Source organism: Mya arenaria, chromosome 10, assembly GCF_026914265.1.
Source record: "Mya arenaria isolate MELC-2E11 chromosome 10, ASM2691426v1".
Taxonomy (NCBI): Eukaryota; Metazoa; Mollusca; class Bivalvia; order Myida; family Myidae; genus Mya; species Mya arenaria.
Window position 1 is genome coordinate 23,990,563 of NC_069131.1, and position 72,089 is coordinate 24,062,651.

Here is a 72,089-nt window from a genome sequence, read left to right on the forward strand (position 1 = left end):
CATAGCACCAAGTGCACGTGGTGTCTGTTGTACACGACCTACAACCTCGATTTAAACAAGACTTCTGGCACTGTGGACTCTTGAATCCATCAATACATCCTTCCCGGCAAAAGCTGTCTACCCCGAAGGCGAAATGGAATGAACAGTCAGATCCATTCACGCAGCAAGCGCAAGGGGGGCAGTCTTGGGATAATGATGGCCAAACTGAAACAAATAATAATAAAACTGTTACAAAACATTATAGCATGATATTGCGCACTAGGTACTTCGAAATTTAAGTTTAGTAAAATAAGGCCGATATACAGTAAATATATTATTTTTATTTAAATGTTAAACTACTCCTCTATATAGAATAAGTATATTTTAGTGTCAATAATAATTTATAATTCAATTCATTTGTAGTAAACACGTAATACTAGTACGTGTAATTCATTATTCGAAGGACGTTTTACCAAATTAAGTTTGATAATTAATATGCGAGAAAATAAAAGATCATACAATCACATAATTTGTCGTCCTACCAAGCAAGGAAGTGATAACCAGGTGACGAAATTTTCACAAGATCCATAATTACCGCATATAAGAATATTGATAAACATCCCTAGTTTGTTTTATATAGCTATATGTACCGAGTTGTTTGTGCTGTTGTTTCATGTTTCTGGTTTGTAATTGTGTGTCTTTGGCGTTTACCCTGCGCAATTAAACGGAGTTTATGTTTTCTGAAGTCAATGCATACTTTCATAAAATTTACCATTCACGATTTTACTTTATTCGGGAATGTTGGGATAACAGTGAGGTTGTGCACACACACTGGTTTAAACCCGGAGTATTTTTACATTATACTGACTGTTCCAAGGCGGTACCTAACAATCCTTGATAAACGTACCTAGTTTTTTATATTAGGCTCGCTCCATAGAGCGAGCCTTTTTTAGTGATTGGTTTATGAGATCTTTAATTTTCAATAATTATTTGCCAATGTATAAAATTGTGTATAAAGTTGCTTTTTTGTTCTCTTAATGAATGCTCATAATGTCACTTTATTGTATACCAACCTTTCCGTTGAACTTTTGTTACACAATGATAACATTCATTTGTGGAAACAACTAAATTTATTCCATATATAAGACTTTTCAATAATCCTTTCCTATCGCTTTAACAATTCTGACATGATCATTCCCATTCGTTATCATCGAACTGCTAGAATAAAATGTAAATACCTTGCACATTTGCAACAAATGTTTATTTCATAAAACTGTTCCTACAAATTGTTCTGCTTCTTTACCCTTTGAAAGCATTCATTTGTATGTTAGTGTTATAAACATTAAAAAATACCAACATTTGTTTTGCATTTCTTTTAAAAATTTTGAAATAATCTATTTGTATGTTGTTGTTAATTTTTTTCTTCTTAAAAACTAATGTACTTTAAGCTTTATTTCTAAAACCCAATCCTGCCTTTTGTATTGGACTATTCTAAAGACTGCTTCACTGTGTTGTGCTTTGTTGTATATAAGTATGTATATATGCTAACATCCATTTATCCCATTTCAAACTATTCATTTGAGGGGACTGTACACTAGAATGGCACCAAAAAAGGTATTTCTTTGTAACAAATCGCAGGACATTTATTTAACAGAAGGTGTTACACTTTAATATCATAATTGCAAAAAAGGTACCAAAATGTAAAAAGAAAATTGTGTTGGAGACCGGGTTCGAACCCGCGTCGCCAAAATTGCATTCAAGCGTCGTACCCACTGAGCTACGACGGCTTATTCAGATCTTATGACATATGAGCTATATAGCTAACTCGGTAATAACACGTGATAACACCGACTAGCCAATCACGCTAATTTAATTGAAACTATAAAATAACTGCTAAACTTAAATAAATTGTAAACTATGTGGTACCTCAGTTAGTAAGTTTCAATGCATTGTACACATTAATACCAAGTTTATGACAGTTTTCGACAATTCTCTTTTTTTCCGCAATATTATCATACAGCCCTTTTAAGACTTTAAGTTTGCTATTTCTCAAGGTTTTTATTAGTACCTGTACATGTTATGAAACTGTGTATTTCATGTTGCATATTTCATTCTTGAAGGACACATCTGCGCTTCAAAACCATATATTGTTGAGTGCATTCTGAATATCATGTCACACTCAATTCTAGTCACTTCTTTTTTAACTTGCATATATATTTTTTCAATTTCAAATTGTGAATAAAAGTGCCACTTTTTATTTCTCAGTTCATTTTGCCCCATTTTACACTGTTTCCTGACTAACATGACTAGAACAAATTAGCCTTATAGTCATTTATAGTGCCTATTCGTTCTGATTTCAGCTCTTCAAAATACACAAAGTGCAGCTTTTTTATTTCTTCAAACAAAGTTTTTATTACAAAACGTTTCAATGTATATTACTCAAAATCTGTCTTAAAGTAAAATAAAGCTTGAAAGATGTCCTGCATTATTTGAATACGATTTGTGTTTGCATTATATATATATATATATATATATATATATATATATGTGTGTTATAAAACGAACCTAGGCTGATTAAAATTTCCATGTGGCAGTACTGAAACCGCCCATTTCACAAAACACTATCTGTACATTGCTAGGGATCGTTTTAGAGCGAGCCTTTTTGCTGTCTCCTACAGCAATTTTGTACTTGTATAGTAAATTTGCACTCTGCTGTTTGTGGAGTTTTGTGCCGCTGTGACATGTTTCTTGTTTGTGATTCTTAGTTTTGTGTTCTATTTCTTTGGCGTTTACCCTGTGCCATATAACAGGGTTTATGTTTAAACTTTTGGCTTCTGAGCTTGTTTCTGTAGTTTTTCACATAAGTATTATGATAGTTTATTATACACGAAGGTTTCTTTACTTTATCCTTATATATCCAACTTTTTAAAAGGTTTGTTGAGAATTTATCACTGATAACTGATCAGTTTTTTTGTATTAATTTAAGGTAGTTCGATATTCCGTAATAGCTCATCGTTGTTCTTCGATCTTTGTTTGAACACAAGTATACATGAGATGGTTTAAGGACTGTAGTTTGCTATAAGATTAACAAGTCGACCAGATGGCTCAATTTGTAGCCCTTAAAGCTCAACATCCTGAGATCAGTTCTCGTTCCACAAACGGCACCCCTTTTGTACATATAAGAAGCTATTTTATGAAGCATATATGTATATTTTTGATAAGAGGCGCTACGGGTTAAAGACGGTGAACGGGTCTAATCAATAAATCCACACTTAATTCATATCGCAAAATACGGTAGCCCGTATTCCACTCCAGTGGCATACTGCCGTACTTGACTCTTGTGACGTCATATCATAACAAGTATCGTTGCGCGATGTTACAATAACGTCATAAAACAAAATAGCGCGTCGTTAAAACATATGTGGCTTTTAAGTGATTTAACCAGTAATGTACATAATAAAAGTGTTATAAGTATTGCGTTTTGATCCGGAATGTCGTAATCGACTCTCGTAGATTTTAACAAATTTTGATTTCGATCGGCCTGCGTCTCGGCTCGGCTTTTAAAGTATATTTACATCAGAAAATGAGCAGTACAAATGTTGTCAACTCTAGATAAAACCGTGGACAAATGTTTACCAATAATGGCGTATTTAAATAAAAACGAAAGTTAATTCCGTATTTTCAAGTTAAGTTTCTGCTCCGATAGACATCGTTTACCGTCCCTGAGTGATACCACATCCTACAATTTAGAACATTTTTTTCATAAGATCATTTTTAACATCCCTGGCCGATACCACCAGCTATGATTAAACAACCGTTTTTAATTAGATCCGTTCGACGTCCTTGTTAGATAAACGTAATGATTAGATCCGTTCATACATTGCACTCAAACATAACGACGAACGTTTACATGAAAAGGAACAATTCGATAAAATGATATTACTGTATCCCAAAATTACTTTTCTATATACCTTTTTATTGATTTATTGCAATTTAAGAGAAAGGACTTTCGTGATAGACGTACTAGACTTGATACTAGAGTAAAGTACATGATTTAAATGTTTGACGTACAGAGTCGGCGTATTATTTTACAAGCCCTCGTACTATACTGTGGTCATTCATGTAATAAAAATAATCAGTGAATTAACAATATCAATAGTGTTAACTTACCATGCAAAAAGAAAAAGCCCAGTAAACTGACTACATCCATATTTGTTGACTGTCCAAATGTGGTTGATAACTGCAGATGAACAAACAGTAAATACAATAATAATGGTAACGTCACCTTGAAGAAGTACTTATCACTATTTTACAGATTCAGTCGTTGAACATCTGACGTTTTATTCCGAGGCATTCTTCAGTAAATACAGAATTCGGATTTAAATGTGTTTGGCGTATTCGAAAATGTATTATTCGTACGTATTTTATTGTATTTGTTTATCACAAGGTGGTCTAAATCCGTCTGTACCACAAGTACTCTTATCAAACAAATTCGGCAGACGTACACAAAAATATATATTCTGAAGTCCTCCTGAAGTGATCCTTGCACGTATCAGGAAGTGGAATTGTTGGAAGGTTTGCAATGCATCAAAATGAAGTGAGTTTAAAATTGCATGGCAAACTTTGGTGCGGCGATCATTCGATTCACCCCTCCGTGCAAAAGTAGCATTAACATAGGCAAGTTTGGCAATTATTTATCTATTGAAAGCTTGGCAAGATTAAAGCAAATAAGAATGTAAGCATTTATGATGGTCATAAAGCGTTGTATGCATTATACATCATACTTCTTAGATTTAGATTTAGAAGCACTCAAGCACTTCCTTTTAAAGTAAAAAAATAAGTCTTCATATGATATTTTTAATGTGTTTTTCTTCAATTACTTGTGCTGCAGATTGATATAAATATCTGGCCTAATTGTTTCATAGTTACCCAAATGCATTAACTTTTAAATGTATCTTAGGACTAGATTGTGTAACATCAGAACATCATTATTTTGTTTTTAATACATTGAATATCAAAAATAATATATCATCATAAAATATGAAATAAAACATGTTTTACTGGAGATTAAACATATTAAAATACCATTTAGATAAATTATTCTATCTATTTTTTGCAGTTGAATTATTTTAGTAAGACATTTTATTATATCATTGTTAAATTTTAAATCTTTACTGCTCTTGATTTTTAATGGATTCACTTGGATTTTAACAATATTTGAGACAACTATTTGAACTACGCTTGTTTATTTCAATACATTCATGATAGTCTGATATAGGTCTGGTAGGGCATTATGTCTTACTTTCCTTGCGACATGGGACATTTTTTATCCTGCGATTGAGGTGCATTTAAGGTTGTTTTTTGAATGTTATTTATTCGACGACCCTAAACTCCAAATTAACTGCAGTTCATGACATGTTAAAATTATTTCTGTCGGGTACTGCGGAGTTGCATTTAAATATTGCAAATCGCCGCTTTTGCGTGATATTACTTCAATACACTTTACGACATCAACATCATTGATTCAATGAAGAACACGTATGTGAAAATAAAATAAACAATTAAGTCAATATAGAATCTTCTTATTAAGTATAAGTATATAAACTTTTTCATTTCAGTATGCTTTAGAATTAATGACGTCGATAAAATACATTTTGTGTATACTCCTAGTATTACATTGGACTTACGTTTTCTGCATTAATGAAACATTGAAACATATCAAGACAAATCATGGTCCTAAATAGTTCATCCGGGTGTTTTATAGAAATTAAAAGCGTTACACTATGTACAACTTATATTTACGGAAACATATTTAGATTTACATGTATTTGTGCAAAATGTTCAAATAAATATGTAACCATTAAGACCTACAGGGTCGATGCAATCATTTAAAATCATGCAAATGTTACCTGACCCTTACAACAACATAGAACGAAGAATCAGCTTACCGTTCTAACGGATATACTGTAAGAAAAGGTCTCTTGTTCAAGGAAATTTTGGATCAATTATTACAGTTGACATCAACAAATTCAATCGTCGAATTTAGTTTAGATATAATATGATATGCTGTTAAACCCCAAACTACCGATCAAACTTTCGGGTGTAAATGAGCTATAAGTAAGAGGGATGGGAGGGGGGCGTTTCATAACTAACCTTTGTAAAAGGCCCTGCACTATTAATATTCAACTATATTGCTCTTACAATCATTCTTTTGGATAATACCATTACATCGCAGAGGAAAATTAACCATTGAACCATTATCCAATCACAATAATTGTGCAATGTGAATAAATAATCATCACAGGTTGTGTTACTTTCTAATTTAGAAAAACAAGAATGAGCCGGAGATTCCATTGCCATCAAAATCAAAAAAATATATTTTTGATTTTTTTTATAAAAAACACTGGAAAATAACGAGAGTGGTTTCAACAATATATACCAATATAATATCCGTCAGAGTGAAATATAAAACACTTCTCGTCAATTTTAATCGTGAAATTGCATTGGAAAATGTGTAAAAAATTGAATGTATTTAAAACAACTAGACAACTGTACAACTTGACTTCAGAATGCAACGAGAAATAAAACGAAGATGTGTGCTTTAATTGGACAGATCTTAATAACCACATCCAGCTGGTAAACCATGTACTGCACACTTTTGGTAAAAAAAATAATACAAGAAAAGACATGAATGTTTAAGTTGTAACAAATAAACATTAACAATTCAAAACTTGGTCCAAGAAGAATGTTTTACAGGGTAACTGGTGATTGAACGAACCATTTTGTTTCCATAATAAAACTGAATGTAAGATTACTTAAATTATAACACTGCCATATTCACTAGAATGTAATTGTTTCTGTTTCACGTTTTTACTTGGAGAACAAAATGCAGTTAACTCCGTCGGTTAAATAATTTAAGTTCCAAGGCGGTACCTAACAATCCTTGATTAACACACCTAGTTGTTTTATATTATAATGTTATTAATTAGGTGATTTCATATTGGGCTCAGGCAAATACAGCTAACCTCGGACAAATAACTGGGCCAATATGAAATCACCTAATTCATGAGTATTTTATTAATTAACTATTAATACCATTTTGGTTAAAAACATTCTTATCACTTACCTTTAGTTCACATTGAAGACGTATATTTTAATATCCTTTATCCATTCATGGTGTCAGTCTGCTTTTCTAGACTTGACTTTGCTGATTTTGACATGTATCCTTGCAGTGACACTGCACATACTTATGAATAAAGCACAGTACATTGTAAGGAAGCATGTCTTTTCGTCTTAATTTTGTAAATCGTTTGCTAAAACGTCAAATGTTTTACCTTCGTCGTCCATTTTGTCGGTGTACCAAATCATTATAGTCGTAAAATCCACTAACAGGTTAAATACAACTGTTATATCAAACCGTACACAGTGGTTCAATCATTCAATAGGTTCAAGCATTCCAAATAGAGTTATACGAAGCACAACAATTTCAAAACAGTCGGAAAACGGAAAACAAAATGGCTACCTTTAAAAATAATTTCCAGCATATTTCTCATATTAGGCGAGTTTCGACAGCCAATGAAAATGGCCCATTTCTCAATTCCTATATTAGGCAAGTTTTGTAGCCAATCAAAACGGAGGAAACTCATATCAGGCGAGTTTTGTTGATATTGGCCGAGATTGGTCGATATTGAGCGAGTTCTGGCATATATTGTCTTCAATTGTCTGGTATTGGTACAGCAATTGTCTCTGTATCTCGTCAAATACGTAATCGTTGATTAATAAATAATTATATGAATTTATAGAGGTCCTATTTTAAACGAGATTATGGCAAAAACTAGGAAATCAAATATGAAAGAAAACTAGAAATTTGACGTCTTTACCATTTACGTTATTACTTTATTTAGGATTGTTGGGATAAGAGTGAGGTTGTGCACGCAATCTGGTTTAAACCCCTTAATAAATTTACATTTACTGACCGTTCCAAGGTGGTACCTAACACTCCTTGATAAACATAGTTATTACCTAGTTTTTCATATATAGTATGTATGCACTCTGCTGCTTGTGGAGTTTTGTGCTGTTCTTCCATGTTAATGGTTTATGATTATATGTTTTATGTCTTTGGCGTTTACCCATTGCCAATAAGCCGGGTTTATGTTTAAACTTTTTGCTACTAAGCTTGTTTCTGTTGCTTTTTTCATAACTATTTATAAGAACGTTATTTATATTATCCAGGCACTAATTCTAGATTGATAATTCTTACAATAAATGTTCTTTTATTAACAAACACATACTATAAAAGCAAGATCACATAATCATGTGATCAAGCCCGTTTGTTAGCCCCTCCAATTTATTCATTTTTTCGAATTTGAAGATATGCATTTCTTATTAACATACAAGTATGTTAATAATTACGATTTGCATATCTTGGTTATTCGAAGTTTTGAACGGGTTTGGTAAAGAGTTCTATTATAAATATTTTTGGGAAATAATTTAATTGTTTTTGTTTTTATATTTTTGAAACATCAATTGGTCGTAAAACTTCAGTTACTTTTTTTTCATTTTACAAAGAAGATACAACTGCAAACCGGTCATGAATATGTAAAAATATGATAATATTTATAGTTCACACTAGTGGATCTTTTACAAGAATCTATCAATTTGAAACATATTTATTACTTGCATTGCTAGAGAATAGAGCACAATTTCGAAACAATAAGTTAATAGAAGAAGTTTATTTTGTTCTATTTTTACTTGCTATGTTCAGTGTCAAAGAGATTGCGGATAATACATAACAAATCTTGTTTTACACCGATATATCTCTGCAATCCATCAGAAGGATTAAACTACATATATAATAATGTTTTATATTTTCAATATTGAATGCATTGCAAATCATAACAAGAAAATTTAAACAGGGAAAGAAACGTTTTAAAAGGTTGTCTTCCAATCCATTCAAAAACACTATATACACCATTTTTGTCATGTCTGTACAATATACATACATGTATGTTCTTCGTGAATAGGATGAATGTTACTAAATTCGTACTTATTTACTGACAGAATGGCCAAACATAAAACGATTTAATTAAATTAGTGATTTAGCTAATAACAATTTAGAATATACATACTTACAGATAAACATAATAGGTAATAAAACTGTATCAAAAATACATTTAAACTAACAAATGTCACGTAGGGATATGCAATTATTTATCAAATAGAGCAATACAAAATAGGTTTACTATGTTTGTTGTGCTGATTATTTCGTTAATGGCTAATTGATGGAATTTCTTTTCTCGCACATCAGACAGAAATATATTGAACACTGGATGCTTTTTCGGTGAAGGACATGCTGGAAAACCCCATATGTAAGACTTCACACCAGATGAGTCACACAGTGTCACACAGAACAACGCCCCACTATTTAATTATATTGTTGGATGATTTATGAAAAGTTCATAATGTCATTTCACTAAAGCGAAATTAAATATATAAGTACGAAATACTTTAAATTAAAAAGGAAAATGTACTATAGTAAAACACGATATTTTAAGAAGAAATGTTTGACGTCAACAGTAATCTCAAATACTATGATTCATAATGTCAAAAAACAACGTCGCACGGGCTTTTAGGTGGTATGTACAAAAATGTTTTCTGCGTCAATTTTTCACGAATTGATACATAGGTATGCAATGAAATAAATCAATCATGTTTTACGGTCCGCATAAAACAACCCGCAGGCGGCGTGGCTTCTGCGTTTGCCCTCGGGTCGTTTTTTCAATCTGGGCCTCAAATTCATGATACATATCATTCATCAGTCCGTTAACTTCGGTCGTATTTGGTCCCTCCGTCTGATACTTCCTATACCAGGTGACTCATGCACTTGGTTGGTTTGTGGTAGCAAAATAATTACATCTCAAAAGAACGCAATTTATTATATCTCCGTTCAATCAATTTAATTCAGAAATAAAAAACAATAACTTATTACATGTTACTTTAAGGAAAACAGTTTGTCGCCAACATTGAAACCAAATTCAATACGCGTCATGACATCAGTACACAAAATAGCAAACGCTATTTGGTTAAATATAAGTCTGCTTTTACACAAATGTATACTTTAAGGTGTTGAAAAAGAACAACCATGTGGTTCGGATCCGGATTGAAAAGCAAACCCAATATATCGTTCGTAAGCACACAATGAAGCTTTTAATCTTCACCATATTGTGTCGATTATAGTTCTGTCAGAGTATTTTCAAACAACACGCATCATACAAAACAAATGATCTAAAGCCAGCGACACACGCCCATAAGAGGAAATGATATAATTGAAAGGGACGAAATGCATCATTAATCAAAGGGGCGTAAATTTGTGCACCTGCTGCTCGTTCCAGAAAAAAACAACCTTAAATATAACAAACACTTACCCTTACTTAATGTTTGATGTATGTATTCGTTTGAATCAACATGCACGTTCACCATTTGTATAGTTCTGGTATAAGCTGACGCGAGAGCAGATGAGAACATATTCTAAATAAACAGGCAATTCCACATAATGTTAAGGATGTTTGGTCATACTGACTTCACCTAAATTATGTGTGTATAGCCTTACAACCGATACAAAACAACTGGAACAACAATCGCACATTAAATTAAACAGATTTGCTTAATTTAAATGGGGCATGTCAGAGATGATAAGAGAATAATCACACCTAAATATTAAGCTGATAGTGTTACGAGTTTTCACGAAAGAGTCAACATTAAGTAAACATGTGTACACGGTTTTATTTGAACTTGACAGGATTTATGATGCTTCTTTTCGTAGGTATGGTGAAATAACTTATTTAAAATATGTACTCAATATGCCTCGATGCAATACATACTCAAATTGTCGTTTCAAATAACTAATTTTCAATGTCTATTAGACCTCTTTAGCACCGTGTAATTTGAGAATACATCATTAAGTAAGTCGTATTTTCAACGTACGGAAATTTGTTACAGGAGAAATGGTAGTATATCGCTGGATATAATGTGTTGACCAATGTTTCGATACTTATTTTCATTCCTCCAACTCAACACCATAATTATGTAACACTGTATTACTTATAGTGTTGCATTCTCTACTGTTTCATATACGGCAAAGATTAGTTAAAAACTGATGTCTACTCAACCATTTGTGTCTCTTATTACTTTTTTTTGTGTACTACCTATCTTAGGTATATTATTACACTTTCCTTATTCTGACATAATAATGGTAAATAATGAAGAAAGAAGCATCCATGTCAAGTCATGTTATACCTGTTATATGATTATTAAATGCACACTTTGGTATAAATTTCCTTCCGACGGATCACTGTATGGAAATATGTTTTAACAGTTTCGGCTGAGTATACGCTTTGTCCAGACGGGTGGATGGCTGAACATGGCTCCTGCTATTACTTCAACGAAGTTCCACACAACTTTACAGAAGCGCAGGTCTGTGGCCGTGTATATTGCAATGATTAATTGATCTTTTTGCAAAAGCAGTACATCACTAGCAATTCGCTCAAGTTAATGGTGCATCATACGTAGAAAGTGTTGACAAAGAATTTTTACCTGCGTTTCAAATGTTTTTTAGCAGGAAGGAAAGCATTCATGAACTAAACAACCGCTTAACTTGTCCGTCCTGATTTGTCTTAAGTAAGCGGTAACTAGATTGATTAACAAGCGTTATTATGACATGTTATATATTGGTATGTTATTATATTCTAATTTATAATGCCATTTTCTCAGACTTGTCTCTTTATCAATATTGTGAAATATGTATTATATCAAAACTCTTTTTGTCATAAATTGTGACATGAGTTATATTTTACAAGGTTTAACATGGAAACTTATTATCACTCGTTTAACTTTATTTCGATATCACAAAGAAATAAGTCAAATATTTTTTCTATGCGAGTAATTAAATAAAACGTAATTATTCTTTTTCAGCGCGCCTGTAGAGACATGGGAGCACATTTGGTTCATATTGAAAGTATTGATGAAAATAATTTCATAAAAGACAGGGTTAGACATGAATGTAAGAAAGCATAAACATTGTTTTACTTTCCATAACAATAACTTGTTTTATACTTGAACGTTATACAGTTGAATTACTATCAGCCCTCATGTGGTCTGTTTGTGGTGTTTATACTTTGGTGTATCTAGTTCAATGTCGATTGAGCCCTTGCCTTGTGCCTTTAAATAGCGTTCATTTTGTTGTTGTTTCCATTTTCGACCATGGGGCTTGTCTCTATAGTTTTCCTTATATGTTTTATTCAGACCATTGGATTTGTTTTTAAAATCTGAATTCGTATGCCCCTATAAAATGTTAAACTCGCTCAGATGTAAGCGATACTAAATGAGAAAGAATAACGGACCTATCACAATATAAGTAAAAAATCATCTTTTAAGAATCTATTATATCTGAGATATTCGTTCTTGTCGATAACAATCTATCGTTACGCGAATTTCTTTCAGATCCACAGACGAATTGGTGGATAGGATTGGTCGATTATGTCCAAGAGGGTTACTGGATGTGGGCTGATGACCTGGCTCATCTTCAAGAATTTGAAGGTTCTTTCATCAGCTCCGTTCAATTATTATTATTATTATTATTATTATTATTATTATTATTATTATTATTATTATTATTATTATTATACATTAACATGTTCGGCATCAAAATTCAAAACCGATATTACACCCTCAGTCATCAGTTACTGCTTTTTAAACAACGAAATTCCTTCTGCTTCATGCTACCATATATTTTTGTTCTAATCGGCGTATTAATTACACACATCGTCATTGCGGTTTCATCGTTGTGATAATAACACCAACATCCTCGTGGTTTCCGTGCCATAACTACACCAACTATTTTCGTTGTTTCATCGCCGTTATAATTACACACATCGCCGGTGTGGTTTTATCGCCGTTATAATTAGACACATCGCCTGTGTGATTTTCGTCACCGTTATCAGAAAACCACCGCACGTTTGGTTTCGTCGCCGTTATACGTACAACCATTGTTGTTTCGTCGCCGTTATAATTACACCCACCATCTATATAATTTCGTTGCCATAACAGCTTCACTGAACGTCTACGTGGACTCGGCGCTGTAAAAATTAAACCCATCGACAATGTTAATTCGTCGCCGTATGTATTTCACCCACCGTCTATATGGTATCTTTGCCGTACTTATTACAACCGCCGTCTATATGGTTTCGTCGCCGTAATTACACCCACCGTCTATATGGTTTCGTCGGCGTATTTATTACACCCACCGTCTATATGGTTTCGTCGCCGTATTTATTACATCCACCGTCTATATGGTTTCGTCGCCGTACTTATTACACCCACCGTCTATATGGTTTCGTCGCCGTACTTATTACACCCACCGTCTATATGGTTTCGTCGCCGTACTTATTACAACCGCCGTCTATATGGTTTCGTCGCCGTAATTACACCCACCGTCTATATGGTTTCGTCGGCGCATTTATTACATCCATCGTCTATATGGTTTTGTCGCCGTAATTACACCCACCGTCTATATGGTTTCGTCGGCGTATTTATTACATCCATCGTCTATATGGTTTCGTCGCCGTAATTACACCCACCGTTTATATGGTTTCGTCGCCGTAATGACACCTACCGTCTATATGGTTTCGTCGCCGTATTTATTACATCCATCGTCTATATGGTTTCGTCGCCGTGCTTATTACACCCACCGTCTTTATGGTTAAGTCGCCGTAATTACACCAACCGTCTATATGGTTTCGTCACCGTACTTATTACACCCACCGTCTTTATGGTTAAGTCGCCATAATTTCACCCACCGTCTATATGGTTTCGTCACCGTACTTATTACATCCATTGTCTATATGGTTTCGTCGCCGTACTTCTCACACCAGCCGTCTTTATGTTTAGGTCGCCGTAATAACACCCACCGTCTTTATGGTTTCGTCGGCGTATTTATTACATCCATCGTCTATATGGTTTCGTCGCCGTGCTTATTACACCCACCGTCTTTAGGGTTAAGTCGCCGTAATTACATCCACCGTCGATATGGTTTCGTCGCCGTACTTTTTACACCCACCGTCTATATGGTTTCGTCGCCGTGCTTATTACACCCACCGTCTATATGGTTTCGTCGCCGTAATAACATCCACCGTCTATATGGTTTCGTCGCCGTACTTATTACACCCACCGTCTATATGGTTTCGTCGCCATAATAACATCCCTCGTCTATATGGTTTCGTCGCCGTAATAACATCCACCGTCTATATGGTTTCGTCGCCGTACTTATTACATCCACCGTCTATATGGTTTCGTCGCCGTAATAACATCCACCGTCTATATGGTTTCGTCGCCGTACTTATTACACCCACCGTCTATATGGTTTCGTCGCCGTACTTATTACACCCACCGTCTATATGGTTTCGTCGCCATAATAACATCCCTCGTCTATATGGTTTCGTCGCCGTAATAACATCCACCGTCGATATGGTTTCGTCGCCGTAATTACATCCACCGTCGATATGGTTTCGTCGCCGTACTTATTACACCCACCGTCTATATGGTTTCGTCGCCGTAATAACATCCATCGTCTATATGGTTTCGTCGCCGTAATAACATCCACCGTCTATATGGTTTCGTCGCCGTACTTATTACACCCACCGTCTATATGGTTTCGTCACCGTACTTATCACACCCACCGTCTTTATGGTTTCGTCGCCGTTATAACACCCAACGTCTATATGGTTTCGTCGCCGTAATTATTACACCCACCGTCTATATGGTTTCGTCGCTGTACTTATAACATCCACCGTCTATATGGTTTCGTCGCTGTACTTATAACATCCACCGTCTATATGGTTTCGTCGCTGTACTTATTACACCCACCGTCTATATGGTTTCGTCGCCGTACTTATTACACCCACCGTATTTATGTTTAAATCGCCGTAATAACACCCATCGTCTATATGGTTTCGTCGCCGTACTTATAACACCAACCGTCTTTATGGTTAAGTCGCCGTAATTACACCCACCGTCTATATGGTTAAGTCGCCGTAATTACACCCACCGTCTATATGGTTTCGTCGCTGTACTTATTACACCCACCGTCTATATGGTTTCGTCGCCGTACTTATTACACCCACCGTCTTTATGGTTTCGTCGCCGTAATAATACCCATCGTCTAAATGGTTTCGTCGCCGTACTTATTACACCCACCGTCTATATGGTTTCGTCGCCGTAATTACACCCACCGTCTATATGGTTTCTTCGCCGTACTTATTACACGCCGCCTTTATGGATAAGTCGCCGTAATTACACCCACCGTCTTTATGGTTTGGTCGCCGTAATAACACCCACTGTCTATATGGTTTCGTCGCCGTACTTATATCATCCATCGTCAATATGGTTTCGTCGCCGTACTTATCAAACCCACCGTCTTTATATTTAAGTCGCCGTAATTACACCCATCGTCTATATGGTTTCGTCGCCGTAATTATTACACCCACCGTCTTTATGTTTAAGTCGCCGTAAATACACCCACCGTCGATATGGTTTCGTCGCCGTACTTATTACACCCACCGTCTATATGGTTTCGTCGCCGTAATAACACCCAGTGTCTATATGGTTTCGTCGCCGTACTTATTACACCCACCTTCTTCATGGTTTCGTCGCCGTACTTATTACACCCACCTTCTTCATGGTTTCGTCGCCGTAATAACACCCACCGTCTATATGATTTCGTCGCCGTACTTATTACACCCACTGTCTTCATGGTTTCGTTGCTGTTATAACACCACCGTCTTTATGGTTTCGTCGCCGTAATTACACTCACCGTCTATATTGTTTCTTCGATAGAAGTTTAACTTACTATGGGATTTCGTCTCCGTAATAATTACGAACAATTTTCTTCACCGAAAGTACACTGCTGCTCGTTTTTTCACTTAACACTAATGATGCGTCAGCTAAAATGCTCAATTATGTTCTTTTTATAAGTATTTCCGTACCATTGTTTAATGACAACATATATAAGGGAAAAAATCGTCATCGCATTAATGTTTTTGATCTAACGATGCCTTTTACTGTTTCGTACATTGTGTACATCAATATTATTTTACCTTTTCGATTGCAAGACTGGGCACCGGGTGAACCAAACGCTTCTTCCGATGTTGAGAACTGTGGTGAATTACATCGGAACCTGAACTTCCAATGGAATGACTACGAATGTCACTGGCCTATTAACTCCATCTGCGAAATGAAGTAAGTTATCACTTTCCTTTTGTTTAACACGTTGCTTTACTATTTTGATAAAAAGTAAAGTAACAATATTTTATCCCTTTTTGTAGGTAAAAACCTAATTGTTAATATGGTAAAATTCGGAAAAAGAGATCATCTGAAGAAAAAAAATGAAAATGAACTATTGAAAACGTTTGTTCTAGACCGCCAACTTTTAACAGTCGTAGCGTTGTGAAACTCCACCTATAAATATTCTTCTCGATTATTAATCCTTGTTTTATTATTATTATATAACCCATAATCTTATCGTTTTAAAATGCCACCTTTTCATCTGGATTTTTCTAGAACGCCAATTTTTAATACTTGTTCTGTCCTCTAATGCCTAATCTTTCTAAAATGCCAATTTTGTAGATTCGTATCTTTCTAGAACGCCACCTTTTATTACCGGAATCGTTCTAGAACACCACCATTTAATTATCGTATCCTTCTTAAATGCCACCTTTTAATTATCGTATTCTTTAAATGTCACCTTTTAATGATCGCATCATTCAAGAACGCCATCTTTTAATATTCGCATCGCTTAGAATGCAACCTTTTAATTATCGTTTCGTTCAAGAATGCAACACTTTGATATTTGTATCGTTCTAGAATGCCACATTTTGATATTCGTATCGTTCTAGAATGCCACATTTTGATATTCGTATCGTTCTAGAATGCCACATTTTGATATTCGTATCGTTCTAGAATGCCACATTTTGATATTCGTATCGTTCTAGAATGCCACATTTTGATATTCGTTTCGATCTAGAATGCCACATTTTGATATTCGTATCGTTCTAGAATGCCACATTTTGATATTCGTATCGTTCTAGAATGCCACATTTTGATATTCGTATCGTTCTAGAATGCCACATTTTGATATTCGTATCGTTCTAGAATTCCACTTTTAATATTCGTATCGTTCTAGAATTCCACTTTTAATATTCGTATCGTTCTGTAACGCCACCTTTTTGTTTTCCCATCGTTCTAGAATGCCGCCTTCTTAAACTCATATCATTCCAGAACGCCACCTTTGAATACTCGTATCGTTCTAGAACTCAACCGTTTAGTTATAATCAAGAACTGCTGATAATATCACGTGATGGAAAAAAACAAATACTAGTATACCAACTGCAGCAGTCATCTCTCACTCTTTTAGTTAAAAGAAATAAGCATTTAAAAACAATGATACACATTTGGAATAACGACGTTCAAGTATGCCAAAATTGAAATGTTTTACAGAAACAAAGTGCTATATATAACTCGTATCTGCTTATTTATTTCAGCCGCCAAAGCAGCGAAGTGATTGTGGGATAAGTCTTGCTGGAGCAGGAACTAGCAGAAAACGGAAATAGTTATCAAGTGTTCATTTGTCAGTATTGACGTGTGTTAATACACGTTTATGGAAATATATGTATGAGAAACGTGTAGTATTTATTGACCGAATCCCAATGTGTAATCCTTCCGAAAAACAGACAAACACCTTATCGTCCTAAGTACGGGTAGGATATGCATAGTATTGACAATGGACCTAACGAACTTAGCACTCAGAACAATTCGGACAGCCTTAAATAGAATTTAACTCCCGTTTAAATGCACAAGGGTCGAGGTCGAGGAAAGACTAAACAATAGACAATTAACACTATAAGAAAGAAATAAGCTTGTGTAAACTTATTTTTACTGATGCAGTCACATTTTGTGCTACCTATGGGTGATATTAAATCTGCGGTCAATTGAGACGAAATAACTGTCCCATAATGCAGTAGAGTGACGTCAATTTGCCACACAGCTTTAAAAGAATAATTTGTAAGAATTGAGAACAATGTACTTAACTGTTTATTAAGGATATTTAAGTTCATATAATGTATATATATATATTTGTAAATGGCAGAAATTAATGGCAAAAATCTATTAGTTCTATCCAACAACTAGCAATGGTAATATTTAACACAATATTGCAATGTTTTTAAAAGATCCTTCGATGTCTGATAAATAAAACGGATGCAACACTTCAAGAGGCTAGCTCATTATATATACAGGGGTCTTGAACTTTAAACAAAGCGGTCGACGTAAAACGCAAGGAAATGAGACCATGTAATGGTATCAATATATCTGAAAAAGTCAAAAGGAAATATCAACAGACTAGAAATTATATTTGCTAAACTGAAAAACAGTGTATCACTTTTTATAAAATTTATTTTACCATTCATTTAGCTGTATAATAGTAAGTTTCAAGTCGTCCTAGAACTATCCAATGAGTCCTGTATTTTATTTTCATATGATAAATACTTTGATATTATAGTGATCATTAATTTATTTGTATTTCAATTTGGACATGGACTTTAGTTTTAACTATCTGTAATTTAAAGCTTGGACTTTATAGTGCATGATTGTTAAACAGTTATATTTCAAACTCAGTGATTGCAAAAATATAGGTATGAAAACAGCACACTTTTTAGGTGTCAATTCAGACAAATTATTAGGTAACTTTATCATTATTCATCCCAATTATAGAATGAACTTGTTTGAAATATCATTTCCAGAAGTTTATAAAAAAAAATCTACATGTAACAGTCAATTGTATATAATCTAGGATGTTAAACTGTGATATGTTTGGTAACATTTAAGTTAGTACAATTATGTTCTTACCCCTATGACTGTTATAAACTCAAATGCCAAAAGTGCAATAATGTATAATTCACTTAATGGAATTATTTAAATATCAATGATAGGAAAATAACAGGATATTATTATGTCATCATTTTTTCTGTCTAAAAAAGTTTCGAGGTTCTTTTTAAGCACCTGCTTACCATCATATACATATTGTATTGTGTACAATTATATATCCAAGATGTAACATGTTCAATGCCAAATATAAGTGTTAGAAATACCAACCCATTATTTCATTTAGTTTAGGAGCACAAAAGCAATATACATGTAGGTAGAACTATTCTTGATTTACATAAAATTATAAATGTTGATAAATTCAAAGTCAATATTGATGCAGCTACAGCTTCGAATTATGTAGGAGTATGTAAAATGATATACAACATATCTAAGTTTTTTTTAAACAAAATTGAATTGTCTCATTTGGATTTCGAACTTTAAGAATTTATGCAAAGATATTTAAGTTAGATAAACCAATTAATATACATGTAACTAATGTTTTTAGTAAAACGTATTTTAAACAAACCATTGACTTTCCATAAAAATAATTTTCATTATAATAAACCTCTTCAGTAATTCCTGTTAAACAATATTTTGTATCGACTGTAGGGAATATATAATGTTAAGTCCGACGTCTAACTTCAACTATATAGGCTTTAAAATATGCAAATTCTGTGCCTGATGGAGTCCCATAATGCTTACTGTTATGTGCTTCTATGCACCATGATAAAATTTGGTTTTCGGAATAAACCAAACTTCTAAACAAAACAGCGAAAAACAAATTTATTTAATAAAACACATATTCGAATACATGAATGTCTATATGCATAGTGCAAGAAGAAAACGAGTATGCCAAAGTACGATCACACTTATGTATGATAATCTAGGATCTAAATCACATTTTAAATCCACGTAATACACATGTACCATTCGGAGCTCCTCGGCCATTTTATCGAAAACAACCTCGGATGTATTTGGACGGTTTACATACTCAAATAGTGGTACGTTTAAGTCCGCTGCAAGTAGATCGCGTAGTAATTTTATTTAGCAGTTAAACTTTGTGACTTAACTCTTGGGATTCTTAATTATGTTTGCAATAATACAATTCAATGGCAATCAATTTAAACTAAGATCAATAAATACAACTCTAAAACATTACAATTAATTAATGATATAATTCAAATTTTTACGAACTACTTCAACTGATGTACCTGCATACATCTGAGGTTGTTTTTGAAAAAAATGGCCGAGGAGTTCCGAATGACACATGTACCTGAGATTATATTCAGAATCACTAATATTTTCATCATCTTTTACACTATAACACTATACGCTATAACAAATGACATCTAATGGAACGTTGTGTAAATTATACAAAAAGAAATAAGGATCACATGTTTGTATCAGCAAACAACACGGAATAATTGTCAGTGCCGTTATCCTGGACATTTTGATAGTTTGGTTGTTCCGTACGTTCTTGTAACTGTTCGTATGTTCGAGCTCCTTCGTCAGCTCTTGAGTCTGAAATAACACGCGGATAAAATGTTTTCATGTAAATTTTGTTCATTATGGAGTTAGCATTCTGGACAATCAACACAATGTGGGGGGCAAATAACTATAACGATGATAACACCATCATTCATGTTATATTAATTTCTTTGATCTTATCTAAATAAGTGAGTTAATGCGAACTTACTCTGACATTTCTCTTAAGACGCATATATGCATGTAGCCGACAATGATAAACAGATTAAAACGTTCAAACAATTGTAGTGAAAAATCTACGCTTTACAAAGATATATTTATTTATATCAAAATGTGTTTTCCCTATTATATATATATACATGTATCGATATTTGTTTTCCCTATTAGTCAGATTGAACCCTTCAGTCAAGTTTCTTTACTAGATTTTCGCTTATTGAAATGAATAAGCATACGATGTGGAAATTTAACAGAAACAACAACAGCACCGAACTTTGTTTGTTACAACGGCGTTTTTTTATCACAATAGCATAGAGTTTAAAAATGTAGGTAAAATGCTGACGGACTCAAATGTCTTTATTACCCATGTCGATTCTAATCGTCATTCGTAACAATATAATATGTCATTATACCTCACTAATATTCTATATGTTAAATTCCCTATACCCGAACGGCCAATACTTTTTTCAAATTGCCCGGTATGTTGACGGGCAAAATAATATCACATGCGCAAGAAATATGCGCGTTCGTTTTATAATATTTTAATGGACGCCTTTGTAATTATAACAGATGCCCGTACAATAAATATAATTGCAAAATATAACCGTTCAAATTATCTACTACGGAATGGAATTAAATAAATAAGGTAAGGTAAGATATTTGTCTGGATAGATCACTGCGTAAGGGATTTGGTTACAGATGAGCTGAAATCCGCATCACACAAACGCTCATTGTGCTTTATTTACGTCAAATCTGTCTCTAACCTTCATAAATAATGTTGACATCGGCGCTGCCTCGTCGACATTGTACTTCTCAGGTTGACAATTTTCAAAAGATCCCTCACAGAAAGGTGATTTTTATATAATATCCCCTTAGTATAATTACTGCATATTATATAAACGCATTGTCTAATATCAATATAATCGATGTATAATGTGTATAATTTGTGCAGTTTTTACGAATGATATCTCTTCCAATTTATATTAGTTAGTGTCAAGTTATATGGTCTGAACAAATAATTGATAGCTAGATACATGCGTATTTATGCATTTTATTGCTGTTCGCTCATGGGCCTCTGGGCTCTGTCCATTTGAAATATATTATTGATTCCGTTAGTGGTAAGCTTTGTATATTGCTTTAAACAGTAGTTAACAGCAGCACAAACATGCACATAATTTGACTCATAAAATGTAACGAATCTGCTTAGCATCTGTAGCGCAAATTATCACGTAGGATACCCACACTGAGTACACAAATAAACAGATGTTGACTAATAAAATGTAGATAAACGAATTTATTACGTCACTTCAGTCACCTCAGTCTGATATATATTCTTACCTGTAGCTGATTGTTTCTCCGGGTGTTCTCTAGTTTGACGTCTTTTATATGAAATTAAAGATCAAATTTTCAAACTGTTTTGTAAACTGCTGGAAAACGATATTCATGTTGAAGGGTTCAATAATTTAGTATTGCTTTTCATGGAAAAATTGAAACATTTGGCTAGTGCATAGTTTGCAAGTGCATCCTTGCAATAAGCAAATGACTTTATATTGTATTGAAAATAAGAACATTTCATCTTTGATATAATCAAGGTTGGAACACATTCGACAGATTATAAAAATTGTTTAAATATAACACCAAAACTAAGCAACACATACTTCAACAAACGTACCTTTTCATGTACACAATATAACCAACAGAAAGAGCAAGCGAAACCGATAGAAGAGCAATCACTCCTCCCGTAACGCCTGCCATCACAGCGCCGTTACTATCATCATTGTCAGCCACAATTTCTGAATGTTTAAAGCACGAACTAAATAATGGAGCAAAATCTTATTAATACTCGCGTTCACACATAACAACATTTGGCTATACTGACAGTCGACTACGTTATAGCGACTGTAAATTATGACAGTGATGTTACTTAAAAAAACCCAGCTACAGTGCTGTAAAATATCAAACAGCATGGTACAACACCGCAGAAATGCAAAATAGTGATATTTCTGTTCATTAACGTTATAATATGTTAAAAGTTCATAACTATCCAACATGCAATTACTTTTTTCTATTCATGCTTATTGTATTTCAGTTCCGCCTAAATAACGAACTGATATTTGCATAACCTTTACCTTCTACGCATCCGTTATTTGTCAGCTTATATCCGGTCTCACATCCTAGTGTACACTGACCGTCCGTCTGCCTACACTCACGAACCCCTTTTCCGGAAGTGATACAATTTTGGTCACATTTAATATTGCAGCGTAAGCCGTGAGTCCCATGTGAGCATCCATGTTTGCATTCACCAGATGTTATGTCACAGCTTGACAATGACTCGTTTTTATGCGTACAGTTTTCGCTGCAATTGTTTACGCAGTATTCGCCCCAATAATCATATTCGCACACATCACATTTGCCGTTGTCTTGATGACACGACTTGCAATTGAGTGGACACGCAATGTTACAAAACGGTCCCGAATATCCATCTATACAGCCTGTGTCACATTTGCCATTCGAAGCGTCACAAGACTTGTTCACACATGAATTATTGCAAGTGTTACGGCATGTGTAGTATGATCCATCATAGCCATGTCTTCCAGTTTGACATGTCAAGCATTTATGAGTTTGGTTACGTTTACATCTAGCGCATCCATCATTGCAAGGAGTATCACAAGTATCACCACTTAAACCGTCTGCACATTCAGTCTGACAGTAACCATCACTTTTCCTGCAGGTTGTTTCTGACCTGCACTTGTTACATTCGTGCTCACAGGTATCTCCGTAATAATGCTCATCAACACAGGCATTACAATTATTAGACGAAGTACATGTGTAACAGTTAGCTGGGCATATAATACGGACACATGTACTATCCTGAAAATTGTATTCATTTTCGCAGGTACAAGTCCCACTGTCTTGATCGCAGCTATCATTTAAACAATTTTCCGCACACCTTTCGTTACAGAGATTACCATACGTCCCGTCTGCACATTCGTCACATTTCCCTGCATTTAAACGATCTACAGGGCATAAATTATCTTTACATGTATTACAGGTTAGAGAACATGAAGGCCCAAAATAATTACTATTACATCCTATACAGTTGTTGCTGGTATCACAGTTGCAGTTCGGTGGGCAAATCCTTTGTTCACACCTTGAGCCATTAAACCCGTCCTCACAACCTACTTTACAAGACCCGTCTTGATTGCAGTACCCATACCTGCAATTTTGTGAACAGGTCATATTGCAATATTCGCCATATAATCCGTCTTTACATGATTCACATTTACCATTGCTTAAACAAAAAAGATTACAATTATCTGGGCATTCCGTCTTCATTGAGCACGTGATATCCTTAAATCCGTCTGTACATGAAGTACAGTTAGTGGCAGATTCGCACGATAGACAATTTACAGGACAATTATTCTTACACTGACTTCCATATTTGCCGTCAATACATCTATCACAATTATCACCTTTAAAGTTAGGGTCAGCACACTGAAAACAGTTTCCAAATATATCGCATAAGCTGTCTTTGCACTTGTTACTGCATATCATTGAGCAATCACTTCCATAGTATCCAATATTATCACGCACACCACATACTGTACAAGATGTACCATTGGTGCAAGATAAACAGTTTGGTTTACACTGATATAAACACGAGGTCGTCGATCCGCTGTAAAACCCGTCCTTGCAGGAGGTACATACTGTACTAAAGATACACGTGGTACACGTACTGGGACATAAGCTTTTACATGTGTCGCCGTAATACCCATCATAACATGTATCACATGTAGACCCTGTTGAACATGTCTTACAATGTTTGTAAACACAGGGTTTCTGGCACTGAGGTCTTATGTATCCATCCTTACACCCTCCCCAGCAGTAGGTGTCTATCCCGAGTTGAGCGTTATAGGAGCATCCCGTTCCTGGTTTGCAGCAGGAACACGGGGAACATTCTTGGGATTGTGAAGGCGAAGCTATAAATACACCGTAGGCAAAACTATTTACAGAGTTTGTAAAATGTGAAAATGCACTACTCTTTTAACTTGATAATTTACCTTATTTTTCGTTATAGACCATTGATATCTTTACATCATTGCATTTCGTTAGCTTAAGAATATATGTCCATGCTTCGTGATAAATAAATATCGTAGTTAAAGTTTTAGCAGGCAGATAAATATTATTGTTCTAAACGCAAATAATAGTTCATTGAAATATCGATGTAACGACTTCATTAGAGTGGACAATTTGCTTAGTGAAACTAAGGGAAAAGAACAAAGTAAATAATTGTATCAATTTACACGTGTCCTTACCAAGCAGGAGTATGACTCTTTATGATGTAAATATATATACAAAAAGCTTCATTATTGTTAACTTCATTATTAGATCTGAAAATGTCAACACGGATATGAAAACCGTAGTCTTTTTAGTGGTATATATATATTATTTTGGATTATAGTGGTATTTACAATTCAGTGTATAGACGCCTTTAATAAACATACGATTTTAAATTATCATTCTTAATTGTGCTTTTCTGTATCAAAATGAGCTCTTATAAAAGACATTCGCACGATACTTTTTAAAGTCAATAACCAACGATCATAGCTTAAAGCTATGCAATGCATTAGTAAGCAGTAGGGTGTAAACATGGGAGCCTGTCGAGCAGAGCAGTAATTTTACTTGAATAAGAAAACTGAGGAAGTAGTTATATTTTTTACTTTGTTACGCCTCGTTGATAGGGCGTATTTAGACTTTGTTGCCAAAAGTAATTATAAAAGTACGATATTCTACCTGGTTTTATATATTTATTAAATTTGATGACGAGTAAAAAGATGTGAAAATGTTCAAAATCTAGATGCAAGCTAAAATAAAGTTTAGAATTACTACTGTTTGCAAATGATTGGTCGCTGAAACGAAATTATGTTCTATAGGTTTCATCATATAAGCTAACCCGATAAAAAACAACAGGAACAGCAACTGCACTGTTTTTCATCCAACACATATGATAGCTTTAGATCTATTTTTTAATATAATAAAGACATAATAAACTTAGGGAATAGTAAATATATAAAACACTGATATTGTCATGAATCTCTACCACAGAGTTTACAATCGACACTAGCGTTTTGAGTTGACACTATTTCTTTTGTTTATTTGCTTAGGTAAGGTGAATAATTTTATTCAGAAATATCATTTCAACTGACAGTCAATTTAATACATTCATAATGTCGTTTTCCATGGATTAAACGTTTGACCATTTGTCAAACATTCGCGATATACACTTTCCTATTTAAGAATATTAAAAATATAGTTCGTGTCTTGAATTAACGTTGCTTTGATATAGTATATTTAATAGCATATTGCCTGGCATATTACATTTTAAACATGATTTTAATACTTATTGGAATAAATTGCATTTTGTTTTGTATATAACGCGCGAACTTAGGTAACGTGAAATGGTGCCGTTTGGACTTCACATCGACGTCACTTCGGTTTTATGTTTTATATGTGAATTAAGTAAAATGATCCAGCTATTTCTAAGTCCTTAAATGCGTGAGAGGTATAAGATAGTTATCATAAAACCTTTTTGAAGTTTGAGGGGGACTAACCTTATTCTGTGTGCAACAAACTGCTGAAAAATTGAGCGGAGAAGGCGGAAAACATAAAGGTGAGAAAATCGTTAGTAATGCATGCATGTTCATTTCTGGAACCTGCGAACACGAGCCCGTCGACACGAAGTTTTTCAAACGACGTTGTAGGAATCAACAATATCATTACTGCCAAAATATTCAGCTAGCTTGATTAGTAAAGGACGGCTGACTGCATATACATTACGGTGTGTACGTAACGGCACACTCGACATCTCAAAAAGGAGATTTGCACATGTGAACTGGATGAGTCGGAAGAGTTATGGGTCCCAAGTTGTCGACAAACCGTGTTTGATGAAGAAATTGGGAATTTCAATTCCAAAGGCGGGTCGTATAGTACTTTTGAAACAACAGAACTTTTTAAAGAAGGTGCTAGTACTGTCATATAAGGCGGGTGCATTCACAATGCGCCTGTATCAGCAAACACCAAATTTCCAAACTTGATTCCCAAGAAACACTCGTCGAAACGTTTAGTTGTGAGAAATGCGAATGAGAGACTGCTACATGCTGACATCATTTACACTGTTATTTATCTGAGACAGAAGAATTGGAAACAGGCATAACGACGTACTGTAAGGTCAATGTAACGGGCCTGCATCGTGTATAAGACGTTTAAAGGGAACTGTTCCCCATTCACTGTGACGGGAGAATACTTTATTGGTGCGCTGTATGTACGCGAAAGCGAAGGGCATAAAAAATTAATCATATATTTGTCGATTCACCTGTGCAGCAATTAAGAATTTATTCGGTCGTTCATATATTTACTTTCAAACAAGAGCTACAGTTGACACAGAGGTAGGGTCCGTAATCAATGAACGTCCACTACCTTACCTCACTTACGGAGAGGTCAAAACGAAGCCACAACCCCAGCACACCTGCTATTCGGAATACGACTGATTAAGTTGCCTTTTTCAAAAGACATTAAACTTCCGGAGCCCAGCGGGTGTAGCTTTGAAAACATAACGAGACGAGAGAGGGTACATAAAAGGTAATAAACGACTTCCGCGTCGTACAATAAAAGAATGAGTATTTAACCGCTTTAAGGGGGCGTCTCTGTGCTTCTGCCAAAGACCAGCAGACAATCAATTATTTCGAAGTGATTCACATCAATGACGAGAAACCGAAGTCTTCATCGAAACTTGCAGTCACCATTACCGCATATGCTTAGTTTGTTTACTGCCTCCTATGATTTAGTATTTGTTTTGAATAGATCAGTTCTTCAATTGAAGTTAAAGACACCGACATAACAAAAATAACAATTTTGTAAATTAACGCACTTTCAGGACTTTGTGTGTATCAAAAATGCATTCAGTTTCTAAAAGATGTATGCAAAACTTACGTTTATTGCTAACTTTCACGGGTATATCAATACAACTTTGCTTTAAAAGAATGAACACAGACAAGTTATGAAACTTATCATATATATGAAAATATAGTGTTATTTTAAAAGCTGATATTATAAAACATATACATGCGTTGGCTGCCACAAAACATTGTCTCCGTAATCATCAAGACTTATATAATAGTATTATATAAAAATTGAAGCGATGTTTTTTTCTGGTACGTCATGGTATGATTGAATATGCTTGAAATGCAGATTTTTGATAAACCAAATTGTTTAAAAACATTAAAATGTCTGCATTAATAAGTTTGTAGAAGGTGATAGCTATAATCTACATTCAGTCTCGTTTTATTCGTTGTATCCCGTACATTTCAATGTTTTAAATAAAATAAATGTCGTCATAACAATAAAAGAGTACGGATTTCTCTTTTTTTCATAAAACTTTCTTCGTTGGGACTTCTGTTAAACTGATAATAAGTTATATAGCATGCATTCATCTGTATGTTAAATATTGAATTTGATCACCAAAAATTACAACCACAACTTAGAATGAAAACCAATAAAATTATTATCCTCACCTCAACGCGTTATGAGTAAATACGAAAACATGCTAACTTTAAACTATTAAATGTGTATGCAAAGGACGATTTTGCAATTAAGATGTTGATTTAGCATATATTAAATTGTAAGCTTAGCATAATAAAAAAGTAAAGATATGAAATATATTTATTTTAAGCTGAATGAAGCTGGGGTTTTTCTTACTATTGAAAACAACGTCACTTGACTTCATCAAGCTAAAGCTATGCAGCTTATTTATACTTTCTTGAAAAGAGTTGATGTTTGTGATACACATACATATAAATAACAGTATGATATATGCTTGTAACATATAAAAAGATTCCATTTATATATTATTAGTCCCCGTACTTTACAGATGTAAAACCATATTGAATTAAAAATGTTTCTAAAGAGTGGAAGTAGCGGTGTTTTATCAATAAAAGCATTGTCCTTACCATACAAAAAGAAAATTCCCAAAAATCTGACTACATCCATAATTGTTGTCTAGTTGCGGTGATACCTAAACAAGCATACGGCCAGGAATCAAAACCCTCTTTGAGATAACAGTGAATATAATTCACTTAACTTATCACATCTCATTATAATCGTATTTAGTTTGAAAATTCACTTATATTTACATTAAGATGTTTTCTGTGTTTTCTCGATCTTATAATTCCTAAGTATTTTTTATTGTTATTGTATTTTATGCTATCATCCCAAATCCGTCCGTGAACAAGTACTCCAATATAACAAACTCGCACCCGTACAAAAGTGATTTTCCTATATCAGTGATACTTGCGTCAATGAAGATGTAAATTGGTTGAAAGATTTGCAATGCATCACCAAGTAACAGGTTACAAAACTGAGATCCTGTCGTGCAGAACAAAAACTTAGCCCTGTAAGGAGGAAGTAATGTTATGCTGATACGCATAATAAAATCGTATCTATTGAAGATAAATTTGACGGATTTCCAAAAACTGATATTTTCCTAAAGTGTTCATATTTTGGAATTGTCTCTAGATGTGTCCGTTAACCAAAATCTGATCACGAATGAGTTAGATAATGCTAATATGTTTACGACAAGTCATTCCTCTATTTCTGCTCAGCTTAATTAAATGCAGTCATTATTCTAGTATAAAAATGAATATCGTTTAATTATTACAGTAGGTAATACGAGCACATGTTTCATGCAAGATTGTACTGCCATCAAACAAATGTAAAACAACGAAACAATAAATACTCGTTTTAAACACAGTCGGTGTCCTTAAAAATAGTTATGTATTGAAACAAGGCTTTGCCAGCACTATAATATAATAATATATTCATACTTGTGTTGGACTTTTTACGAGTGTCAATATCAGAGTTTATGGAGATCCGTTTATGTTTCCACATTAATTATTGTTTTGTCAGCATTCATTTTCATAGTTAATCAACCTAGCATACACATCTGTAGTTTTAATTGATAACATTGATATAAACATCAATACCTTATCCGATGGAACTATATGGTTTATATGTCTGAGTCTTGGTATTCAATCAAACATACTGGACTAGGTTTAGAGTTCAAGTGGTAAAAATCGTACAATGAGAATGCAATATGCTGGCAAGCAGTCGTGTCATATTTCCACGCTATGTGCCAAATGCCACAAGTTGATACTAATACACAGCTTATCCGCAATAGTTAGCAAAAGGACTAAAACAGTGCTTGTACGATACAATAAGCCTCTTAAATGGTTGCTGTTTTAGTCTTTGTATTTAGTTGCGTTAAGTACAAAAAGTAACATGTAAATATCCGGTTTATAGAAAATTCGGTAGTTGTTTGTATGTAATTGTAAGGAAGGGTTGTGTACATGAAACTTTTTATTGCTCTTCTCTTTCAAAGTATCAGTTAATGTGTTCGAGAAATGCCGGACGCCATTCCTATATAAACAAGCAGCAAAGAGTGACATGTTTTATTATTTATTCCAAATCCATACAATTGCACATTTCGGTTTGAAACATTCATTTTTATAGAAATATACTAGTCGTTCCGAAACGTTTTATGCATTTTGAGGTATACTTCCTAGATTAAGATTTAAGAAACATTTTAAAAAGTCAAACAGTTGAAATGTGCATGTAACAGAGCTATTATTTTGTCAATAGCCTTTTCGCTTTTTAAAGAGCTGTGACTATCATACCCGAAATATATTGACTTATAAAAATAGAATATGCCTAGATAATGTTACAGGATTTACACTATTCCACACATTAACTAAATTGCAACACAATTAATATCATAACTTATTCTAGGTTAAGGCAACACGTTAATGCGGAAACAGGTATTTCAATGGATTAAAGTCAAAGTTTTGTAAATATTTTCATGCAAGAAGTACACTGTTCAAAATGAGAAAAAAAGTTGTTTCATTAAATATTAATTCAATCAACGTTCACACCATAATGAATGGATAAAAGCTTCATCAAAAGCAAATTAACAATTGGAATGGAAAAGGGATATCATTAAGGAATATGTGATATTTCCGCTGCATTTACAGATTTTTGTTTAAAGAAACAAAAACGTTGTGTTCAATGTGCCGAATTGAAAATCTTTGAAATGACATCACCAAAATGACCGTATGGCATTATTTGCATCACATCATTTTTTAATTAACGCATTCGTTTCAATTTCTTCAAATAATTCATAAATAGCACAATGTAAATTAATTCCAATAAGAAAAAGCGTTAACAGCGTAAGTTAAAAGCAGTATAATGAAACAAACAATCCAAATGTATCGGCACCTTTTTGGATAACTAAGTAAGGATACTTACAAGTTATTGCATTTATTCTTATATATATTAAATTTGTTTCTGTTTGGTATAGACTATATTAATGAAATCCTTTTATTGAATTCATATGATAAATTTAATGTAAAAACGGAAATATTCGGAACCTTTGTTTACAGTTTGTTAAACGCACAATAAGTCTTCTTAAATGTTCTATTAAACTGATACATAGGCAAAATATTTGCGAAATGGCGTTACATAATAATATACTCAATTTCGTTTGGTATCAGATAAAACAAATTTCACCGCCCCTTCGTGTACATTATCGACCTTTATTGTGCACTTTGATTCATTACAAACAATAGCATGATAATAAATGAGAGAAAATTAAAATGAAGAAGCGAAGTTTAGTTAATTCAAATAGTGTCGTTTTCATGCAAAAAGATAATGCCGAATAATTTTATTATTTAAATTATTGTTTTTAATTAACGAATCATTTATTTGTACAGCCTCTGTCAATTTCACGTATAACTTACAATTATTTTTAAATTATTTAACAACTCATCTGGAAATCGTTTCTACTGAATGTTTAAGCACAAAGGGCCCGTGCCCCCCCCCCCCATCAGCTGGCAGGCAAGCAATATTTTTGGAGCACATCTTTATTGATTTATCTTACAAATAAGTTGTTTTGTCACAATTTAAAGTTTACTTAAATATATCAGCAAATATACAATTGAACCTGATGCTCGTGTTCCGTTATTTATGGTATACCAATTTGAAAGTATAATATAGCAAACGACAAGAAAAAGTCTCATGAAAGTGACATCGGGGCCCGAACATTCGATAATGATGAATCGGCACCCAATTTACACAGACAGCTGATTAAAAGTAAACAAATTTGGCTGCAGTTATACGGTAAAGTTTACTGTTTTCAGAATATATAAATAATGTCATTGTGTGTCAACAAGATAAGTAAGTGCATGGTTGTGCATCTAACAAGTTTAAATTCAAAATATTGCAACCTTGAATCTTTCCAATTCGGGTTTTATTAACGTCGGAATCATGCTAGAGCCTTTGTAAATTAATACAGAATAGTTTATACGAAACTCTTTTTGGAATTGCTGTCAAGTTGTTTTTACTTCAGTTAACATAAATGACAATTACATCAGAAGAACAATATCTTTAAGTGCAATCAATATATTTAAGTTACTGTAGGTTTAGACAGTATTTATTCTACGTCATAAATGTGTGTCTCAGGTGGCCGAGTGGTTAACAACTTTGCTTTCAAGTCCGTCGACCCCATTACGATTGCCAAAACCATTATGATATGTTTTTAAAGGCTTATCTTATATCAGTTATTGCTATCTTTTTAATTAAATTGATCTGCCAAACATCATTGACAGCGACGACAAATGTGAATTCCATGTCATAATATCATAAAATTAGTGCATTCAAAATAGTTTTATATGTTTATAATTAGTGCCCCCCATTTAGAAAGTCCTGGATCCGCCACTGCAACTGTCATCATTATGACACAAATATGTTATAAAGAACTTGCATTAAAAATCCCTTATTATTGTTCACGAAAAAGATTTTCTTGCATTATATCTTTTATAAGTGTTATACTTAGTTTTGATTTAACTAGGGATGCGGATCGCATATGGTCAGGTCATCGTCAACAATCAAAAATATATTACGTTGTCATGATACGTGAATTTTGTAATATGAACAAGCGTCATCTTATGAATGGTTTTAAAAGACAACATAGTTCTATTACAATAAGTGACACATATTGTATGATATTGTACCTTTAAACAAGATCTTCGTAAATAGTTTGGCTACACGGCTTGTGCTTGTAGTTTAAGGTTAAGTATTAACAACGAGCATCCAACTTTATGAAACTGATTAAATATTTTGTTTGGTTATATTTGGCTGAAATATTGATTGATTGGTTAATAAAAATCAAAACATTAATATTAATTATCAAACAATCAAATAATTTAAATGTTCAAACCAGCCTAAAGATAATCTGTGGACATCTTATTCAAGTTGTATACAATTGACTGCAGTATATATACATCCGTCATCAGTGGTAATCGAAAACATATTAATACTTAGGTTGAATTGTTAACGTTCACCGCGAGTCGAGTGTGTAAGCTTTACAATGTAAATAAATCACAAATTTACCTAATTTAAGCTGAATTATTCACAATGTTAAATCTCTATAAATCACCACGTAATCTCTTTAAATCATCACCTAATATAAAGTAGAATTATCCACCCCAAATAAGAGACATAAGTGGATTGGATAGTGTTTCCAATACTATATTTGTCAACGAATATGACTAGCTAGTGAGCCGCCATTGTTGAACTTAGTCTAAAGCAAGCGGTAAAGGGTAAATGATTTATTGCCTTAATTGCACAAATTGCTGACTTTCATGTACTTTCTGATGTAGTACGGGACTTGTCTTTTAGAGTGTATTTCCTATAATTGTTTGATACCAACCATCAAACGTTAAATTGTTAATATCTTTCTAACCATGTTACGTTGGCAATGCTTCATCTTGTACAACTTGCCTACTGGTTATAAACTATTGTAGTAATTACAATTCAAATGGTTAAGCGGCTAATAGAAAATATTCAATGATAAAAGATAAATCAGAAAGTATAACGTGCACGTTTTGGAGGTTGCGTTGAACACATGGAACCAGTAACAGCGGACTGTAATAGACCATTTCATGGTTTGGGAAACAATACATCCAGAACAAAATATGTTCATTCAAAATAAAAGCATTTGCCTCTCTATAAAACTGTTATGATAAATATGTAGTCCGTTCAGTTAACAGTAGTCATTATCGTTGTTAATTAAATCTTCAATCACAAAACCCCAGGTGTCAACATGGACAGGCAGATAGTGAAATTATATGGTTCAAAATTTTAATCGAACCTTCAAATGACTGGTTCCCTTCTTTCAAATGCAACATATTCATTTGTTATATGCGCCTGATTTATTTTGTATTGCGCATTGGTTTTATGTATATTTCCTCGTTCCCGAAATTATTGACTGAAATATGATGGTTCAGTTAGTCACATTCGCCCAAAGAGACTGACGAAGGAATTTCTGTAAAGTTTAAATCGTATTCATAATCATATAATGATCAAACGGAATGCAAAACAATTAACACTCAGTATTTAAAACATGTATCATCTTTATTTCTCATAGTAAAAATAAATTAGAATTTAAATATGTTTGCTTATTGAAACATAACTGTTTTAAACTTTATCACTTCTGTAATGCTTTTTATTTATTTAAATCATTTAAGGGATCTTAGTTTTAAATTGGTATTATGTTCTTAAAATAAAGTGCTGACACAATTATATCTAGATTTGCGTGTAAGCCCACTTACTTTAATTTGCACTTAGTCATTCATCTCAAAGAGTTGTTTAGATACATTTGATAAGGGATACCTAGTAAGGGTAATTGGGAGTTCGCTAATAATTTTATCACAACGTTCTGCTCTGAATATTGTGTTCTGAAAAATTCAACATCTGTCGATATCAATAGCTATGTATTGATGAAAATGGTGGTGGTGTTGATAATTTAATGATCGTTTTGAATCGTTTGATGGTTCAATATGTGTGTGGCAGGGCGTGACTGTATAAAGCTTTATAAGTATTTAACTGATCTGATAAGTAATTACATCGAAATAAGAGGAATTCGCTACATTAACAATGTTTATGTTACACATTAAAGGTCTTGAATGTTATGAATGCTGTCGATGTCTACCATTTCCTCCTAAAATACGTTTTTGTTGGCATCCCTTTAAATTTCACTAATGATTATGTTTTAACAAATTCCTTCATTGCCGTTGGCAATCGCCAAGTAATTATAATATTCGCAGAAATCCTGTACACATGTGTATATAAAGTAACACATGTATTAATCCTTCCTTCTGAAATGACGTTTTGAAATTTGACACTCGTTCTGCCCATTTGACAGTGCAATCTTTAGCTCCTTTGAACCCCATATGTGCGTGATTGTGTTGAACTTTATAAAAAAAAGGTATTCATTCCACCTCATTATTCCACTAAAGTCAATCTAGTCTTAAGAGCCAAGAAACTTCTGAATTACATTTCAAATAAAGATAAACAATAAATTATTTTGACATTCGGTTGGAGTTCGTTTTCGCTTGAAATGTTTTCTGTGTTGTCTCGATGTTATTTTCCTAGTATTGTTATTGTTCTTGTATTTTACTTATGTTGACTTAGTTACTTACATTCCATTGTTCTGAAATATAAGTAACACATTCTAACAGAAACAATTATAAATTGGAAACAGTAATAGATCTCTTTAAACTCTGTTATTGAGACACGTAACAATAGCTCCCGCAGCATTGCACCCGGATGTGTACATATTTTTAATTCGTTTCGCTCGTTCGTTATTTTCATTCATACTGGTTCAAACTCGTACTCATATGCACATGGTCACTGGAAACATAATTACTATGCTCCATTACGAATAACTTTAACAAACGTTTACCACTTGTAAGGCATGGTGTTAAAAACAGTTTTTGCAGACATTCAAAGGGCATAACACCACATCAATTGAATCAAAATATGAACCTTACTACACATCTGGACCTTGTTACGAGTCAACTAACGTCAATTTAATTCCTTGTTAATTTCGTTTTTAACGTATGTAAGAAACTGAAAAAGAGTTCAATTTCGGTGTTAGAAAACAAATCAATTATTTGTGGTTGCAGAAAGATACATTTTCACTTGTTTTTAATTTGTTCGTTCTCACATGAAAAATCCTTTATACGAAAGATATTAAATATGTATTTCTAGTTGAATACCTCCGGCTCGAAACACAATATGGCATAATGATATATTACATGGAAATTCATCGTTTCATCTTCTACAAATATTTCATTAATAACACAGTATATAAATTACAATCAGAAATGGCATTAGCAGTGTAAATAGAAATAGAAATTGCAAGTATATCAGATCTGAAGTATTATATAAGTAGTTAAAATACCACTAATATAAGTCATGAAAGGAGTTATCTATTTCAAAATAACAAGCCTCTTTTCAAATCATTTGCCACTTTCAGTTTAGAGTTCAAAGTTTAAAAATGTACGTCAAAATACATTTCGATGCGGACTTCTCATTCTTAATACAGTAAAATAAAACATAAGACAATAGCTTTTTTTATATCTCAGGAAAGATACTTAACAAGAGGTTATTGCATTTCTGTTTACAGGGATTAACTTTCAAAGGTTTTGTTCGGTATAAGCCCTATCAATGACATCCTTTTCGTTTTGAAATATACATTTTGAAGAACAAGTCAAATATCATTGAAAAATAATGCAATTTCTATGTATAATAATGAATGTTCTATGTCTTTAGCATTTACCCAGTGCCATTAAACGGGGTTTATGTTTAAACTGTTGGCTACTTAGCTTGTTTCTGTAGCGTTTTATATAAGTATATATGTCAAAACGGAAATATTACGAACCTTGGTTTATACAATAAGGTTTTTTTTTTCATTTTTTCTACTAAGCTGATGCATCGTCGAAATATTTAAGAATTTAAATGGTGTTACATAATAACGTACAGACATATATTTGGTATAAGATAAAAAATAACTTTCACTGCTCCTTTAAGTATTGAAACAACTTTGGGTGTGTACTTTGATTCATTACAGACAATAACATGATAATAAATAATAGTAAATTGAAATCAAGAAGCGGAGTTTAGTCAATTTAAACATTATCCTTACCATGCAAGAAGATGATGCCGAATATTTTTAATACGTCCATTTTTGTATTTAATTAAAGAATCACTTATTTGTACAGCTTCTAACAAAATTCACTTTAACTTACAATTATTTATATATTATTTAACAATTTAACTGAAAATTGTTTCCACTTGGAATGTTAAAGCATTTTAAGCGGATTTCTCACATTTCTCTTTTGCAAGTATTTGATTGTACTTTTATTTCACAACATTCCTCCAAATCCAATCATTCGCAAGCTACCCGTTTGCCATACAAAACCTTAATTCGGAAGTCAATGGCCCATGCACTGAAGATAAAGTATTTTCATTGAGCGGTTTACTATTCATAGAGCGGAGCAGTAATTTAACTTTAAAATCAGGAAGTAGATATGCTCATGTTGATACGCCTTTTAAATAGGATGCCTTTTGAAAACACCTTTTCAAGTTTCTATCACTATCAAAATATACATGTTCTTACGGAAGTTTTCATGCCATGCAACGGTCTTGTTGGATGACTGGGCTTTGTCATCGTATAAGTGAATTCGGCAATATTATTCTTGTTTATTTACCAAACATATGTTCTGGATTTAAGTAAACACCGATTATAAATATGGCAGAATATATGAATAGGCAAATCTGTTTTGGTTCAGATAAATCAATCAGCGATACTTTATTCAACGGGAAGATTTTTTTCATGAGCTTATAATTCAGCAGAAACCTCAAAGTTGTTACGATTTATTGCTATATGTGTGAACGCATCATCATCATCGAAATGTCAGTGATTTTCTTGCATTATCTCTTAACAACGGACTCTCTGGGCTTCAATTTGACCTGGAAAGCGGAGCGGATGTTGTCATATCTTTGTCTACTGATTAAGGGTATATTCAATTGAAATTATAGTGTAATACCATACATCATAAAAACCGAGTAAACTTAACAAATCTCGAAATAACGAACACCACCGTATTTATTAGAGTACCTTTCACAGCTATTCAGTAAAGTTAGATATATTTTCTTATTTTTAATAAACTAATCATCACATGTCCGCAATTACTTAACCCAATAATTTACAATATATTATTATTTAATTGTCTGGTAATGTACACATTAAGGCTCACCATGAATAAAATCATTTTCTGTACTTCTGTGAACACCTAACACTATTTTAAAGTATTGCATATACATTCGCCTAATGATTTATGTCACTAAAAGCTCATTTATACAAGAATAATTTCAATTATGCTGCACATGCAAACATGTGAAATATATCAAATAAATGAGTATAAACATCCATCTTTTCTCATTTTGAAGTCATCAGGTTATTTTCATATTTAAAAGTAATTTCATGCCTGTTTTGTTTTTAGGGAGATTATACCGTTTTATCTTCAGTCATGCTTTATGAAACAGGGTAGCATTTTAACTGCAATGGTGACATACATCCCGAAGACAATATTTACTAGTAACAGTATTAAACCACAACCAACATTCCTCTTAAGTTCAGAATATGCTTTGCTGAAGGTCTCATATCATGGATCGGTCCGGTATGAATTACAATTGATAAAACATCTCAAGAACTCGGAACTGTGAATGTACGGTCGAGTTTGTAACTTATGTTTTCTATCTTATCAAAGTTAGCGTAATATGTCTTATACTGCTTTCTACCTCTTTGAACATACCGCAAAGGAAGAGACAGTAGTCTGCGTAGCTCAGTGTTGTAATTGTAATGTAAGAGTTTGATTCAAAATAATAGCAATGATTCGATAAATATATCAACAGCCAGTGGTTTCGTGCTTCTTCACGGTACTGCAGTATTGTTCTGATATGGTACACGTTTGATTTATATGCTGCATACACTAACATTTAACGTGATAGTATTAATATAAGCAGAAGTTACTAACTACAACCATGCTATATTTTCAACGATCAATTAAAAATGATGGAATATTATTATTGTTCAGAGAAAATTCAAATCAATGATTAAGCAACTTTAGAATACTATTTTATTTTTGTTTGAAGTTTCTGTATTGTGTTTGTTAAACAATGATCATAAAATCGTTTATTGGCAAACTAGCAGCCCAAACGAACTTGTCTTTGTATGTCAGTCTACTCAATTACTTTAATAACGTAGACTATAATTTACACATGTTAACTATTGCTAAATAAAGATCAAGGTCTGTGAATGTAAGTTCAATGTTTAAACTGATTTTTTTCGTATGTTAAATATGTTTTAATACCTTTCCTTCTTCTTTGAACCTATTGATAAGGGACATTAGTCAGCGCAGCTTAGTGTTGGCACTGTCTTGTAAGAGTGTTGGTCCATGGATATGGTACACGTTTGATTTTACCTTATAATATGAATATAAGTTGTGGTTAATAACACCAACCATATTATATTAAGATCAAAACAAAATGCAGGAATGTGATTATTGTTTAGAGAAAGTTAAAATTAATGAATTGATAAAATAGGCTCTAGATACTCTCAGGTACTCAATGTCATTCGCCTTAAAAAAGTTACATACTATGAGAATGGCTGGTATGGAGGGTCACCCCCTAAACACGTTACGCTTTGATAATTATTTTATCTTGATATCGTTGGAAACCTGGTCCTGCATAAATAATTGATTGAAATGCTCTCACATTTTCGTTTTAGAATTTTAACGTTGATGAATACCAGAGTTTGTTGCTGGAGATTTTCATGAATTGGACCCTTCCGGTGATAATTTACTTAATGATGCACATGTGCGCTGTTCTTGCATGCGGTGCCTGTATTGTCTTAGCCTTGTTTTGTAAAAAGAGTATTTGTTACATTATTAGCTACTTGGATTGTCCCTATAGTTTCCATTTTGAAAAAGGGATATATGTATATGTATATGCACTTTGAATTAAATAAGCCTATCTTATTATATATCGGAACTAAAATGCAAATTATAATTACGTGTTTCTAAAAAGGCTGTTTTAGGAAGGGTATTGAAGGTAAGTGTAACAATTTTTATCCAGTCCTGTGCGAGCACTGAATACCCAAACATGACTATTAAAGAGGCGTTGATGCTAGGCAAGTAATCTACTAACTAGATAGAGTGTATTAACAGCAATACCTGGAACATAATAACCTTACAATTTTGGTCAAAAGCAAACTTTTAACCCTTTTCAGTGTTTGAAATATGTGTGGTGAAGAGATATATTGTAGAGGAGATTTCATATATCTGGCTTAACTTTGATTATATTATGAGTTGCGCCATAGTCGTACATATTTGAGTGATTAGTGAAAGGGTCCACAACGGACGTACACCCTTTGTATGTGAGCACCATATATGCTACTTGACGAATAAAGGACATTTTTCATACGACTTTCAATTTATCGATATTTACGTGTTTCCTTCAACATCTTTCAGGTTTTATTTCGCCTACTTTACTCTAGTGGGTACCAGAACAAGCCAGAAAACGGTTATTGTGTCATTTTGTGTTTGATATTTAGGCTCTCTAAGCAATTGGTTTAAATGAGTTATCGAGTTTTTTCAGTATGGTAACCAATATGAAATGTTAGGTAAATATGCCTTCATACGACATAATAGAAGGTATTCCGTCTTCTACACTCATATGAGTACCTGAACTAGCCGGAAAATAGTTATTGTGTCATTGTTTGTGAACAATTGGTCAAGTTTGCAATTGGTTTGAAGGTTTTTACGAATAAGGCGACCGACCTTTATCGGAGAAAGGTGTATGTGTCCCCTAAGGCCAGCCAGAGAGGAATATTTTGTAAGGCTCCATAATGGTTAATGCATGGATATATAGTGTTTTATAGTGTTCTTAAGTTGACAAAACTTGCGTTTGGAATAAATAAAGTGAATATGATCACTCACACCGTATATCGGCCACATCGTGGCTTATGATTCAATGGTCTCGTGCGCTATTTGAGTATGTCCCAAAATAAGTTCTAAACAGGTATTCGATTTACATGCCCGTTAAATATGTCCCAATATTTATTTTTCAAATATCATTCCGCTATAAATAATGGTTCGGTATAAATACCACACTTTTAAACATATATGTTTGTTGAGACCAATTCCCATTTATCAAACTTTCATTTTTTTTCAAAAATGATACCCTTGTTTATAGTTCTTAAAATTGAAATATCTCAGAGAAAACGTTTAAATGTTGTAACAGCAACATGCATGACACATATTTTCATAATTATTCCGATTTATTTAAATAGCCTTCAAATTGCTGCCATAATCAATTATGACATCATTCGGAGCCCCTGTCACATCCTGCTATAGCCGTATTGTTGGCGGTCATTTTCAAAAGAGATCATCTAAATGATCAATTCAAAATCGACTTAGAATGCAATGATTGGTTGAAAAATCAGTCGAATCATTCAAATGGTAGATTATTATTTGCATTATTTCTTTATTTTTGTACTGCAATTGATATGTAGATTTCATTCTTGTGTTCAGTGTTTCCTGTTGACTGTCTGTCCGGTTTCACATTTGCTCCTTGTTCTATTCAAACGCTGCTGAAAGACATGTCGAATTTCATTTTAACTGACCTTGTTTTTTTATTTGATTGTCATTCAATAAGGTAAGACTTTCATTTTATTTTTCAATTTAAACGTGTTTTTTTTGGCATTTTCACGATAAGCTTTCCCTTACCCAAGTTTGTTAAGTATGGATGCTTAGTAACCAACATTTATGTTGGTATAAACATCAGCAACAGAGATATGAATTATAACCATGGTAAAATGGCCTGCAAAATTATTTTATCTTGTAATCATTTTAAAACAAATGTTGCTCATATTTCTCATTTTCAACAGGACTCCAAATTGATTAAGCACACAATCTTTACGAAATCGAGTTTGTAACATTATTAAAAAAAACCAGACATACTTCTATAATTATAAATTATGATACTCTTATCAATAACAATGTATTAATTAGATCAGTGGAATGCTTTAACCACAGAATAATAACACAAAAGCGCCATACTATCAAAGCGTTTGTTAACACAAAGCATTGTCATTCTTGTAAAGAGCTAGCTTCATTCCACGATTTTCATTGTCACAACTTTAATTCCATTACAAGGAAAACCAACAGACCATACACATCGTTAGCATTACCTTCATGTTGAAGAGCTTTGCATCACATGGGATGACGCCTTGGGAGCCTTTCAATGCATAACGGAACGATTTGTTCTACTCTCATATACAAATGCGATGATTGAGCACTCTTTGGTAGTCAGATATATTATGGAGTCTCTCTGTTAAACAAAACTATTTATGAACAGAAACACGTAATCCTGATCATGAATTATATATTTCAAGAATGGATATAGCCAAAATGTGTTTATTTAAATGATACATGATAATAATGTTATTATATCATGACGACCATAGAAGCTAATACATATCTTGTATCTTTCCTTTTCTGGCCAAACATATGGAATATCAGCATGCGAACTTTTTATCCGCATATCATCTACACAATTTACATTCTTGTTATATTATTTGAGCTTAATGCGTATGTTTATTGGTATTGACATTCCTATATTGACAATATTTAAATCCAATACTCATATCCGTCATTAATATTTTATGTTATAAGTGTTTAAAAATAAGAAGATTTTGAGCATTAATAATTCGATGGATATGTTAGATTAAAGATATTTGCTTCCATATGTTCTTTTATTTCGCCTGTAAAATACTCAGTGAAAAATCCGTTCGGTACACATGAAATATTATGATGCTATGATAAAAGTACGGCATTAAAGAAAACTGTGCCTTAGGTTAAGGTAATGAATAACTAAGAAGATTTATTCTGTAATTAAAGGGTAATTGGTAACAATCTCAAGCAGATTTAAATCAAGTGGATTTTAGTATCTTCTAAATATGATTGTGAGTTTTAAAATAGCATTCATGCTTTGGATACGGTAGAAAAATCACTCATTGTTCTCAACAAATCGTAGTCAATAAATGTATAATGTAATGTAACGTCCTTTTGAAAGCACAGTCAAGATGGAAATATTCGAATAGCTTGAAATCCGTATTTAGAAAGTTGCTTATATTTTATTAAAAACAAACGTCAATCTCATGTTCATATTTTGTTTTATGAACGTAACATATTATTACAGTTTTGCTTTTCAATTGATAATTTCTAGCTTAAACTGATTTATGAACGCCTTGTCAATGTGCAAAATACTTTTGCTTTGCGAGTGAATGCAAAACCTCTAAATTATTTACTTGATACATTGTAAGTATTACCGGTTGATGAATCGGCATATCAACTATGACATGACATGACAGTAATTAAATCTAGATGTTGAATCAATCTAAGGCAGTAAATTATTACTGATTATTCAAAATGTTACAAACTTTTAAGTAATATTGAATGTTGTTATGTGTATGAATTGGATACTTCTGAAATATTTACACCGCACACAGCAATTTTTATTCACTGGCTGAATTGCTTGTTAGTCGTTTGTCAAAATAAATTGTCCGAAGTCGGTGAAGATCCGGTGATTGATCTTAATGTATTGTATAACCTATCCGCATTTATTTGATACCTATGCCTTTTCAACTATGTAATGGTCATCTAAAACTAAGTAAAGATGTCTATATGTCCTTGTACCGTCGGTGCATATAAAACAATGTACATGTGATTGTTCTCACCTGCAACATATAAAGCCACTTGTCATCGGTGGTTTGAACCTTTATTGATCCACAATTTCGGCTGTAATACAGGCCTGTACCTGCAGTTTTCTGGAGTAAGTGTCATTCGTTTCCAGTGATGTAGCTTAGTTGTCAGTCCCTTGGGGTCTCATCTGAGTCATCTCATACATGTGAGCATATCGCGGTATGGCGATGAGCCACCTCATGGATACATTGTGCGGTTATGATTGATAGCTAGAATAGTCCAAGGATCCAGTATATTTAATGGCATCCTGTTAGCAAGTCACAAGAGTCAGAACCAGTTCAAAGACTTATTAAAGAGTGTCAGTGTACCGGAACGCTTTAACAGAATCACTTGTGTGTGGTTGGCACGTTGGAAGAAGCCCAAATTAGAAAACTTACACCTCATCCGCCGTAATACACCAGGCCTTACGTCCCATATCCCCATGTTTGGCCCTCCTGTCTTACCATGGACGCCTTCCTTGAAGTTACACCGGACCCATTACCGCTGAAGACGAGTACATCATAGTATGTGGATGTTTGCATTCAGGCAGGTGCTACGGTTGTGTCATTTTGTGTTTGATATTTTGGCTATCTGAGCAATTGGTTTAAATGAGTTATCGAGTTTTCCCAGTATGGTAACTAATATGAAGTGTTAGGTAAATCTGCCTACATAACACATATTAGGCGGTATTCCGTCTTCTACATTCCAGTGAGTACCTGAACTAGCCGGAAAATAGTTATTGTGTCATTGTTTGTGAACAATTGGTCAAGCTTGCAATTGGTTTAAACGTTTTTACGAATAAGGCGACCGACCTTTACCGGAGAAAGGTGTATGTGTCCCATAAGGCCAGCCAGAGAGGAATATTTTGTAAGGCTCCATAATGGTCAATTGCATGGATATAGTGTTTTAGAGTGTTCTGAAGTTGACAAAAACTTGCATTTAGTATAAATAAAGTACATATGATCACTCGCCCCGTATATATATATATATATATATATGGAGGCTATTCGTTGCTAAAAGTCCAGACGTGTATGCGTGTGTTTTATGTGTCACAGTTTGTAACATTGATGATTAACCAATGCACAGTTTACAAAAGCCAACGCATCGGTTGTATGTTTACATGTCACACTGAACATTTTCAATTTTTCATTGTGCCGATTGGAGTTTTATTCTTGTTGCATCTATTCAACAGAAGATTTAGTCGTGTTTATAGAGTTGTTTATGGTAAACGCTCGTCATTCTACAAACTTACAAGCCGATTTTTACTATGCGGTTTGTAGAAGACAGATTTCAGTTCGTAGTTCTACGAAGTACATTGTATGATGGTGACTTTTCATTCGCAGTTGAACATGTTTACGAGATTAATTTAATTTTATTTATAGATAGCTCCACCTTCACCACGGCCTTTACTCCTCCTTTCGTCTCTCGGAAATTTCCGCTATCACTCGGCACTATTTAAATCAATTTTATACACTTGGACCATGGATATTGCGAACCTTATTATGGGCATTACGGATCATCTATATTAAGGCATTTTAGACTATGATTTGGTAACGAATATTTATTAAGAAGAAATGATCCGACCATCTAAATGATAAAGTAATATTAATAAAACAATCCGACCATCTAAATGATAAAGTAATATTAATAAAACAAACTGGACCTAAACTAGAAACAAAACATCATGATCCGAAGAATCCCTGAGCCAGGTCAGAAGTGTCTGGTCCGTATTGGTCATGGTTTGAAATGTCTTGATACATTTTCGTTAATGTACCGGAAATGAAATTTAAACACTTCACGGAAGTCTTTTTGAGATATTTATATAATTTATACATATTCAAGCTTGCATTTGCGTAGCTGCCTATTCGCGAGTACGCGGCTTAATCCACATGATTCTGACAAAAATATAATAATAAAATCAGCCAAAAATGCAGTATGCGTACTTGACTTCATAATCCTAATACTGTCCATTCTCCAGTACTAATTAAAGCACCTCAGAACGCCTTTTTCCGAGGGGGCATGCCCCCGGACCCCCTAGAAAAATTATGAATCCACATGAATAGAGGGCTAGCTACGACCCTGGCTTGAAACGCGTTTCTTAAACGAAGGACCAGGTAAGTCTAACAGAATTCGGAATTAACAGTTAATTTGTAACAATCATATAGATGCAATTTCTCTTATTGCTAATAAACCAAATTGCTTGCGGCTACCTTTTAATACCCCACCCACACACAATAGTCCGGACTTTTTTCACATTTAGGTGAAGCGGCCCTTGCCCATTAGGAGCGGGAAAATCTCGCGTTATTTTCTCATATATGAAAAAAAGGCTGTGTATATCTCTATTTATTCATACTCATGTTCTTGACATCCCCTACTTGACTGTTTATGCCTATGGTTCACAGTCAGGTGCTAGTACTTCTAAAATGCCGTCCAGGCGAGGTAGGCATTTAAGAGTGACTAAGTCAGGGGCGTACCTGAAGGAAGCATTTTGAACTTTACGCCTGTATGCTTGAGTAAGGTTTAAAGAAATTTCATTAATTTATTTTTGATTTATCAAATTGTGCGTGAGCCGGAGAGGTGTCCCGCTTTCAAGAATGTTAAAAATAAGTTTTTTACAGATCCATTCGAGCATTTTTGACGCCAGCAGAAATTATGTAAAAACACCTGTATGTACATGTATGTTCACTACCTGAGATTTAATTTAGATTTTGAATTTTGAGCTCTTTTTATTTCTAGGAGCTAATACTGATGTATGCGCATGGGCGTGCTGGCGTAAGGCTAGGTACACCCCTGACAGTGGCGGACCCAGTAATTCGTAACTTGGGGGAACAAATGGGTTGAAGCGCTGTTCCTCCTCTGGAAGAGCCGTCCATGGTCCACTCATAAATAAAATAAATTTAAAAAATGCTTCATTGGGGGAATTTTAAAGACTATGCTCATTGTTCGATGGCCTTTAATAAGTCCCTATTATATAATTTAAAAAAAACTGACAGTGTCACTACAAATCCTGGCTTAGATAAACCCAACTGACATTGACTGAATAATATGGTGACATATTACACGTTCAGGAACATTGACCTTCAATTTATTTATTTTTTAAGTGAAGTTTTTATTTTGAAATAAAGAGATATTGCCCCGACTGGGATTTAAACCGTAGCCGAAGATGTTATCTCCCTGGCTAGATTTTACGGAAATAAACGAAAGAAAATCCGTTTCGTTAGTGCCGCCCATTCACCTTCGTTTTTTTCGTGACATTTACCATATAAGGTATGGGCGAAATCGTCTATCCTTGTATTTTTGAAATTTGTCGATTGACAAATTTGTAAACCTGGACTTGTAGGTCTGCAAATGTTCATTATACGAATGCGAGTGTCGACTGTACGATTGCAGTTTTACATATGCATGATTAGACTTTCTAAATAACATCATCATATTGTTAAAAGCAAATCATACGATCGATGTTTTATTGAGTTTATACAGTTTAGATCTGGCAATTATGCATTTTGTCTTTTATAATGACAAATGTAAAAGCAGTACGGAAAAACTGACGCGTAGTACAAATAGCACGTCTACATTGACAAATGTAAGAGACATTTTTTTACGATTAAGAAGCACATTGTGGAAATTAACACGTCTGGACTTTTGGCAACGAATAGCCTCCATATTTATCGGCCACATTGTGGTTTATTATTCAATGGTCTCGTGCGCTATTTGAGTATGTCCCAAAATTAGTTCTAAACAGGTATTCTATTTACATGCCCATTAAGTATGTCCCAATATTTTTTTTTCAAATATCATTCCGCTATAAATAATGGCTCGGTATAAATACCACACTTTAAAACATACATGTTCGTTGAGACCAATTCCAATTTATCAAACTTTTATTTTTTTTCCAAAAATGATACCCTTGTTTATAGTTCTTAAACTTGAAATATCTCAGAGAAAATTTTAAATGTTGTAACAGCAACATGCATGACGCATATTTTCATAATTATTCCGATTGATTTAATAGCCTTCAAATTGCTGCCCTCATCAATTATGACATCATTCGGAGCCCCTGGCACATCCTGCTATAGCTGTATTGTCGACTTAGAATGCCATGATTGATTGAATAATCAGCCGAAGCATTCAAATTGTAGATTATGTTTTGCATTTCTTTATTTTTTTTACGATAATTGATATGCAGGTGTCATTTTTGTGTTCAGTGTTTCCTGTTGACTGTCTGTCCGGTTTCACATTTGCTCCTTGTTCTATTGAAATGGGGCTGGAAGACATGTCGAATTTTATTTTAACTGATTATGTTTTTATTCGATTGTTATGTCAATAGGTTAAGACTTTCCTTTTGCTTTTTCAACTTAAACGCTTTTTTTTACCATTTTCATGGTAAGCTTTCCTTTACCCAAGTTTGTTAAGTATGGATGCTTAGTAACCCACATTTGTGTTGGTGGAAACATTAGCAGCAGAGGTCTGAATTATAGCTATGGTGAAATGGCCTGCACAATTATTTACTCTTGTAATCTACTTGAAACAAGTCTTGCTCATATTTCTCATTTTCAACATAAGGACTCCAAATTGATGATGTATTTCAACAACCTTTACAAAATCGAGTATGTTGCATTATTAAAAACCAGACATACCTCTATAATTTTAAATTATGAAACTCTTATCAATAACAATGAATTAAATTGATCAGTGGAATGCTTTTATCACAAAATAATAAAGCAAAATCTCCATACTATCAAAGCGTTTGTTAACACAAAGGATTGTCTTTCCTATAAAGAGCTTGCTTCATTACACGATTTTTATTGTCACAACTTTAATTCCAAGACAAGGAAATCCAACAGACCATACTAATCGTTAGCGTAACCTCCACGTTGTAGCGCTTTGCATCACATCAGATTACGCCTTGGGAGGCTTTCAATGCATAACGAAACGATTTGTTCTACTCTCATATACAAATGTGATGATTGAGCACTCTTTGGTAGTCAGATATATTATGGAGTCTCTCTGTTAAACAAAACTATTTATGAACAGAGACAAGTAATCCTTATCATGAATTATATATTTCAAGAATGTATATACTCAAAATGTGTTTATTTAAATGATACATGATAATAACGTTATTATATCATTACGACCATAAAAGCTAATACATATCTTATATCCTTCATTTTCTGGCCAAACATATTGAATATCACCATGCGAACTTTTTATCCGCATATCATCTACATAATTTACATTATTGTTATATTATTTGAGCTTAATGCGCATGTTTATTGGCATTGACATCCCTGTACAATATATAAATCCAATACTCATATCCGTCATTTTTATTTTATGTTATAAGTGTTTAAAAATAAGAACATTTTGAAAATTAATAATTGGATGGATATGTTAGATTAAAGATTTTTGCTTCCATATGTTCGTATATTTTGCCTGTAAAATACTCAGTGAAATACAACAAAAATCCGTTCGGTTCACATGAAATATTATGATGCTATGATAAAAGTACGCATTAAAGAAAACTGTGCCTTAGGTTATGGTGATATGAATATCTAAGAATATTTACTCTGTAATTATAGGGTAATTAGTAACAACCTCAAGCGGAGATTTAGGTTTAAATCAAGTGGGTTTTAGTATCTTCTAAATATGATTGTGTGTTTTGAAATATAATATTTCATGTGAACCGAACGGATTTTTGTACAGGGATGTCAATGCCAATAAACATGCGCATTAAGCTCAAATAATATAACAATAATGTAAATTATGTAGATGATATGCGGATAAAAAGTTCGCATGGTGATATTTAATATGTTTGGCCAGAAAATGAAGGATATAAGATATGTATTAGCTTTTATGGTCGTAATGATATAATAACGTTATTATCATGTATCATTTAAATAAACACATTTTGAGTATATACATTCTTGAAATATATAATTCATGATAAGGATTACTTGTCTCTGTTCATAAATAGTTTTGTTTAACAGAGAGACTCCATAATATATCTGACTACCAAAGAGTGCTCAATCATCACATTTGTATATGAGAGTAGAACAAATCGTTTCGTTATGCATTGAAAGCCTCCCAAGGCGTAATCTGATGTGATGCAAAGCGCTACAACGTGGAGGTTACGCTAACGATAAGTATGGTCTGTTGGATTTCCTTGTCTTGGAATTAAAGTTGTGACAATAAAAATCGTGTAATGAAGCAAGCTCTTTATAGGAAAGACAATCCTTTGTGTTAACAAACGCTTTGATAGTATGGAGATTTTGCTTTATTATTTTGTGATAAAAGCATTCCACTGATCAATTTAATTCATTGTTATTGATAAGAGTTTCATAATTTAAAATTATAGAGGTATGTCTGGTTTTTAATAATGCAACATACTCGATTTTGTAAAGGTTGTTGAAATACATCATCAATTTGGAGTCCTTATGTTGAAAATGAGAAATATGAGCAAGACTTGTTTCAAGTAGATTACAAGAGTAAATAATTGTGCAGGCCATTTCACCATAGTTATAATTCAGACCTCTGCTGCTAATGTTTCCACCAACACAAATGTGGGTTACTAAGCATCCATACTTAACAAACTTGGGTAAAGGAAAGCTTACCATGAAAATGGTAAAAAAAAGCGTTTAAGTTGAAAAAGCAAAAGGAAAGTCTTAACCTATTGACATAACAATCGAATAAAAACATAGTCAGTTAAAATAAAATTCGACATGTCTTCCAGCCCCATTTCAATAGAACAAGGAGCAAATGTGAAACAGGACAGACAGTCAACAGGAAACACTGAACACAAGAATGACACCTGCATATCAATTATCGTAAAAAAATAAAGAAATGCAAAAAATAATTTACAATTTGAATGCTTCGGCTGATTATTCAATCAATCATGGCATTCTAAGTCGACAATGCAGCTATAGCAGGATGTGCCAGGGGCTCCGAATGATGTCATAATTGATGGGGGCAGCAATTTGAAGGCTATTTTGATCAATCGGAATAATTATGAAAATATGCGTCATGCATGTTGCTGTTACAACATTTAAAATTTTCTCTGAGATATTTCAAGTTTAAGAACTATAAACAAGGGTATCATTTTTGGAAAAAAAATAATAAAAGTTTGATAAATTGGAATTGGTCTCAACGAACATGTATGTTTTAAAGTGTGGTATTTATACCGAGCCATTATTTATAGCGGAATGATATTTGAAAAAAATAATATTGGGACATACTTAATGGGCATGTAAATAGAATACCTGTTTAGAACTAATTTTGGGACATACCCAAATAGCGCACGAGACCATTGAATAATAAACCACAATGTGGCCGATAAATATGGAGGCTATTCGTTGCCAAAAGTCCAGACGTGTTAATTCCCATAATGTGCTTCTTAATCGTAAAAAATGTCTCTTACATTTGTCAATGTAGACGTGCTATTTGTTATTTCTACGCGTCAGTTTTTTCGTACTGATTTTACATTTGTCATTATAAAAGACAAAATGCATAATTGCCAGATCTAAACTGTATAAACTCAATAAAACATCGATCGTATGATTTGCTTTTAACAATATGATGATGTTATTTAGAAAGTCGAATCATGCATATGTAAAACTGCAATCGTACAGTCGACACTCGCATTCGTATAATGAACACTTGCAGACCCACAAGTCCAGGCTTACAAAAGTCAATCGACAAATTCAGAAATACAAGGATAGACGATTTCGCCTATACCTTATATAGTAAATGTCACGAAAACAACGAAGGTGAATGGGCGGCACTAACGAAACGGATTTTCTTTCGTTTATTTCCGTAAAATCTAGCCAGGGAGATAACAGCTTCTCCTACGGTTTAAATCCCGGTCGGGGCAATATCTCTTTATTTCAAAATAAAAACTTCACTTAAAAAATAAATAAATTGAAGGTCAATGTTCCTGAACGTGTAATATGTCACCATATTATTCAGTCAATGTCAGTTGGGTTTATCTAAGCCAGGATTTGTAGTGACATTGTCAGGGTTTTTTTAAAATCATATAATAGGGACTTATTAAAGGCCATCGAACCATGAGCATAGTCTTTAAAATTCCCCCAATGAAGCAATTTTTTTTATTTTTTTTTATTTATGAGTGGACCATGGACGGCTCTTCCAGAGGAGGAACAGCGCTTCAACCCATTTGTTCCCCCAAGTTACGAATTACTGGGTCCGCCACTGTCAGGGGTGTACCTAGCCTTACGCCAGCACGCCCATGCGCATACATCAGTATTAGCTCCTAGAAATAAAAAGAGCTCAAAATTCAAAATCTAAATTAAATCTCAGGTAGTGAACATACATGTACATACAGGTGTTTTTACATAATTTCTGCTGGCGTCAAAAATGCTCGAATGGATCTGTAAAAAACTTATTTTTAACATTCTTGAAAGCGGGACACCTCTCCGGCTCCCGCACAATTTGATAAATTAAAAATAAATTAATGAAATTTCTTTAAATGACGAAACCTTACTCAAGCATACAGGCGTAAAGTTCAAAATGCTTCCTTCAGTTACGCCCCTGACTTAGTCACTTTTAAATGCCTACCTCGCCTGGACGGCATTTTAGAAGTACTAGCACCTGACTGTGAACCATAGGCATAAACAGTCAAGTAGGGGATGTCAAGAACATGAATAAATAGAGATATACACAGCCTTTTTTTCATATATGAGAAAATAACGCGAGATTTTCCCGCTCCTAATGGGCAAGGGCCGCTTCACCTAAATGTGAAAAAAGTCCGGACTATTGTGTGTGGGTGGGGTATTAAAAGGTAGCCGCAAGCAATTTGGTTTATTAGCAATAAGAGAAATTGCATCTATATGATTGTTACAAATTAACTGTTAATTCCGAATTCTGTTAGACTTACCTGGTCCTTCGTTTAAGAAACGCCTTTCAAGCCAGGGGCGTAGCTAGCCCTCTATTCATGTGGATTCATAATTTTTCTAGGGGGTCCGGGGGCATGCCCCCTCGGAAAAAGGCGTTCTGAGGTGCTTTAATTAGTACTGTAGAATGGACAGTATTAGGATTATGGAGTCAAGTACGCATACTGCAACTTCGGCTGATTTTATTATTATATTTTTGTCAGAATCATGTGGATTAAGCCGCGTACTCGCGAATAGGCAGCTACGCAAATGCAAGCTTGAATATGTACATAAATATCTCAAAAAGACTTCCGTGAAGTGTTTAAATTCCATTTCCGATACATTAACGAAAATGTATCAAGACATTTCAAACCATGACCAATACGGACCAGACACTTTTGACCTGGCTCAGGGACTCTTCGGATCATGATGTTTTGTTTCTAGTTTAGGTCCAGTTTGTTTTATTAATATTACTTTATCATTTAGATGGTCGGATCATTTCTTCTTAATAAATATTCGTTACCAAATCATAGTCTAAAATGCCTTAATATAGATGATCCGTAATGCCCATAATAAGGTTCGCAATATCCATGGTCCAAGTGTATAAAATTGATTTAAATAGTTCCGAGTGATAGCGGAAATTTCCGAGAGACGAAAGGAGGAGTAAAGGCCGTGGTGAAGGTGGAGCTATCTATAAATAAAATTAAATTAATCTCGTAAACATGTTGAACTGCGAATGAAAAGTCACCATCATACAATGTACTTTGTAGAACTACGAACTGAAATCTGTCTTCTACAAACCGCATAGTAAAAATCGGCTTGTAAGTTTGTAGAATGACGAGTGTTTACCATAAACAACTCTATAAACACGACTAAATCTTCTGTTGAATCGATGCAACAAGAATAAAACTCCAATCGGCACAATGAAAAATGAAAATGTTCAGTGTGACATGTAAACATACAACCGATGCGTTGGCGTTTGTAAACTGTGCATTGGTTAATCATCAATGTTACAAACTGTGACACATAAAACACACGCATACACGTCTGGACTTTTGGCAACGAATAGCCTCTATATATGTACGGGGTGAGTGATCATATGCACTTTATTTATTCTAAACGCTAGTTTTTGTCAACTTCAGAACACTCTAAAACACTATATCCATGCAATTGACCATTATGGAGCCTTAAATATTCCTCTCTGGCTGGCCTTATGGGACACATACACCTTTCTCCGATAAAGGTCGGTCGCCTTATTCGTAAAAACGTTTAAACCAATTGCAAACTTGACCAATTGTTCACAAACAATGACACAATAACTATTTTCCGGCTAGTTCAGGTACTCACTGGAGTGTAGAAGACGGAATACCGCCTAATATGTGTTATGTAGGCAGATTTACCTAACACTTCATATTGGTTACCATACTGGGAAAACTCGATAACTCATTTAAACCAATTGCTCAGATAGCCAAAATATCAAACACAAAATGACACAATAACCGTTTTCCAGCTTGTTCTGGTACCCACTAGAGTAAAGTAGGCGAAGTAAAACCTGAAAGATGTTGCAGGAAACACTTAAATATCAATAAATTGAAAGCCATATGAAAAACTTCCTTCATTCGTCAAGTAGCATATATGGTGCTCACATACAAAGGGTTAACGTCCGTTGTGGACCGTTTCACCAATCACTCAAATATGTACGACTATGGCGCGACTCATAATATTATCAAATTTAATACTGGTTAAGCCAGGTATGTGAAATCTCCGATGATCTCGTCTACAATATATTTCTTCACCACACATATTTCAAACACTGAAAAGGGTTAAAAGTTTGCTTTTGACCAAAATTGTAAGGTTATTATGTTCCAGATATTGCTGTTAATACACTCTATCTAATTACTAGATTACTTGCCTAGCATCAACGCCTCTTTAATAGTCATGTTTGGGTATTCAGTGCTCGCACAGGACTGGATCAAAAATGTTACACTTACCTTCAATACCCTTCCTTACACAGCCTTTATAGAAACACGTAATTATAATTTGCATTTTAGTTCCGATATATAATAAGATAGGCTTATTTAATTCAAAGTGCATATACATATACATATATCCCTTTTTCAAAATGGAAACTATAGGGACAATCCAAATAGCTAATAATGTAACAAATACTCTTTTTACAAACCAAGGCTGAGACAATACAGGCACCGCATGCAAGAACAGCGCACATATGCATCATTAAGTAAATTATCACCGGAAGGGTCCAATTCATAAAAATCTCCAGGAACAAACTCTGGTATTCGTGGGCATCAACGTTAAAATTCTAAAACGAAAATGTGAGAGCGTTTCAATCAATTATTTATGCAGGACCAGCTTTCCAACGATTTCAAGATAAAGTAATTATCAAAGTGTATCGTATTTAGGGGGTGACCCTCCATACCAGCCATTCTCATAGTATGTAACTTTTAAATGCGAATAAATGAGTACCTGAGAGTATCTAGAGCCTATTTTATCAATTCATTAATTTTAACTTTCTCTTAACAATAATCACATTCCTGCATTTTCTTTTGATCTTAATATAATATGGTTGGTGTTATTAACCACAACTTATATTCATATTATAAGGTAAAATCAAACGTGTACCATATCCATGGACCAACACTCTTACAAGATAGTGCCAACACTAAGCTGCGCTGACTAATGTCCCTTATCAATAGGTTCAAAGCAGAAGGAAAGGTATTAAAACATATTTAACATACGATATGTTGAAAAAGAATCAGTTTAAACATTGAACTTACATTCACAGACCTTGATCTCTATTAAGCAATAGTTAACATGTGTAAATTATAGTCTACGTTATTAAAGTAATTGAAAAGACTGACATACAAACAAAGACAGGTTCGTTTGGGCTGCTAGTTTGTCAATAAACGATTTTATGATCATTGTTTAACAAACAAAATACAAAAACTTCAAACAAAAATAAAATAGTATTCTAAAGTTGCTTAATCATTGATTTGAATTTTCTCTGAACAATGATAATATTCCATCATTTTTAACTGATCGTTGAAAATATAGCATGGTTGTAGTTAGTAACTTCTACTTATATTCATACTATCACGTTAAATGTTAGTGTATGCAGAATATAAATCAAACGTGTACCATATCAGAACAATACTGCAGTACCGTGAAGAAGCACGAAACCACTGGCTGTTGATATATTTATCGAATCATTGCTATTATTTTGAATCAGACTGTAGGCCGTAACTATTAAGCCAATTTAGGTAAATCCATGTACCCAAACTCTTACATTACAATTACGACACTGAGCTACGCAGACTACCGTCCCTTCTTTTGCGGTATGTTCAAAGAAGTAGAAAGCAGTATAAGACATATTACGTTAACTTTGATAAGATAGAAAACATAAGTTACAAACTCGACCGTACATTCACAGTTCCGAGTTCTTGAGATGTATTATCAATTGTAATTCATACCGGACCGATCCATGATATGAGACCTTCAGCAAAGCATATTCTGAACTTAAGAGGAAAGTTGGTTGTGGTTTAATACTGTTACTAGTAAATATTGTCTTCGGGATGTATGTCACCATTGCAGTTAAAATGCTACCCTGTTTCATAAAGCATGACTGAAGATAAAATGGTATAATCTCCCTAAAAACAAAACAGGCATGATATTACTTTTAAATATGAAAATAACCTGATGACTTCAAAATGAGAAAAGGTGGATGTTTATACTCATTTATTTGATATATTTCACATGTTTGCATGTGCAGCATAATTGAAATTATTCTTGTATAAATGAGCTTTTAGTGACATAAATCATTAGGCGAATGCATATGCAATACTTTAAAATAGTGTTAGGTGTTCACAGAAGTACAGAAAATGATTTTATTCATGGTGAGCCTTAATGTGTACATTACCAGACAATTAAATAATAATATATTGTAAATTATTGGGTTAAGTAATTGCGGACATGTGATGATTAGTTTATTAAAAATAAGAAAATATATCTAACTTTACTGAATAGCTGTGAAAGGTACTCTAATAAAAACGGTGGTGTTCGTTATTTCGAGATTTGTTAAGTTTACTCGGTTTTTATGATGTATGGTATTACCCTATAATTTCAACTGAATATACCCCTAATCAGTAAACGAAGATATGACAACATCCGCTCCGCTTTCCAGGTCAAATTGAAGCCCAGAGAGTCCGTTGTTAAGAGATAATGCAAGAAAGTCACTGACATTTCGATGATGATGATGATGCGTTCACACATATAACATTAAATCGTAACAACTTTGAGGTTTCTGCTGAATTCTAAGCTCATGAAAAAAATCTTCCCGTTGAATAAAGTATCGCTGTTTGATTTATCTGAACCAAAACTGATTTGCCTATTCATATATTCTGCCATCTTTATAATCGGTGTTTACTTAAATCCAGAACATATTAACATATGTTTGGTAAATAAACAAGAATAATATTGCCGAATTCACTTATACGATGACAAAGCCCAGTCATCCAACAAGACCGTTACATGGCATGAAAACTTCCGTAAGAACATGTATATTTTGATAGTGATAGAAACTTGAAAAAGTGTTTTCAAAAGACATCCTATTTAAAAGGCGTATCAACATGAGCATATCTACTTCCTGATTTTAAAGTTAAATTACTGCTCCGCTCTATGAATAGTAAGCCGCTCAATTAAAATACTTTATCTTCAGTGCATGGGTCATTGACTTCCGAATTAAGGTTTTGTATGGCAAACGGGTAGCTTGCGAATGGTTTGATTTGGAAGAATGTTGTGAAATAAAAGTACAATCAAATACTTACAAAAGAGAAGTGTGAGAAATCCGCTTAAAAATGCTTTAACATTCCAAGTGGAAACAATTTTCAGTTAAATTGTTAAATGATATATAAATAATTGTAAGTTAAAGTGAATTTTGTTAGAAGCTGTACAAATAAGTGATTCTTTAATTAAATACAAAAATGGACGTATTAAAAATATTCGGCATCATCTTCTTGCATGGTAAGGATAATGTTTAAATTGATTAAACTCCGCTTCTTGATTTCAATTTACTATTATTTATTATCATTTTATTGTCTGTAATGAATCAAAGTACACACCCAAAGTTGTTTCAATACATAAAGGAGCGGTGAAAGTTATTTTTTATCTTATACCAAATATATGTCAGTACGTTATTATGTAGCATCATTAAAATTCTTAAATATTTCGACGATGCATCAGCTTAAAAGAAAAAAACTGAAAAAAAACAACAATTATTGTATAAACCAAGGTTCCTAATATTTCCGTTTTGACATATATACTTATATAAAACGCTACAGAAACAAGCTAAGTAGCCAACAGTTTAAACATAAACCCCGTTTAATGGTACTGGGTAAATGCTAAAGACATAGAACATTCATTATTATACATAGAAATTGCATTATTTTTCAATGATATTTGACTTGTTCTTCAAAATGTATATTTCAAAACGAAAAGGATGTCATTGATAGGGCTTATACAGAACAAAACCTTTGAAAGTTAATCCCTGTAAACAGAAATGCAATAACCTCTTGTTAAGTATCTTTCCTGAGATATAGAAAAAGGTCTTGTCTTATTTTTTATTTTACTGTATTAATGATGAGAAGTCCGCATCGAAATGTATTTTGACGTACATTTTTAAACTTTGAACTCTAAACTAAAAGTGGCAAATGATTTGAAAAGAGGGTTCTTACTTTGAAATAGAAAACTCCTTTCATGACTTATATTAGTGGTATTTTAACTACTTATAGAATACTTCAGATCTGATATACTTGCAATTTCTATTTCTATTTACAGTGCTAATGCCATTTCTGAATGTAATTTATATACTGTGTTATTAATGAAATATTTGTAGAAGATGAAACGATGAATTTCCATGTATTAATATATCATTATGCCATATTGTGTTTCGAGCCGGAGGTATTCAACTAGAAATACATATTTAATATCTTTCGTATGAAGGATTTTTCATGTGAGAACGAAAAATTAAAAACAAGTGAAAATGTAACTTTCTGCAACCACAAATAATTGATTTGTTTTCTAACACCGAAATTGAACTCTTTTTCAGTTTCTTACATACGTTAAAAACGAAATTAACAAGGAATTAAATTGACGTTATTTGACTCGTAACAAGGTCCAGATGTGTACTAAGGTTCATATTTTGATTCAATTGATGTAGTGTTACGCCCTTTGAATGTCTGCAAAAACTGTTTTTAACACCATGCCTTCAAGTGGTAAACATTTGTTAAAGTTATTTAAATGGAGCATAGTAATTATGTTTCCAGTGACCATGTGCATATGAGTACGAGTTTGAACCAGTATGAATGAAAATAACGAACAAGCGAAACGAATTAAAAATATGTACCAACCCGGGTGCAATACTGCGATAGCTTTTGTTACGTGTCTCATTAACAGAGTTAAAAGATATAGTACTGTTTCCAATTTATAATTGTTTCTGTTAGAATGTGTTACTAACATTTCAGAACAATGGAATGTAAGTAACTAAGTCAACATAAGTAAAATATAAGAACAATAACAATACTTAGGAAAATAACATCGAGACAACACAGAAAACATTTCAAGCGAAAACGAATTCCAACCGAATGTCAAAATAATTTATTGTTTATCTTTTTTTGAAATGTAATTCAGAAGTTTCTTGGCTCTTAAGACTAGATTGACTTTAGTGGAATAATGAGGTGGAATGAATACGTTTTTTTTTTATAAAATTCAACAAAATCACGCTCATATGGGGTTCAAAGGAGCTAAAGATTGCACTGTCAAATGGGCAGAACGAGTGTCAAATTTCAAAACGTCATTTCAGAAGGAAGGATTAATACATGTGTTACTTTATATACACATATGTACAGGATTTCTGCGAATAATATAATTACTTGGCGATTGCCAACGGCAATGAAGGAATTTGTTAAAACATAATCATAAGTAAAATTTAAAGGGATGCCAACAAAAACGCATTTTAGGAGGAAATGGTAGACATCGACAGCATTCATAACATTCAAGACCTTTAATGTGTAACATAAACATTGTTAATGTAGCGAATTCCTCTTATTTCGATGTAATTACTTATCAGATCAGTTAAATACTTATGCAGATTTATACAGTCACGCCCTGCCACACACATATTGAACCATCAAACGATTCAAAACGATCATTAAATTATCAACAGCACCACCATTTTCATCAATACATAGCTATTGATATCGACAGATCGTTGAATTTTTCAGAACACAATATTCAGAGCAGAACGTTGTGATAAAATTATTTGCGAACTCCCAATTACCCTTACTAGTTATCCCTTATCAAATGTATCTCAACAACTCATTGAGATGAATGAGTAAGTGCAAATTAAAGTAAGTGGGCTTACACGCAAATCTAGATATTATTGTGTCAGCACATTATTTTAAGAACATATCATACCAATTTAAAACTAAGATCCCTTAAATGATTTAAATAATTTAAAAGCATTACAGAAGTGATAAAGTTTAAAATTAATTTAGTCGAAATATGTCCGGACCGGCTTTCAAAAAAGTGTGTTTCCTTAAATAACACCATTGAAAGCCAGCAGTTATGTTCCAATAAACAAATATATTTAATTCTAATTTATTTTTACAATGAGAAATAAAGATGATACATGTTTTAAATACTGTGTGTTAATTGTTTTGCATTCCGTTTGATCATTATATGATTATGAATACGATTTAAACTTTACAGAAATTCCTTCGTCAGTCTATTTGGGCGAATGTGACTAACAGAACCATCATATTTCAGTCAAGAATTCCGGGAACGAGGAAATATACATAATACCAATGCGCAATACAAAATAAATCAGGCGCATATAACAAATAAATATGTTGCATTTGAAAGAAGGAAACCAGTCATATGAAGGTTCAATTAAAATTTTGAACCATATAATTTCACTATCTGCCTGTTCATATTGACACCTGGGGTTTTGTGATTGAAGATTTAATGAACAACGATAATGACTATTGTTAATTGAACGGACTACAAATTTATCATTACAGTTTTATAGAGAGGCAAATGCTTAAACATATTTTGTTTGGGATGTATTCTTTCCCAAACCATGAAATGGTCTATTACAGGCACTGAAGTCCGCTGTTTCTGGTTCCATGTGTTCGACGCAACCTCCAAAACGTGCACGATATACTTTCTGATTTATTTTTTATCATTTAATATTTTCTATTTGCCGCTTAACCATTTGAATTGTAATTACTACAATAGTTTATAACCAAAAGGCAAGTTGTACTTCAAGATGAAGCATTGCCAACGTAACATGGTTAGAAAGATATTAACAATTTAACGTTTGATGGTTGGTATCAAACAATTATAGGAAATACACTCCCGTACAACATCAGAAAGTACATGAAAATCAGCAATTTGTGCAATTAAGGCAATAAACAATGGCGGCTCACTAGCTAGTCATATTCGTTGACAAATATAGTATTGGAAACACTATCCAATCCACTTGTGTCTCTTATTTAGGGTGGATAATTCTACTTTATATTATGTGAGGATTTAACGAGATTACGTGGTGATTTATAGAGATTAAACATTGTGAATATTTCAGCTAAAGTTCGTTAAATTTGTGATTAATTTACATTGCAATGTTCCAAGCTAACTCCCTCGGCTCGCGGTGAACGTTAACAATTCAACCTAAGCATTAATATGTTTTAGATTACCACTGATGACGAATCTGTATATACTGCAGTCAATTGTATACAACTTGGATAAGATGACCACAGATTATCTTTAGGCTGGTTTGAACTTTTTAATTATTTGATTGTTTGATAATTAATATTAATGTTTTGATTTTTATTGACCAATCAATCAATATTTCAGCCAAATATAACCAAACAAAATATTTAACCAGTTTCATAAAGTTGGATGCTCGTTGTTAATACTTAACCTTAAACTACAAGCACAAGCCGTGTAGCCAAACTATTTACGAAGATATCGTTTAAAGGTACAATATCATACAATATGTGTCACTTATTGTAATAGAACTATGTTGTCTTTTAAAACCATTCATAAGATGACGCTTGTTCATATTACAAAATTCACGTATCATGACAACGTAATATATTTTTGATTGTTGACGATGACCTGACAATATGCGATCCGCATCCCTAGTTAAATCAAAACTAAGTATAACACTTATAAAAGATATAATGCAAGAAAATCTTTTTCGTGAACAATAATAAGGGATTTTTAATGCAAGTTCTTTATAACATATTTGTGTCATAATGATGACAGTTGCAGTGGCGGATCCAGGACTTTCTAAATGGGGAGCACTAATTATAAACATATAAAACTATTTTGAATGCACTAATTTAATGATATTATGACATGGAATTCACATTTGTCGTCGCTGTCAATGATGTTTGGCAGATCAATTTAATTAAAAAGATAGCAATAACTGATATAAGATAAGCCTTTAAAAACATATCATAATGGTTTTGGCAATCGTAATGGGGTCGACGGATTTGAAAGCAAAGTTGTTAACCACTCGGCCACCTGAGACACACATTTATGACGTAGAATAAATACTGTCTAAACCTACAGTAACTTAAATATATTGATTGCACATAAAGATATTGTTCTTCTGATGTAATTGTCATTTATGTTAACTGAAGTTAAAACAACTTGACAGCAATTCCAAAAAGAGTTTCGAATAAACTATTCTGTATTAATTTACAAAGGCTCTAGCATGATTCCGACGTTAATAAAAGCCGAATTGGAAAGATTCAAGGTTGCAATATTTTGAATTTAAACTTGTTAGATGCACAATCATGCACTTACTTATCTTGTTGACACACAATGACATTATTTATATATTCTGAAAACAGTAAACTTTACCGTATAACTGCAGCCAAATTTGTTTACTTTTAATCAGCTGTCTGTGTAAATTGGGTGCCGATTATCATTATCGAATGTTCGGGTCCCGATGTTACTTTCATGAGACTTTTTCTTGTCGTTTGCTATATTATACTTTCAAATTGGTATACCATAAATAACGGAACACGAGCATCAGGTTAAATTGTATATTTGCTGATATATTTAAATAAACTTTAAATTGTGACAAAACAACTTATTTGTAAGAAAAATCAATAAAGATGTGCTCCAAAAATATTGCTTGCCGGCCAGCTGATGGGGGGGGGGCACGGGCCCTTTGTGCTTAAACATTCAGTAGAAACGATTTCCAGATGAGTTGTTAAATAATTTAAAAATAATTGTAAGTTATACGTGAATTTGACAGAGGCTGTACAAATAAATGATTCGTTAATAAAAAAACAATAATTAAAATTATAAAATTATTCGGCATTATCTTTTTGCATGAAAACGACACTATTTGAATTAACTAAACTTCGCTTCTTCATTTTAATTTTCTCTCATTTATTATCATGCTATTGTTTGTAATGAATCAAAGTGCACAATAAAGGTCGATAATGTACACGAAGGGGCGGTGAAATTTGTTTTATCTGATACCAAACGAAATTGAGTATATTATTACGTAACGCCATTTCGCAAATATTTTGCCTATGTATCAGTTTAATAGAACATTTAAGAAGACTTATTGTGCGTTTAACAAACTGTAAACAAAGGTTCCGAATATTTCCGTTTTTACATTAAATTTATCATATGAATTCAATAAAAGGATTTCATTAATATAGTCTATACCAAACAGAAACAAATTTAATATATATAAGAATAAATGCAATAACTTGTAAGTATCCTTACTTAGTTATCCAAAAAGGTGCCGATACATTTGGATTGTTTGTTTCATTATACTGCTTTTAACTTACGCTGTTAACGCCTTTTCTTATTGGAATTAATTTACATTGTGCTATTTATGAATTATTTGAAGAAATTGAAACGAATGCGTTAATTAAAAAATGATGTGATGCAAATAATGCCATAAGGTCATTTTGGTGATGTCATTTCAAAGATTTTCAATTCGGCACATTGAACACAACGTTTTTGTTTCTTTAAACAAAAATCTGTAAATGCAGCGGAAAATATCAAATATTCCTTAATGATATCCCTTTTCCATTCCAATTGTTAATTTGCTTTTGATGAAGCTTTTATCCATTCATTATGGTGTGAACGTTGATTGAATTAATATTTAATGAAACAACTTTTTTTCTCATTTTGAACAGTGTACTTCTTGCATTAAAATATTTACAAAACTTTGACTTTAATCCATTGAAATACCTGTTTCCGCATTAACGTGTTGCCTTAACCTAGAATAAGTTATGATATTAATTGTGTTGCAATTTAGTTAATGTGTGGAATAGTGTAAATCCTGTAACATTATCTAGGCATATTCTATTTGTATTAGTCAATATATTTCGGGTATGATAGTCACAGCTCTTTAAATAGCGAAAAGGCTATTGACAAAATAATAGCTCTGTTACATGCACATTTCAACTGTTTGACTTTTTAAAATGTTTCTTAAATCTTAATCTAGGAAGTATACCTCAAAATGCATAAAACGTTTCGGAACGACTAGTATATTTCTATAAAAATGAATGTTTCAAACCGAAATGTGCAATTGTATGGATTTGGAATAAATAATAAAACATGTCCCTCTTTGCTGCTTGTTTATATAGGAATGGTGTCCGGCAGTTCTCGAACACATTAACTGATACTTTGAAAGAGAAGAGCGATAAAAAGTTTCATGTACACAACCCTTCTTTACAATTACATACAAACAACTACCGAATTTTCTATAAACCGGATATTTACATGTTACTTTTTGTACTTAACGCAACTAGAAGACAAAGACTAAAACAGCAACCATTTAAGATGCTTATTGTATCGTACAAACACTGCTTTAGTCCTTTTGCTAACTATTGCGGATAAGCTGTGTATTAGTATCAACTTGTGGCATTTGGCACATAGCGTGGAAATATGACACGACTGCTTGCCAGCATATTGCATTCTCATTGTACGATTTTTACCACTTGAACTCTAAACCTAGTCCAGTATGTTTGATTGAATACCAAGACTCAGACATATAAACCATATAGTTCCATCGGATAAGGTATTGATGTTTATATCAATGTTATCAATTAAAACTACAGATGTGTATGCTAGGTTGATTAACTATGAAAATGAATGCTGACAAAACAATAATTAATGTGGAAACATAAACGGATCTCCATAAACTCTGATATTGACACTCGTAAAAAGTCCAACACAAGTATGAATATATTATTATATTATAGTGCTGGCAAAGCCTTGTTTCAATACATAACTATTTTTAAGGACACCGACTGTGTTTAAAACGAGTATTTATTGTTTCGTTGTTTTACATTTGTTTGATGGCAGTACAATCTTGCATGAAACATGTGCTCGTATTACCTACTGTAATAATTAAACGATATTCATTTTTATGCTAGAATAATGACTGCATTTAATTAAGCTGAGCAGAAATAGAGGATGTCGTAAACATATAAGCATTATCTAACTCATTCGTGATCAGATTTTGGTTAACGGACACATCTAGAGACAATTCCAAAATATGAACACTTTAGTAAAATATCAGTTTGTTGGAAATCCGTCAAATTTATCTTCAATAGATACGATTTTATTATGCGTATCAGCATAACATTACTTCCTCCTTACAGGGCTAAGTTTTTGTTCTGCACGACAGGATCTCAGTTTTGTAACCTGTTACTTGGTGATGCATTGCAAATCTTTCAACCAATTTACATCTTCATTGACGCAAGTATCACTGATATAGGAAAATCACTTTTGTACGGGTGCGAGTTTGTTATATTGGAGTACTTGTTTACGGACGGATTTGGGATGATAGCATAAAATACAATAACAATAAAAAATACTTAGGAATTATAAGATCGAGAAAACACAGAAAACATCTTAATGTAAATATAAGTGAATTTTCAAACTAAATACGATTATAATGAGATGTGATAAGTAAGTGAATTATATTCACTGTTATCTCAACGAGGGTTTTGATTCCTGGCCGTGTGCTTGTTTAGGTATCACCGCAACTAGACAACAATTATGGATGTAGTCAGATTTTTGGGAATTTTCTTTTTGTATGGTAAGGACAATGCTTTTATTGATAAAACACCGCTACTTCCACTCTTTAGAAACATTTTTAATTTAATATGGTTTTGCATCTGTAAAGTACAGGGACTAATTATATATAAATGGAATCTGTTTTTATGTGTTACAAGCATATATCATACTGTTATTTATATTTATGTGTATCACAAACATCAACTCTTTTCAAGAAAATATAAATAAGCTGAATAGCTTTAGCTTGATGAAGGCAAGTGACGTTGTTTTCAATAGTAAGAAAACCCCCAGCTTCATTCAGCTTAAAATAAATATATTTCATATCTTTACTTTTTTATTATGCTAAGCTTACCATTTAATATATGCTTAATCAACATCTTAATTGCAAAATCGTCCTTTGCATACACATTTTTAAAGTTAGCATGTTTTCGTATTTACTAATAACGCGTTGAGGTGAGGATAATAATTTTATTGGTTTTCATTCTCAGTTGTGGTTGTAATTTTTGGTGATCAAATTTAATATTTAACATACAGATGAATGCATGTTATATAACTTATTATCAGTTTAACAGAAGTCCCGACGAAGACAGGTTTATGAAAAAAAAGAGAAATCCGTACTCTTTTATTGTTATGACGACATTTATTTTATTTAAAACATTGAATTGTACGGGATACAACGAATAAAACGAGATATAGATATCATCTTCTACAAACTTATTAATGCAGACATTTTAATGTTTATAAACAATTTGGTTTATCAAAAATCTTCATTTCAAGCATTGTGAATGCACCCGCCTTATATGACAGTATTAGCACCTTCTTTAAAAAGTTCTGTTGTTTCAAAAGTAGTATACGACCCGCCTTTGGAATTGAAATTCCCAATTTCTTCATCAAACACGGTTTGTCGACAACTTGGGACCCATAACCCTTCCGACTCATCCAGTTCACATGTTCAAATCTCCTTTTTGAGATGTCGAGTGTGCCGTTACGTACACACCGTAATGTATATGCAGTCAGCAGTCCTTTACTAATCAAGCTAGCTGAATATTTTGGCAGTAATGATATTGTTGATTCCTACAACGTCGTTTGAAAAACTTCGTGTCGACGGGCTCGTGTTCGCAGGTTCCAGAAATGAACATGCATGCATTACTAACGATTTTCTCACCTTTGTGTTTTCCGCCTTCTCCGCTCAATTTTTCAGCAGATTGTTGCACACAGAATAAGGTTAGTCCCCCTCAAACTTCAAAAAGGTTTTATGATAACTATCTTATACCTCTCACGCATTTAAGGTACTTTTGGAAGTTGCATATGCTAGCTTTGTCACAGCAGCAAAATATTTTGTAAGTCGGACTTAGAAATAGCTGGATCATTTTACTTAATTCAAATATAAAACATACAACCGAAGTGACGTCGATGTGAAGTCCAAAATGCACCATTTCACGTTACCTAAGTTCGCGCGTTATATACAAAACAAAATGCAATTTATTCCAATAAGTATTAAAATCATATTTAAAATGTAATATGCCTGGAAATATGCTATTAAATATACTATATCAAAGCAACGTTATTTCAAGACACGAACTATATTTTTAATATTCTTAAATAGGAAAGTGTATATCGCGAATGTTTGACAAATGGTCAAACGTTTAATCAATGGAAAACGGCATTATGAATGTATTAAATTGACTGTCAGTTGAAATGATATTTCTGAATAAAATTATTCACCTTACCTCAGCAAATAAACAAAAGAAATAATGTCAACTCAAAACGCTACTGTCGATTGTAAACTCTGTGGTGGAGATTATGACAATATCAGTGTATTATATATTTACTATTCCCTAAGTTTATTATGTCTTTATTATATTAAAAAAAGACATCTAAAGCTATCATATGTGTTGGATGAAAAACAGTGCAGTTGTTGTTCCTGTTGTTTTGTATCGGGTTAGCTTATATGATGAAACCTATAGAACAGAATTTCGTTTCAGCGACCAATCATTTGCAAACAGTAGTAATTCTAAACTTTATTTTAGCTTGCATCTAGATTTTGAACATTTTCACATCTTTTTACTCGTCATCAAATTTAATAAATATATAAAACCAGGTAGAATATCGTACTTTTATAATTACTTATGGCAACAAAGGTCTAAATACGCCCTATCAACGAGGCGTAACAAAGTAAAAAAATATAACTACTTCCTCATTTTTCTTGTTAATTTTCCTTCAAACATTCTTATTCAAGTAAAATTACCGCTCTGCTCGACAGGCTCCCATGTTTACACCCTACTGCTTACTAATGCATTGCATAGCTTTAAGCTATGATCGTTGGTTATTGACTTTAAAAGAGTATCGTGCGAATGTCTGTTATAAGAGCTCATTTTGATACAGAAAAGCACAATTGTAAATACCACTATAATCCAAAATAATATATATATACCACTAAAAAGACTACGGTTTGCATATCCGTGTTGACATTTCCAGATCTAATAATGAAGTTAACAATAATGAAGCTTTTTGCATATATATTTACATCATAAAGAGTCATACTCCTGCTTGGTAAGGACACGTGTAAATTGATACAATTATTTCCTTTGTTCCTTTCCCTTAGTTTCACTAAGCAAATTGTCCACTCTAATGAAGTCGTTACATCGATATTTCAATGAACTATTATTTGCGTTTAGAACAATAATATTTATCTGCCTGCTAAAAATGTTCGTCCATCGTCACTGACCAATACTTCCTTCTATGATTTAGAAAGTGTCATTGATTATGTTCATCCTTCGTCACTGACCAATACTTCCTTCTATGATTTAGAAAGTGCCATTGATTATGTTCATTCATCGTCACTGACCAATACTTCCTTCTATGATTTAGAAAGTGTCATTGATTATGTTCATCCATCGTCACTGACCAATACTTCCTTCTATGATTTAGAAAGTGACATTGATTATGTTCATCCATCGTCACTGACCAATACTTGCTTCTATGATTTTGAAAGTGTCATTGATTATGTTCGTCCATCGTCATTGACCAATACTTCCTTCTATGATATAGAAAGTGTCATTGATTATGTTCATCCTTCGTCACTGACCAATACTTCCTTCTATGATTTAGAAAGTGTCATTGATTATGTTCATTCATCGTCACTGACCAATACTTCCTTCTATGATTTAGAAAGTGTCATTGATTATGTTCGTCCATCGTCACTGACCAATACTGACCTACATGGTTAAGAAAGTGTCATTGATTATGTTCGTTCACCGCCTAAGATCCAAAGCGCCTCCTATGGTTTAGAAGCGATGTTACTTATATTTGTTCATCACCCCTGACCGATACCTTCTCGTATGGTTTAGAAGAATTATTAATAAGATCCGTTCACCATGCCTGACCGATACTGCGTTTAATGATTTAGAAAGTGTTATTGATTAGATTCGTTCACCATGCCTGGCCGATACTGCTTTTAATTATTTAGAAAGCATTATTGATATGATCCGTTCACCATGCCTGACGGATACTAATTTTAATTATTAAGAAATCATTATTGATAAGATCCGTTCACCATGCCTGACCGATACTGCTTTTAATTATTTAGAAAGTGTTATCGATAAGATTCGTTTACCATACCATACTGACACTGCCTGTTATGATTTAGAAAGCGTTACTAGTTAGATTTACCGTTTACCGATCCGATACCCCCTCATATAATTAAGAACGTATTAATGATAAGATCTCTTCACCGTTCTTGACCGATATATCCGTTCTTACATTGCAGTTAATTTTAACGACAACCTTATTAACCGATGCTGCCTTAGGGGATTAAGAAAGCGTTTTTGGTTATATCCGTTCACAGTCCTTGACTGATACCGACTCCTATCCTTTATAAAGCCTTTTTGATTTACTTACCAAACACTGTCATATATATTTGAAAAAATGTTATCGATTAGAACCGTACCTTTGAGAAACGTGTATGTTTATTTATTTTTCACACAAAAGCAGTAGAACTCAATTTCCAATAATTCTGCATTCGACCAATTCTCGTTACAGCGCATAAATATACATATGGGCTTCATTTATTAGCTTCTTATATGTATAGAAAGGTTTGCCGAGTGTGGGACTCGAACCACTGACCTCCGTATTATGAGCTATAAGAGCTCCAAATTGAGCCATCTGGTCGACTTATTAATCATATAGCAAACTACAGGCCTTGAAACACAACATACTTTTGTTCAAACGAAGAATGTTTAGCTGATATTTACAACGATGAGCTATTACGGAATATCGAATTACCTTAAATCAATACAAAAATGACTGATCAGTTATCAGTCATAAATTCTCAAAAATATGAAAAAGTGAATATATAAGGATGATGTAGGGCAACCTTCGTGTAAAATTAAACAAAACCAAAATATCCTTATGCGTTAATTATGGGTCTCGTGAGAATTTCGTCATCTGCTTATTACTCCATTGCTTGGTAAGACGACAACTTATGTGATTGTATGATCGTTCGTTTTCTAGCCAATTCATTACCAAACTTATATAGGTAAGCATCCTCCGAATAAATGAAGTATAATTACATTTACTAGTATTACGTGTTTACTTAAAAAATTAATTGATTTATAATCGGACACTAAAATGCTCAATTTATATAAAGATATTGACTGTATATTGGCCTTATTTTACATAGGTCTAATTTTGCGCAATATCATGCTATAATACTTTGTAAGTTACAGTATTATTGTAAATTGTGCATTGTTTCAGTTTGGCCATCATTATCCCAAGATTGCCCCCCATGCGAGTGCTGCGTAAAGGGAACGGAGTGTTTATTTCATACGCTCTTCAGTGTAGACAGCTATTGCAATGATGGATGTATAGATGGATTCAAGAGCCCACAGTGCCAGAAATCGTGTTCAAATCGAGGCTGTATGTCGTGTACAACAGACACTACGTGCTCTTGGTGCTATGATGGGTATATGCTGCTCGATGGGCAGTGTACAAGTATATGTCCATCTACTTGTAAAACATGCACTTCAAACACATCCTGCACATCCTGCTATGACGGATACCATGGAGATCAGTGTCAACACTCATGTCCTTCCAACTGTGACACATGCACTGCAAGCACATCCTGCTCATCATGCAGGGACCCTAACTTCACTGGTGGCAAATGTGATAGATGTGTTAACGGCAAATACGGAAGTGAGTGTGAATTGGATTGTCCTGTGAATTGTCTTTCTTGTGAATCTGCAACTAATTGTACTGAATGTAAAAAAGGATTCATTGGTATAGGTGTCCAATGTTTACTACGCTCGGACTGCCCTGAAAATTGTATTGGTTATAAATGTGATAGCACTGGAAAATGCGATTCATGTAAGGACGGATTCTATGGCGAGTTCTGCATGATGACCTGCTCTGAGAACTGCATTGATGGCACTTGTTATAGAAACGGAATTTGCGATGCCTGCCGTGACGGTTTTCAAGGCACGTTTTGTAACATAACATGTCAACAGAATTGCAAGCAGTGTCATCAAGATAACGGATCGTGCAACATTTGTGAAAATCAAGCGTGGGGAAGAGAGTGCTCAAGGAAGTGTAGCTCGACTTGTCAAATTGATACGACCTCAATGACAACCTGTGATATCGTGTCGGGGGAATGCAAATTTGGATGCGTGTCCGGAAGTCATGGTCCGTACTGCGAGCTTATTTGTGACCAGCGATGTGGTGAATCTCGCGACGGAATAAAAGCATGCAGGCAAAGAGACGGGTTCTGTGCGGAAGGCTGTAAGCGTGGATATAGATTTGAAGTTGCCGGTTGCTTACCTGGTAAATAAATAAGAAAGTATACTTAAAGTATCACATTTTAATTGGAAGGTACGCCATCATTTTGTATTTATAGAACTATCTCTTACGCAAGGCTCATTTGTTCTGTGATATTGTTTGTATTAATATGGTTGGTGTATAATTTATTTACATTTATTTTTCAGTGACAGACAAGCCTTGGGATGAAAGCAGTGTCCTTACAGTCGGAGTTTTGGGTGGAATGATTGGCCTTCTCATCATAGCGCTTGCTGTTGCTATCGGGTGTATAGTTCTTATAAAAAGGTTCAATATTATTATTTCATTCTCATTTTAGAAGACTAGTTTACACAGAAGAAATTTAAGATATATAATGACAAGCTTTGCAGATTTATTTATGCTGCCTTTCTAATCGCCTGATTATTTTCAGTGACTAATATGAATTACACAAATATAGGAAAATCGATTAATTGATCAATCACACTTTGCTCGTTCATATCAATTGGCATATCGATATAATGTTTAATCCACTAAGCGATGGTTGATCAAGTGGTATATTGAAATATAGATTTGCAATAAATTGATTATTTCTGTTTTTACACTACCTTATCATATAATGTTATGTTTGACACAACTTTTGTTGTTATACAGAACCAAATTAAAGGAGTTTTGTGTAAAAATTATTCTTGCTGTTAAAATATTATAAATGTTACTTTCAGAAGACACGTCATCGCTCAAAAAGACAATTTCAAAGGTCAGATATTATGATCCTGAGCGGCTGACCGTTTATTTTTGTCATAAAACACATAAAGTAATTGTAAAAAAGCGGGCATGATTCTCCATCACATATAATTAATACTTAAAC

The 72,089-nt window shown here is 33.4% G+C and overlaps 3 protein-coding genes across 3 annotated transcripts in view; 2 read left to right on the forward strand and 1 right to left on the reverse strand.

Annotated features, from left to right (window-relative positions):
• Positions 1-10,720: 10,720 nt before the first annotated feature.
• Positions 10,721-17,675, forward strand: LOC128205583 (perlucin-like). Its single transcript, XM_052907316.1, has 6 exons — positions 10,721-10,801; positions 11,354-11,451; positions 11,950-12,037; positions 12,478-12,573; positions 16,143-16,269; positions 17,571-17,675. The coding sequence occupies exons 1-6, from the start codon at positions 10,747-10,749 to the stop codon at positions 17,599-17,601; spliced, it is 495 nt and encodes a 164-aa protein (XP_052763276.1). The 5' UTR covers positions 10,721-10,746; the 3' UTR covers positions 17,602-17,675.
• Positions 17,676-19,721: 2,046 nt separating this feature from the next.
• LOC128205575 (cell death abnormality protein 1-like) lies at positions 19,722-36,988 on the reverse strand. The gene is made up of 5 exons (XM_052907306.1): positions 36,749-36,988; positions 22,782-24,632; positions 22,325-22,445; positions 21,991-22,031; positions 19,722-20,472 (listed from the first exon to the last, which is right to left on the reverse strand). The coding sequence occupies exons 1-5, from the start codon at positions 36,786-36,788 to the stop codon at positions 20,342-20,344; spliced, it is 2,184 nt and encodes a 727-aa protein (XP_052763266.1). The 5' UTR covers positions 36,789-36,988; the 3' UTR covers positions 19,722-20,341.
• A 32,867-nt stretch (positions 36,989-69,855) lies between these two features.
• LOC128204484 (cell death abnormality protein 1-like) overlaps positions 69,856-72,089 on the forward strand; it is a 7,866-nt gene continuing 5,632 nt past the window's right edge. Inside the window, exons 1-4 of the mRNA XM_052905898.1 lie at positions 69,856-69,902; positions 70,272-71,251; positions 71,413-71,530; positions 71,944-71,978. Of these exons, the coding sequence (XP_052761858.1) occupies positions 69,856-69,902; positions 70,272-71,251; positions 71,413-71,530; positions 71,944-71,978 (1,180 nt within the window). The remainder of the gene's footprint in view (positions 69,903-70,271; positions 71,252-71,412; positions 71,531-71,943; positions 71,979-72,089) is intronic.

Bases quoted from the DNA above. Each gene is read 5' to 3' on its own strand.
- LOC128205583 (XM_052907316.1), top strand. From the start codon at position 10,747: ATGTGTACACGGTTTTATTTGAACTTGACAGGATTTATGATGCTTCTT. The intron at 10,802-11,353 runs GTATGGTGAAAT...ATGTTTTAACAG, and splicing joins TATGATGCTTCTTTTCGTAG to TTTCGGCTGAGTATACGCTT. The intron at 12,038-12,477 runs GTAAGAAAGCAT...AATTTCTTTCAG, and splicing joins AGACAGGGTTAGACATGAAT to ATCCACAGACGAATTGGTGG.
- LOC128205575 (XM_052907306.1), bottom strand. From the start codon at position 36,788: ATGGACGTATTAAAAATATTCGGCATCATCTTCTTGCATG. The intron at 22,446-22,781 runs GTAAAGGTTATG...TTAAACATTCAG, and splicing joins AAATAACGGATGCGTAGAAG to AAATTGTGGCTGACAATGAT. The intron at 22,032-22,324 runs GTACGTTTGTTG...TTCATATAAAAG, and splicing joins TATATTGTGTACATGAAAAG to ACGTCAAACTAGAGAACACC.